Source organism: Trachypithecus francoisi, unplaced genomic scaffold (genome assembly GCF_009764315.1).
Source record: "Trachypithecus francoisi isolate TF-2019V2 unplaced genomic scaffold, Tfra_2.0 Lachesis_group12, whole genome shotgun sequence".
NCBI lineage: Eukaryota > Metazoa > Chordata > Mammalia > Primates > Cercopithecidae > Trachypithecus > Trachypithecus francoisi.
In genome coordinates, this window is record NW_022681457.1 from 92,858,604 (window position 1) to 92,930,281 (window position 71,678).

Sequence of the window (71,678 nt, forward strand, 5' to 3'; positions counted from 1 at the left end):
TAACATTTACACTGTATTAGGTATAAGTAATCTAGAGACGATTTAAAGTATACGAGAGACAGGATGTGTGTAGGTTATATGCAAAGACTATACCATTTTTTTTTTTTTTTTTGAGACGGAGTCTCGCTCTGTCGCCCAGGCTGGAGTGCAGTGGCCGGATCTCAGCTCACTGCAAGCTCCGCCTCCCAGGTTCATGCCATTCTCCTGCCTCAGCCTCCCGAGTAGCTGGGACTACAGGCGCCCGCCACCTCGCCCGGCTAGTTTTTTGTATTTTTTAGTAGAGACAGGGTTTCACCGTGTTAGCCAGGATGGTCTCGATCTCCTGACCTCGTGATCCACCTGTCTCGGCCTCCCAAAGTGCTGGGATTACAGGCTTGAGCCACCGCGCCCGGCCCATTTTATATTTTTTATTTTATTTTTTAGACTGAGTCTAGCTCTATCATCCAGGCTGCAGTGCAGTGGCACGATCTCAGCTCACTGCAACCTCTGCCTCCCGGGTTCAAGCTAAGATTCCAGTGCCTCAGCCTCCCGATTAGCTCGGATTACAGGTGCCCGCCACCATGCCCGGCTAATTTTTGTATTTTTTTTGTAGACACGTGGGTTTCATCAACTTGGCCAGGCTGGTCTCGAACTCCTGACTTCAAGTGATCCTCCCGCCTCGGCCCCCCAAAGTGCTGGGATTACAGGCATGAACCACAGCGCCCGGCCCATTTTATACTTTATAACAGGGACTTGATTATTCGCAGATTTTGGGATCCGCAGGGGTCCTGGAACCAATCAATCCCCCACAGACAGGGAATGACCTACGGGCCTGCAGTCCCCCTGCTGATGCTCAGCGAGGCCCCGAGGAGCTCCCCGTCCCCGCCAGGCCTCCGCTGCCCCATGTGAAAGATGAACTAAGGAGGCTGAGCCACGTTTCTCAACTTTTCCCTCTCCTTCGTTGCCAGTTCCCGAAGTCGTTTTCTTCTCTGGCCGAAATCCAGTCCCACTTGACGGCGGTGGAGCTGGGGATCGTGACTGTGGATCGGCCCCGGGAAGGATCCCGCGGAGGCCGCCGCCCTCCCGTCCACTCAGGCCCCAGCCGAAGCTTTCCAGCTCCCGCCGGCACCGGGACAGCGAACCCCTCGGCCCGCGGACCCACGCCCCGAGCGAGCCTTGACTTCTCCCGGAATTCACAGCTTCACTCCCTCCCCTCCCCCAAAGGCGGACGCAGGGGAAGCTCTAGTGCCTGAAGAGGCCACAGAGTGCGAACTGGAGCGTCTCAGGGTACGACACCAGGGCTTCCTGCACAAGCGGATAGGCCAGGGGCGGGGGATTCCTGCAAACAGCTGGAACCGGCGCCCTGCCCCCTCCGCCCCGCCCCTGCAAAAGAGGGCTGTAAAATTCCGGAAGAGAGATTAGAGGCAGGGGATGGGTGGGGCGGCGAATAGTACATTCCTTCCTCCCCCTGCCTCCTCCTACCGGGTTATCACTCTGGGAGGGTTGAGTCGTCTCTTGGCCTTCTCTTGGCCGGTGCACTGGCAGCGTCCAGACATGGGGCTTGAAACCTCCCATGCTCATCTGAACTTTGTGGAGCCTGGGTCGCTTATTTCGCAGCTCATGACTCCATCTGGTTTCGGGCTTGGAAATTTTCGTTGTTACTTGCAACTGGGTCTTTTCAACTGGGTCTTTTCCATAAGAGTGCGTCATAGGTCTGTCTGTGCGTTTGTTAGTAGTTCCTATTTATTGAGCGAACTTTGCAATGGAGGCATACTTTATTTAGTGTTAGAGGGAAGGAACCTGAAGGTTCAGACAGGCTGTGAAACCTCAAGGCCACACAGTGGCAGAGCCAGGAATCAACTCAGCGATTGGTTCCACACATTTCCCATCACATCCTGCTGCTTCCTTTGTTTCAGGTCTTTAAAAGGCAAGACTTATTTGTTAGGGGGTAGGGAAGTAACATTTATGGGCCACTTCCCACTGTGCCAGCTACTTTAAATATATTGTCTTTAATCACTTAATTTGTCACAACACTTCAAGACAGATGTGATCACCATGCCCATATTACAGATGAGGAAAACTTTAGAGGTGAGAAGTTTAAGCGCCAGAGCAGGGATTCCTGTACAGTCATATTGCAAGGCCTGTGCTCTTTCTGAAACCATAGTTAATGTCTGCATAGTGCTTGACAGTTTACAAAGCAAAGTATTTTCAAGGTCTTCATTTTAGAGCTATCATCCTATTTCATAGATGAAGAGAAAGGTTCATTTGTGAAGTTACAACATCTGTTCAAGGTCACAAAGCTAATGGTAAATTGCAGAAACTGTAATTTTGAAATCAACTGCAGAACTGGTGGTATCAAGGCTCATTTAATTTATTCATTGCATGGTGCCAAGTACCAACCTAAATAATACTAGCTAACATTTATTGAATACTTAACATGTGTTCAATACATGAGTTATACACATTAAGACCTTTAGTCCTCAAAAAACCTTTTTTTTTTTTGAGACGGAGTCTCGCTCTGTCACCCAGCCTGGAGTGCAGTGGCACGACTTGGCTCACTGCAACCTCTGTCTTCCAGATTCAAGCAATTCTCCTGCCTCAGCCTCCCGAGTAGCTGAGATTACAGGCATGCGCCACCACGCCCAGCTAATTTTGTGTTTTTAGTAAAGACGGGGTTTCACCATATAGGCCAGGCTGGTCTCGAACTCCCGACCTTGTGATCCGCCCGCCTCAGCCTCTCAAAGTGCTGGGATTACAGGAGTGAGCCACCATGCCCAGCTTAAAAAACCTTTTTTTTTTTTTTTTTGAGGTTTACCTTTTCCATTTTACAGATGGGGAATAGAGACTCAGGCAGATGAAATAACCCCCCAAGTCTACATACACAACAACAAAATGCAATGCAAAGATGCCAGATGAATTAGTGTAAAATCCCAGGGTGGGAACCAGTCACCTGTTCCCAACCTCTGTCTAAACCACTTTTCTGAGGGCTTCAGTTTCTTTGCCACATGATCATGACTTTTTTTCTTTTCTTTTCTGAGCCAGAGTCTCGCCTGTCACCCAGGCTGGAGTGCAATGGTGCAATCTCAGCTCACTGCAACCTCTGCCTCCCGGGTTCAAGCGATTCTTCCAACTCAGCCTCTCGAGTAGCTGGGATTACAGGTGTTCACCACCACGCCCAGTGAATTTTGTTTTGTATTTTTAGCAGAGACGGGGTTTCGCCATGTTGGCCAAGCTGGTCTTGAACTCCTGGCCTCAGGTGATCCGCCCGCCTCGGCCTCCCAAAGTGCTGGGATTACAGGCATAAGCCACTGTGCCCGACAGACCATTACTTGTTTTTCTAACCCCTGTATGTGGTGGGCCCACATAGCTCCTGCTCTCAAGGAGCTAACGCTCTGTAAAATCAGCCAAGAGTACTGCCAGCTTGCCCCCACAGGGGCACTGGAAAGATTAATCAGCAAATGGCACTTGGAATGCTTCAGCAAAAGCACTGGATAAACTCAGAGCACTTATGCGTGAAACTCACTGCTAGGGGTGGTTCCTGCTGTAATAAGGTACCTGCAGCCCAGTTCCTGATCTGTTTGAGATGTGGAGGGAGTCAGACCACGTTACAGCCTTCTGTGGGAAGCCATTTGGATGTCAGGGGTGAGAGCATCTCTCTGCTGTCAGGGGGAGAGGGGGTAAGAGAATGTGGCAGTGGTGTCATGGGTTAGGACCTTTTCTGTCTCAGAGGCAGATATTTCACAAGGGGTTCCAGCTTATTCTGAGGACACCAGTTATTGACTGAAGTCAGAAACAAATATCATGATTATTTGGGCTTCAGAGGCAGACAAACCTGGGCTGAATCCTGTTTCTGTCATTTCGTCTCTCTGAGCCTCTGGTTCCTTTTTTCTTTCTTTCTTTTTTTTTTTTGACGGAGTCTCACTCTGTTGCCCAGGCTGGAGTGCAGTGGCATGATCTCAGCTCAGCTCACTGCAATCTCCGCCTCCCAGGTTCAAGTGATTCTCTTGCCTCAGCCTCCTAAGTAGCTGGGTTTACAGGCGCATGCCACCACGCCTGGCTAATTTTTGTATTTTTAGTGGAAACGAGGTTTCACCATGTTGGTCAGGCTGTTCTCGAACTCCTGACCTCGTGATCCACCTGCCTTGGCCTCCCAAAGTGTTGGGATACAGGCGTGAGCCACTGCGGCCGGCCTTTTTTTTCTGAGATAGAGTCTGGCTCTGTTGCCCAGGCTGGAGTGCAGTGTCTCAATCTCGGTTCACTACAACCTCTGCCTCCCAGGTTCAAGTGATTCTCCTGCCTCAACCTCCCACGTAGCTGGGACTACAGGCATGTGCCACCATTTCCGGCTAATTTTTGTATTTTTAGTAGAGATGGGTTTTCACTATGTTGGCCAGGCTGGTCTCAAACTCCTGACCTCATGATCCGCCTGCCTTGGCCTCCCAAAGTGCTGGGATTACAGGTGTGAACCACCGCGCCTGACCGATTCTCTTTTTTAATGGGGGTAATAGTACCTTCCTAATAGGGTCATTTTGAATCATAAACTTGATAATAGATTTTATTTTATTATTTATTTATTTATTTATTTTGAGACGGAGTCTCACTCTGTCCACCAGGCTGGAGTGCAGTGGCGCGATCTCGGCTCACTGCAAGCTCCGCCTCCCGGGTTCACGCCATTCTCCTGCCTCTGCCTCCCTAGTAGCTGGGACTACAGGCGCCTGCCACCGCGCCCGGCTAATTTTTTGTATTTTTTTTAGTAGAGACGGGGTTTCACTGTGGTCTCGATCTCCTGACCTTGTGATCCGCCCGCCTCGGCCTCCCAAAGTGCTGGGATTACAGGCGTGAGCCACCACGCCCGGCCAATATTTATTTATTTTGAGATGGAGTTTTGCTCTTGTTGCCCAGGCTAGAGTGAAGTGGCGCGATCTCAGCTCACTGCAACCTCCGCCTTCTGGTTTCAAGTGATTCTCCTGCCTCAGCCTCCTGAGTACCTGGGATTATAGACGCCTACCACCACCCTTGGCTAATTTTTGTATTTTTAGTAGAGATGGGGTGGCCTCAAACTCCTGACCTCAGGTGATCCACCTGCCTCGGCCTCCCAAAGTGTTGGGATTACAGGCATGAGCCACTGTGCTGGGCCTTGATAACATTTTAAAACATTTCAGTCAGGACTTGGAAAAGAGGAGATGCTTAATAAAAGGTAACAATGGCTGGGTATAGTGGTTCATGCCTATAATCCCAACACTTTGGGAGGCCAAGGTGGGAAGATTGCTTGAACCCAGGAGTTCAAGACCAGCCTAGGCAACATGGCAAGACCTCCATCTCTACAAAAATAAAAAAAAAAATTAGCTGGGCATGGTGGCATGGGCCCATGGTCCCACCTACTTGGGAGGCTGAGGTGGGAGGATTGAGCCTAGGAGGTTGAGGCTGCAGTGAGCCATGTTTGCACTACTGCATTCCCTCCTGGGTGACAAAGTGAGACCCTGTCTTAAAAAAAAAAAGAGGCCGGGCGCGGTGGCTCAAGCCTGTAATCCCAGCACTTTGGGAGGCTGAGACGGGCGGATCACGAGGTCAGGAGATCGAGACCATCCTGGCTAACACGATGAAACCCCGTCTCTACTAAAAAATACAAAAAACTAGCCGGGCGAGGTGGCGGGCGCCTGTAGTCCCAGCTACTCCGGAGGCTGAGGCAGGAGAATGGCGTAAACCCGGGAGGCGGAGCTTGCAGTGAGCTGAGATCCGGCCACTGCACTCCAGCCCGGGCGACAGAGCGAGACTCCGTCTCAAAAAAAAAAAAAGAAAGGCTGGGCGCAGTGGCTCACACCTGTAATCCCAGCACTTTCAGAGGCTGAGTGGGCGGATCACGAGGTCAGGAGATCGAGACCATCCTGGCTAACACGGTGAAACCCTGTCTCTACTAAAAATACAAAAAATTAGCCGGGCGTGGTGGCGGGCGCCTGTAGTCTCAGCCACTCGGGAGGCTGAGGCAGGAGAATGGTGTAAACCCAGGAGGTGCTTGCAGCGAACCGAGATCGCACTACTGCACTCCAGCCTGTGTGACAGAGTGAGACTCTGTCTCAAAAAAAAAAAAAAGGGGGTAAATGTTACGATTATTGGAGCCATTATTCTTATCCTTATGTTGTTAATGTTGTTATTACACTATTTTATTTCAGGGCCAGAAGGAGAGCTAGGTGGAGGGGAGTGTCATTCACTTGGTCAAACAATCTACTAGATGAAAACAAACAAGCAAACAATCTGCTAGACTGCCCCAAATAGATCCATCTAAGCAGGGGAGAGTCTGAAAACAGGCAATTACAGTATTATGTTAAGTGCTATGGTAGAGGATTGCACAAGGTGTTTTGTAACTTTATCGGAAGAATCAATAACTCATAGACGCAGCAAAAGTTTTGCAGAGGAGGTAGCTGTTTGTTTCAAATCAGTCTGTGTTTCCAGGAAGTAGAAAATACTGCTTGCTGGAGGCAGACAATGCAAGTGAGCCCAGTCTGTGCTTCTCACCCAAGGGCCTTACTACTGATCTGCAGCCCCTCTTGCTCCTTAAGGCCTCTCTCAACTCCCACACAGCCCTGCTAACCAGCTTTGCCCTAGAATACCCCCTCCTGGGCCACCTGCTGGTGGTGAACATCCTGGACTCTGCCGTGTGGCTTGATGCGGCTGAGTCATAAGACCTTTCATTTTACTGCTAAGCTCTAATGGAAGCCTTCTGGTCAGTAGCAATGCCCCAAGTCTACCTTGTGGGGAAGGTCTAATGATGACAGATTACTGCTTCTCCCCGCAGGGCTGGATGAGCATGGATGTGGTGGTGAGGTAGGGGAGAAACACCCACGGGGGCATCTTCATTTCTTCCTAGATAGGCACCAGTTCTGGGCAAGCAAGACTTCCCAGGGGTGGACAGAAAGAACAGACCCTCCCCAACCCGCAATTCTCGGGGGGGAGACATCACCCTTCTTCCCAAGCCAGCCTCCAATGCCGCACTTTGCCTGCCATTTGGCCATGGCCCAAACCAGCCTCCCAGCTCGCTAGTGACCACATTTTCCAAATCAAAACTCAGGACGCATGATCTGACAAAGAATTTCTGGCTAGCTTCCAAATGCAAGAGGCAAAAACCTTTCCCCTTGAGAATCTCTATGATAATCTGTGTCGTTAAAGGTGACATTAAGTCGGAAACCTTGAAATTCAGGGTCTCCTCTTTCTCAAGCGTTTTGTTTTCCTTTTTTGAGACAGAGTCCCGCTCTGTCGCCCAGGTTGGAGTGCAGTGGCGTGACCTTTGCTCACTGCTACCTCCACCTCCTGGGTTCAAGCGATTCTCCTGCCTCAACCTCCCGAGTAGCTGGGATTACAGGTGCGCACCACCATGCCCGGCTAATTTTGTATTTTTAGTAGAGACAGGGTTCCACTATGTTGGCCAGGCTGGTCTCGAACTCCTGACCTAGTGATCTGCCCGCCTCGGCCTCCCAGAGTGCTGGGATTAGAGGCATGAGCCACCGCGCCCGGCCTTTCTCAAGCGTTTTCATACGTTATCATCCATCGTGAAAGAGCCCATGAGGTTGTTGATTATTATTTCCACTTTATAGTTGATAATACTTGGAGAGAGGGAATCACTTGCCCAAGATCCTACATCCTGAAAGTCTGAATTTTGGCTTGTCAGGGACAGTTCTTAGGATGTGTGTGTGTCTTGTGGGCAGAGCCGGGGGTGGCGTATTAATATCCTCCACGAAGATGCACACGCCATTTATTTGGGGCCTCAGGAAGAGCAGCCAAGAACTGAGCTGCCCAGGTTCCCACTTCTGAGTTGGAAATCCCCAAGCACAGGACTTGGTGGCTACCCTGTCCCATCAGGATCTGACCCCAGGCCTGACGGCCGAGGAGCGAAAAAGAACTCTTCGACCTTGCGGGTCACACTTCGACTGCAGGCCCTCGACCCAGCCCAGGTGCGGATGGGCGGGGCGCAGCGTGGGCGAACGATTCCCCAGGCCACGTTCTGCCTTTCCCTCCCCGGTCACATGGACTCGCCTTCCGTAGCCCGGAGTGCGGAGCGGAACGAACCACCAGGAGGAGGAGCGGGGGGAGGCGCCCAGGGCAGTGGGTCAGCGCCCCGCGGGGCAGGTGGGCGGGCCCAACCGCCCGCGAGCCGGCCGGCCAGCCAGTCAGCGAACGCGGAGGGCGGGTCAGCTGCCCCTTGAGCCGCGCCCCGCAGCGCCCCCTGAGGGGCGGCGGCGGGAGCTGGTTCCGGCTGCGCGCGCAGCGGTGGTGGCGGCGGCGCGATCGGCCGGGCTGTAACCGTCGTCCGTCCGTGAGCGGCTGGAGCGGCAGCGGCGGCCGGGCACGGCGCGAGGCGACGCCACAGGGCAGCGGCGGCAGCGGGGGCAGCGGCGGCAGCAGGAGACGCAGCGGCGACCGCAGCAGCAGCAGCAAGACGGACTCGTGGAGACGCGCCGCAGCCGCCGCCGCCGGGCCGGGCCGGGTGTCGCGCGCCGAGGCTGGGGGGGAGTCGTCGCCGCCGCCGCCACCGCTACCGCCGCCGCCGCCGCCGCCGAGGTGACTGAGGAGAGAGGCGCCTCCTCGCTCCCGCCGCCGCCGGACTTCAATGCCCAGTCCCCAGCTCGCCAGCGTGAGTGCGCCCCTCCCGGGCGGCCCCCGCGCCGGCGCCGGGGGCCTCGGGGAAGGGGAGGGCGGGAGGCGCCGCAGCCATTAGTACAGGCCGGAGACACGTCCCCGGAAGGAGGGCCGGGCCGGGGCGGGGGAGCGAGGGTGGGTGAGCGAGGCGCGGGCTCGTGTATGTGGAAGGGGGAGAGCTGTGCGAGCGTGGGGGAGAGTGTGAGTTGGTGAGGGAGGGCGTGTGAGTGGGGGACAGGGCTGAGTGTCGGTGCGAGAAGGTGGGGGGAGTGGGAGCGGGTCGGGGGGCAGTGTCGATGTTGGGGGAGTGTGGGTGAAGGCGGGGGAGGGTATGGGTGTGCGGGGAGTGTGTGGGCATGAGGGGTGGGGGTACATGAGTGAGAAGTGGGGGAGGAGAGAGTTGAGAGTGTGATAGAGAGCGGGTGAGTGTAGGGGGAGAACATGGTGTGTGTCGGTGAGAAGGTGCGTGTCAGAGGCGGGAGTGTGGCAGGGTGTGCCGGCGTGTGTCCAGTGTGTGAGCAGGCATCCTGGAGGCCCTTCCCCTTCGTCTTTGTGTGTGGCGATAGTGAACCGTGGTGTGTTGGGTTAGGGAGTTCTTTCCGGGAGCATCTTGTCCCTGGGTCCTCAGGTTCAAGTATGAGGAAAGGGGGTATAAGTTTCTCCTAGTGGGACTATGATCTTCTGGCTCTGGCATTTTAATTTTTTTTCCCCCAGAAAAGATGTGGTGTGTTTTTTTTTTTGTTGTTGTTCTATACGTTTTTTTCTCCCACGTTTCATGACTTCAAAGTAAATTTTCAAATTTGTCAAGGATGCCATCCTATCCTAGTCTGGGGTCCTTGAGAGCTAACGAAAAGAATTTTGTTTGTTGCCCAAGATCCTACACTCTGGCCTGTAGAGTGTTCAGGAGCATAAACTTTTGTAAAGTACTGCTGGTTTTTCAGGTGAAGAGTATCTTATTGTTAGGTAAATTAAACTGTAGGCTAGTTTATTATTTCCTGGAATTTGTCAAGAAATTAGCAGTGACCCACAGTTCTAGTGTCACTGTAGGCATTCAGCAAATGTTTGTCTGGAGTCACCAAACTACAACCACTGCTGAGTTGGAATATGGTACTTGCTGTCATGCTCTGTAACAGAGTAGTTTCAGAGGGAAGTGAGTGAAGTTATGCCTTGCCGAATGTGCAAAAGGAAGTTAAGGATGCAGAATGACACATTATCAGGGCTTCAGAATCACTTGCCAGCACACCATTGTATTGGTGAAGATGGTGAGAAGTTGTTTGCTGGTATTCTGATCTTGGCGTTTTTAAGTTTCATAATGAATGGACAAATTATTGACATAGACTTTTCCCATTCTTGAGTTGTAAAAGTAGGGATTCTTGATGAAGAGTAGTACCTCGATAGGGATTTTACACTTTGATATAATATTAAAAATGATGTTATCTTAAAAATAATTGTCTCTTAGAAGTTGATAGTTTTTCAGTATAAGCAAAAAGTGGTATGGTCCTTTTGTTTTTGGTTTTGTTTTTTGAGATGGAGTCTCACTCTGTTGCCCAGGCTTCCCAGGTTCAAGTAATCTCCCGCCTCAGCCTCCCAAGTGGCTGAGAATACAAGTGTGCGCCACCACACCCAGCTAATTTTCATATTTTTAGTAGAGACGGGGTTTCACCTTGTTGGCCAGGCTGGTCTCGAACTCCTGACCGCCACTGATTCACCTGCCTTGGCCTCCCAAAGTGCTAGGATTAACAGGCGCGAGGTGGTCCTTGATCGTGAACATAATAGAATTACAGGCAAAATCATTGATGTGTAATTAAAGTTAGAAATTACATTTTTTGGCTGAGCGAGGTGGCTCACGCCTGTAATCCTAGCACTTTGGGAGACTGAGGCAGGAGGATCGATTGAGCCCAGGAGTTCAAGACCAGCCTGGGCAACATGGTGACTCCATTTCTACAGAACATACCAAAGTTAGGCATGGTAGTATGTGCCGGTAGTTCCAGCTATCCTGGAGGCTGAGGTGAGAGGAACTTGTGAGTTCAGGAAGTCAAGGCTGCGGTGAGCCAGTGAGACCCTCTCTCAAAAAAATAAGAAAGAAATAGTAAATAGTATTGTGACTATTCAGTGAGGGAAGGAATTAATTAGTGTTAATTGCCTACTGTGCTACAGGTGCTTTTTATATTCATTTAATTCTCACAACTACAAGAACGGTGGTATCTTCATTTGCATCCATTTGGCTTATTTTGAACCACTTCTGTTTGCCCGGCACTAGGGATACAGCGATGAGCTCCCATGGATTTACAGTGGTGAGAAGAAGAGATACAGAAACTCAAAAGGTTAAGTAACTTGTCCCAGGTCACACAGATAATAAGAATTAGTGCTGGATTAAAAATCCAGGTCTTTGACTCCAAAGCCGTTGATTTTTCCAATACATCATACTGCTTTCTCAATAGCTCGTCTTACATTGAGGTTTCTCATCCACATGATGACCTAGCAGCTTGTACTTAGGAGAGCTGTTGAAACTAATGGAGAAGGCTGGAGGCAAGGGGATCATTTAGGAGATGCTGACTGGAGGCTCTTTGGGGCCTAAGCTAGGCTTTTATGTGGGAGGAGATGCTGCCTTGAAACTCTCTTGGGGTGTGTGCTTTGAGACAGTTTTTATGAGGCACCTGGGATATGTCTGCGTGAGAGAAGTCTGGTTAAAGAAATGCAACAGCCTTTTATGTTTTATTTTTTGGAAAAAAGAGAATATATTTATTGGGGCCAAGAGTGAACTAGAACTTAACCACCATATGAAAGTTTCTCTGTTGAGCCATGTGGGACACTTAAATCAGAATAAGTGAGAATACACATGTGAAAGCATTTTGTTAATTATAAATTGAACTACAGATTCAAAGTATTATTGTCACTAAGATCTTTCTACTAAGGCAACAGATTTTGTAGCTGGAAAAGGCTGGCATTTTCAAACACCTTTATAGATGAAAAATAGTTTCGAACTGCTGAACGGGGTATTTTCTGACTCAGAACAGCAAAAGTCAGGCCACTCCCTCTGAGTCAGTCAAGTAATATTTAATTTGAACAAACCAAATTTATAGGCAGAAACCATTTACAACATCATTGAACTTTGTAGCACTGGGAAGAGTAAATGTTTGAATACTTTTGTGTGTAGCTTTGAAAAAACATAGTATCAGAGCCCCATATATAGTTGACTTGAAAAAAATTTCAAACAAGGTAAATTGGATTTATTTTCTTAAGAATTAACTTTTATTCATTTTGTCCGATAAAGGTAGTATTTCCTTATGCAGTAATTAAGGAACACTTTACAATTTTCAGACACAAAGTTGAAATTTAGTACGGATTTATTTTACAGGATTTGCATATACTTTTTCCTTTTTGTTGTAATGTGGGGATTGGTAACCAGTGAAGCCTAGAAAACTAATGTATTTACAAACAAGATGCAGAGGGAGCAGGTGCATACGTTTTTAGCTGTTGCTCTTGGTCTTGGAAGAATGAAGCTTAAGTTTTTGTGAAACTAAGTTTGGTTGATTTATTTGGGTGCTAGTCCATCAGCTATATTTGTTGAATAGAAGATGGGATCTAGTTTTAACATGGTGGACTTAGTTATGTTTATTGAATAGGGTGATGGTAGAGATCTTGGGGTACTGGTAAAGTTCAGTATTATACTTTTAGGGTTTAGGTTTCCATGTTCATTTCTTATGCCAAATCATGTATTGTCTCATTTAAAATTCAATAATCCTGTAAGTAGTATTCTTTTAGCTTTACAGATAAGGACATTTATTTATAGATTGTTGTTGTTGTTGTTGTTTTTCCAGACAGAGTCTTACTCTGTTGCCCAGGCTGGAGTGCAGTAGTGCGACCTCAGCTCACTGCAGCCTTCACCTCCTAGGTTCAAACGATTGTCCTGCTTCAGCTGGGATTATAGGTGTGCGCCACCATGTCCCGCTAATTTTTGTATTTTTAGTAGAGACAGGGTTTTGCTATGTTACCCAGGCTGGTCTTGAACCCCTGAGCTCAGGCGCGAGCTGCTCGCCTTGGCCTCCCAAAGTACCGGGATTTGATTATTAAATCCCAGGTTTTAGAATCTAGGTTAAAGATTATCAATAGATAGCAGCGAATAATTTTTTTTTTTTTCCTTTTAGGGGCTTAAAGTTCTTAAACCTCTGTTGAACAGTGGATGCCACTGGTTTTAATTACTTTGGGAGATGGTGATTTGAGTCTCTTAATCTGTGAATATTAGAAAAGTCTTGGCTAGGCACAGTGGCTCATTTTGGGAGGCAGACACGGGAGGATCACTTGAGGCCAGGAATTCGAGACCAGCCTGGGCAACATAGAGACACCATCTCTACAAAAAATACAAAAACTAGCCAGGCATAGTGGCATGAGCCTGTAGTTCCAGCTACTCGGGAGGCTAAAGTTGAAAGGATCACTGGAGCCTGGGAGGTCAAGGCTGAAGTGAGCCGAGATTGTGCCACTATAGTCTAGCCTGGGAGACAGAGGGAGACCCGGTCTCAAAAAAAAGAAAAAATCTTTTCGCCATTTTCATCTTTTGAACTATTACTACGTATAGAGGTGGCAGTTAGCTTTATCTCATTATCCTTTATTTTATTGGCTGAATTCTATTCTATGGGCTCATTCTATGGGCTCCCTTGACTCCCTGGCCACTGTCTTAGCACTTGAAGCCTTTTAGGTTGTTTAGTGTAGAGCTGAGGTACATATTGTGTGAAAATCTTTTTGCTCTTTGGAGTGGTAGAGGTCTAGGCTCAACCAGAAACTGTCACTACCCTAGCACCTCCATGAAAGAAGCTGCACAGCAATGCTGTCTGTCTGCTTTCCACAGTTCCCCATTGTGGAGTTACCAGGACTCAGGTGAGAGAATGACTCCTTTCCTGCACTGTTTGTTCAGTCAGTGTAGATTTACAGGACTCCGAAATCTTTCCCAGAAAAATGACTGTGAGGAGCTGACAGATTATACGGATTTTATATATATATATATATATATATATAATTTTTTTTTTTTTTTTTTACTGTTTTTGAGACAGAGTCTTGCTCAGTCGCCCAGGCTGGAGTGCAGTGGCGCGATCTCGGCTCACTGCAAGCTCCACCTCCCGGGTTCACGCCATTCTCCTGCCTCAACCTCCTGAGTACCTGGGACTACAGGCGCCCGCCACTACGCCCGGCTAGTTTTTTTGTACTCTTAGTAGAGACGGGGTTTCACCGTGTTATCCAGGAAGGTCTCGATCTCCTGACCTCGTGATCCGCCCGTCTCGGCCTCCCAAAGTGCTGGAATTACAGGCGTGAGCCACTATACGGGTATTTTTATGTGACTTGAATATAGATGGTTTTTGTTTGCCTATACTGATTTTCTTGCCCACAGGTTACATTAACACAGCATCCACTTCATTTTAAGTGGCCTAGACACTAAATTTCATCATTTGAATATAAATTGACATTACACAATGTTGGCTTTTTAAATTGTTGAGAATTTTAAGATTAGGCTTTTTTGTGACCCTTTTTTTGCTAGTTGAGCCTGGTTTGAAAAAATATTTTGAACATTAGAACAGTCTTTGCCTTTAAAGAAGTGGTGTATTTAATTTCTCTCATAGTATTTTTTATTTGAAATTTTATTCTTCTCAAAACTTTAATTCTTTTGGCATAAAATGTACACATGATATATTTGTTTTAGCAGATCAGATAAATTACTTTATATTTTTATTTCTGCAGTGGTCAGATATGTTGGCTGTTAACTAAATGTATTGTTTGACAGGAATTCAAATTCACAATCAGGTCTGTTTTCTTCCATTTGTCCTTTAGTTTTTGTTTAAATTTGACCATCTTTTTATTTTCCCAACTGTTTTACAGGAAACATTCACTAGGTTGTATCACCACAGTATTTGTAAATTGGATTTATGTACACATGTTTGTATTTGTTTTTAGTAGCAGAACAAATAGTTGTGTATTGTATTTTCCATTATTGGTGAAAAGCCTTTCATTAGGGAACGGAGAGACTGGTTAATGCAGAAGGATATGAGTCACCAGCAGGATTTGTCAGCAACTAGAGAAGGATATGATGGAGAAACAATAGATTCTAGTGACATTATTTTCATTCCACATGTGTGGTTACAAACAAGTTTCCTTTTGGTGATTAGTTTAAGTTATGCAAATTTGGCCTTTCTGGTTGAAAAGTACTTTAAATATAAGTCACAGACTGTATTCTCAATTGTTTTTTTAGATGGGGTCTTCATTTGGAGGTCATCAACGGGTAGAATTTAGTTGAATTTAGTTAAACTCATTATCTGTTGACTACGATTTAGTAAGTTGAAAGAATATTTTTGTTAAGCTTTTTGGTGATTATGGAGCTGCTTGCTCAGTAGATCAGAGGAGGCCCATAAATACGACAATATTTGCTCTCTTTCTCAGTGAGCAAAGAGTTGCTTTTTTACCACTGTTCTGCTTTTAAATTCCTAAGAGCTTTTATTGCATTTGAATTGGTCTGAAATTCTCAGCCTGGTCAAGGCTTCTCCAGAGTTATCTAACCAAAGACTAAGCCCTTTGTCATGTCACACTACCATGGTTCTTCACTGTTTCTACCAGTTTTCTATTATAAAAGTTTTACCTTTCTTCAGAAGCCTTAATCCTATTCCATTCTTCTCACGCTTACTTTGTATCTTTAAAATATATGGTGTTAATATGAAAACTTAATACCAATCAAGCATTTTTCACCCACGTTGATTCTTCTAGGAGCTTGATCCTGGATAGTGTTTGTATGATGTGCACATGTCTCTGCAAATGCTTGTTCGAAGATTGGCTGTGCTGCATTTTGGTATAATTCAGAGGTGACATATTGTCCCTCGTCTCAGTAAACATTTGGAGGAAGAGAACGAGAAAGATTGAATTTTACATTCTTTAATTAGAAAGAAAAGGATCCCAGCACTTTGGGAGACCGAGACGGGCGGATCACGAGGTCAGGAGATCGAGACCATCCTGGCTAACACCGTGAAACCCCGACTCTACTAAAAAAATACAAAAAACTAGCCGGGCGAGGTGGCGGGCGCTTGTAGTCCCAGCTACTTGGGAGGCTGAGGCAGGAGAATGGCGTAAACCCAGGAGGCGGAGCTTGCAGTGAGCTGAGATCCGGCCACTGCACTCCAGCCTGGGCGACAGAGCGAGACTCCATCTCAAAAAAAAAAAAAAAAGGAAGGTTAATCCATGTTGAACTAAGCTAGTGAGTAAAGAATAACTCCTTGACATGGCATTATAGAGTTATTTCACCATTTTTATTTCACGTTAATATGTAGTATGAAATATTTCCTTTCACTGTGTGGTTTTTAAAGATCGTAATGTTACTGTGTTTTGTGGAAGTACGCCATTATTGGACAATTAGTGGATAGACAGTACATTTTAAAAGGCCACCAGCAGCTTCAAATAGAATGATTTGGATTCTTGACTGTGTATCTTGTATTATACCCAGTACACAAACATATGTCTGTGAACTATAATGTAATTTATAAAAAGCAAGTTTAGGAGAAGAAGTGAAGTGTAACTTACCCAGTTATAGGGGAAACTTGGACCAGAGTGCCTGAGCAGCAGAAACATTTCTGGGGCTCAAACAAAGTAATTTATGCTGACAAGATGTATTTTGGGATGTTTTTATTCTGTGTCTTGTCCATAGAGAGTTTCCCTCCCTCTCTTTGGGGGTTAATGCTGGAACAGGACCTTTAAATATGCCGAGTACATTTGACAAAATGGGGAAATGAAAAGAGTTAAGTTGACCCATAGACTACTAAGTTCTGAGAGATTTGAAATATATATATATTTCAAATATATATTTGAAATAATGTGAGCAATAGCCTGAAAGTTTTTACTTTGCATGCTACTCCTGTGCTGTAGGTTATTTTGAAAGGTGATTCAAATAACCTTTCCCAAGTATCTATTTTGCAACCTCAGGGAACTTGCAGCTGTTACAGTCATTCTAACTGTCCTGATATAGCTCAGAAAACATTTCAATGTGGTGTTAACAGGCTGAATCCAGGTGTTTTTTTGGATTTTTACTACTGAATTTGCTTTATTACAATTGAAGTTCAGAATCTTAAGTTATTTATTAATGAAATTATTGATTCAGTGGTTCTTGGGTTAATGTATAGTGATGTTGGAAACTAAATTAAAATGATTAAGACTTAAGTTGTTCTCTGGGAAAATTAGCCCTTTGAGATTAAAGCAAGTAGGATGGGAGGAGGAAAGAAAACAAATGTTAGAATTTAACTTTTTGGGGAAGCAACTGAATTGGAGATAGTTCCTATCCTTAAGAAGGTTACCAAAGTTATTTAGGAAAAGAATGTGCCTAAACTTTATAATAAAGGGGCTTGGGAGTCTTAAAATGCACATAAAGTCTTTAAACATAAACCCCATAGAAAAGATAGCCATGATACTTTTATCACAAAATTATTGATGAATAGAATCCATTTAGTAGAACTATTTAATGTAATTTTTAGAAGATTAACTGAAAACAATTAGATTAATACTCAATATTAGGATTGTGCTGTTAGGATTTTTAAATGTTATTACCAGTGCTATTCAAATACTTTTTAAAGAGAAAGTCAGCGTTGGCCATAGTGGTGTTAACCTGCATTTAAATTTTATTTATGAAAGGAAAATACCATTTTGGGACAAGAGATTCGTTTTGAGAATTGCAAATCTTTAGAGGAAAAATGGAGTACAAAATTGTAAAGTAAATATTTATAAGTGTGGCCTGAAAATATTTAGTGCAATTTTTGTCTTTTAGTTATTTGTAGAGGTAAAAATTACTAGAAAAGTACAACTGTTAATCACCAGGGTACATGCACATCTAAAAACCACTCCCTTTTCATTTTGGTGGGAACAGGACCCACAGGACTTCAGTGAATAACTGTCACTGTTCTCAGAAGCAGGTGCGATTGTTGACTAATTGCTTCCCTTATCTTTCTGAGTGGCTGGCCATGTATCTTCTACTGGTTTTGAAATGTTAAGACGTTTTCCCACCATCAAGGTCATGATTTCTTTTTATAGAACTGATTATTGATTTCTGTACTGGAACTTGAGTCTTGAGTTCCCTCCTTAAATGAGGAAGTGGAAAAGTGGGAATAACCAAGGGACTAACTATGAAATTTTTTTTTTCTTTTTGAGACGAAGTTTTGCTCTGTTGCCCAGGTTGGAGTACAGTGGCGTGATCTTGGCTCACTGCAACCTCCGCCTCCCGGATTCAAGCAATTCTTCTTTCTCAGCCTCCTGAGCTGGGACTACAGGCACCCACCACGCCTGGCTAATTTTTTTATTTTTAGTAGAGACAGGGTTTTGCCATGTTGGCCAGGCTGGTCTCGAACTCCTGACCTCAGGTGATCTGCCCGTCTTGGCCTTCCAAAGTGCTGGGATTACCAGCATCAGCCACCGCACCCAGCCAAAAAAATTTTTTTAACATTAAAAAAAATCTTGTTTTTGGCTTATTCACTGACATTTTGGATTCTAATTTGTGTAGAATTGAATTGGTACCTCTTTATCAACTTTAATACTGTAGTTGTTGTGGATAGGGAGGGAAACTAATATTAATTTAAATCTAAGTTTCAAGAGGCTAGATTATTCAGTTTTAGTTTGGTAAATGGAACAGTAGAGGGACAAACAAAGGTAGGTAGCGCAGAGGATAGATAGAACTGTTTTTCTGGCAGGGCGCGGTGGCTCACGCCTGTAATCCCAGCACTTTGGGACGCCCGAGGCCAGCAGATCACAAGGTCAGGAGGTCGAGACCAGCCTGACCAACATGGTGAAACCCTGTCTCTACTAAAAATACAAAAATTAGCCAGGTATGGTGGTGTACACCTGTAATCCCAGCTACTCGGGAGGCCGAGGCAGGAGAATTGCTTGAACTCAGGAGGCAGAGGTTGCAGTAAACCAAGATCACACCACTGCGCTCCAGCCTGGGCGACAGAGCGAGACTCTGTCTCCAAAAAAAAAAAAGAAAGATAGAACTGTTGTTCTATCTACTTGATTTGGCAGTAGGTCATTAGAGATGAATAAATTTTCAGTTTGAGACCAGTTAATCAGAAGATGAGTGTTTAATTAGTAAAGGTGAGATTTTTTTTTAGTTTACAAGTTTTCAGACACTTTTTATCCCCAAGTGGTCAAAATACAATAGGTACAGTAGCATTTTACAGAGTAATTTCCCTACTACTTTGATGGTTGAGAAGATTTTACAATCTATTGTCTGAGTAGTCTCTGAATGTTAAGTTAGACTCCACAAGTTCTGTAGTTACTCAGAGCCTTTACTGTTTTTCATAACTCTATATCCAGTCTGTGGACAAATCCCACATCAAAGTATATCTTGAAACTGACCCCTTCATATCTTCCCTCCTGCTGTTACCCTGGTCTAGGCTACCATTATCTCTACTAGTCTCCTTGCTTCCACCCTTACAATTTTTGTAATGTCTCCACATAGCAGATAGAGTGATCCTTTGTAAAACCTAAGTTGTCACTCTTTTTTTCCCCTCCTTTTTCGGCTTTTATGTTAGGGTCAGCGTGTACATGTGCAGGTTTGTCACATGGGTAAATTGAATGTCGCTCGGGTTGGTGTACAAATGATTTTGTCACCTTGTCACCAGCTAGCGAGCACAGTACCTGATAAGTAGTTTTTCAACCCCCACCCTCCTCTCACCCTCCACCCTCAAGTGGCCCCCAGTGTCTGCTGTTCCCCTCTTTGAGTCTATGTGTACTCAGTGTTTAGCTCCCACTTATAAGTGAGAACATGCGGTATTTGGTTTTCTGTTCCTGCGTTAATTTGCTTATGATAATGGCCTTCAGCTGTATCCATGTTGCTGCAGAGGATATGATTTCATTATTTTTTATGGCTTTGAGTTGTCACTCTTGAGTGAAACCCTTCATTGGCTTCATTTGGAGAGGCATCATTCTCTGAATAAAAGTCAAATGCTTTTAGTGGCCTATAAGGCTTTTATTTCTCTGACTCGATTCATTCCATTGTCCTCTCTGTTCCAGTAGCATTGGTTCCCTTGTTCCTAGCATACTCTAAGCTTGTCCCCACCTCATAACCTTTGCAGCAGTTAATCCTCTGCCTAAAATGCTCCCCAAATACCTGTTTGGCTCACACTCTCAGCTCTTGGATTAAAAAGTCACTTTTTTCAGTGAAGCCTTTCCTGTTAGCCTTATTTAAAATTGGAACCCCCCCTCCGTCTGGCACTGCTAATTCCCCTACTTCAAATTTTTCTCCAGAGCAGTGACATTTTAATTTCTTTTTTTCTGCCCAGTGTAAGATCCATCCCGACAGAAATTTTTGTTTTGCTTACAGCTCTTGCACCTGTAAGAGTATGTGACCCATAGTACATGTTCTGTAAATATTTGAATTAATGAAAGAATTTGAGGAAAATGCCTAGCTCTTCAGGAGGATAAATTATTTACTGTTGACAGATTAGATTTTTTATACTTATTTTAAGGGGAAATAAAAGTGGCTATTGACATGAAGGGAATTTGCTTTAGGAAAAAATTGTTGCAAGGTTCTAGTTGTATATTACATTATTAGGCTTTCATGTTGACTGATTGTAGAAACCATGCTGACTCAAATTTGCATTACTTCCTGTAAAATTTCTGGTAAGAAAAGTAACATAGTAAATATATGCATACTCGTTTTTTTTTTAGACCTTTGCTTGTAGACTGTATTCCCTTAAATCTAGAATTATTTTGTTGTACCTTTATATTTTAATGTGCTGTTTTAATTTGGTGAATACTGGCATAGCCCACCAAATTAGAGGGTTTATTGTATCATTTAATTTGGAAATGTAAAGAGATGATTTCTTAGTAGAAATCTTGATGTGAGTGGATTGATAGGATATATATATATATTTAAAAAAATTTTTTGAAACGGAGTCTAGCTTGTTGCCAGGCTGAAAGTACAGTGGCGCAATCTCAGCTCACTGCAACCTCTGCCTCCCAGGTTCAAGCGATTCTCCTGCCTCAGCCTCCTGAGTAGCTGGGATTACAGGCATGTGCCGCCACGCCCAGCTAATTTTTGTATTTTTAGTAGGGGTGGGCCAGGATGGCCTCGATCTCCTGACTTCGTGATCCGCCCACCTCGGCCTGCCTGAAGTGCTGGGATTATAGGCCTGAGGCACTGTGCCCGGCTAATTGATAGGAATTTTAAAAGGATGCCCAGTAAGATTGGATTAAACTAAATGAGACTGCTTTTATAAAATTCCCTTATACCTCTAAATTCACCTTTTTTTTTTTTTTTTTGAAACGGAGTCTCACTCTGTCGCCCAGGCTAGAGTGCAGTGGCGTGATCTCAGCTGACTGCAAGCTCCGCCTACCGGGTTCCCGCCATTCTCCTGCCGCAGCCTCTCAAGTAGTTGGGACCACAGGCACCTGCCACCACACCTGGCTAATTTTTTATTTTTAGTAGAGACAGGGTTTCACCGTTTTAGCCAGGATGGTCTCAATCTGACCGTGTTCGTGATCCGCCCGCCTTGGCCTCCTAAAGTGCTGAGATTATAGGCGTGAGCCACTGCGCCTGGCCTCTAAATTCACTTTGTTTGTAGTTAGAATTACAGTTGGCCGAGGCAGGACATGAATTTTATTCATTTAGCCTCTTTAACAGGGAAGAAAACACTTTATGGAATTGTGTAGGTACAGACCTGCCTGGGACAGAGGACTAGCCCTCTGGAACCTCTTTCTAATCCTATGATTATAGAATTTTTTTTTTTTTTTTTTTTTTGAGACAGAGTCTCACTCTGTCGCCCAGGCTGGAGTTCAGTGGCGCCATCTCGGCTAACTGCAAGCTCCGCCTCCCGGGTTTACGCCATTCTCCTGCCTCAGCCTCCCGAGTAGCTGGACTACAGGCGCCCGCCACCACGCACGGCTAATTTTTTGTATTTTTAGTAGAGACACGGTTTCACTGTGTTAGCCAGGATGGTCTCGATCTCCTGACCTCGTGATCCGCCCGCTTCGGCCTCCCAAAGTGCTGGGATTACAGGCGTGAGCCACCGCGCCCGGCCTTTTTTTAAAATTTAAGTTCTAGGGTATATATGCACAACGTGCAGATTTGTTACATATGTGTACATGTGCCATGTTGGTGTGCTGCACCCATTAACATTACATTAGGTATAACTCCTAATGTTATCCTTCCCCTCTCCCCCCACCCCACAACAGGCCCCAGTGTGTGATGTTCCCCTTCCTGTGTCCAAGTGTTCTCATTGTTCAATTCCCACCTATGAATGAGAACATGTGGTGTTTGGTTTTTTGTCCTTGTGATATGTTTGCTGAGAATGATGGTTTCCAGCTTCATCCATGTCCCTACAAAGGACATGAACTCATCCTTTTTTATGGCTGCATAGTGTTCCATGGTGTACATGTGCCACATTTTCTTAATCCCGTCTATCATTGATGGACATTTGGTTTGGTTACAAGTCTTTGCTATTGTGAATAGTGCCGCAGTAAACATCTGTGTGCATGTGTCTTTATAGCAGCATGATTATAATCCTTTGGGATGGCTGGGTCAAATGGTATTTCTAGTTCTAGATCCTTGATATAGAACTGTTTAAGAATGTAGTTTGATTGTAAATCATTATAGGGTTCTTACACCCTAGAATTTTTTTTTAAAGGTAATAATACCATATGTATATGGGAAAAGTTAAAAAAAATTCAAAAAGTATATGTTAGGATGTAGTAAATCATGCTCTTGACTTCCAGCCTCCAGTCCTGTGTTCCTGGCCCTGCCCCAACCCCAGGAAACCACTGTTACCTCTTGTCTTTGTAATCTTCCAGATATCCCATGGGTATGAATTCATACAGTACTCACAAATATACGGAGTCTCGCTCTGTCGCCCAGGCTGGAGTGCAGTGGCCGGATCTCAGCTCACTGCAAGCTCCGCCTCCCGGGTTCCCGCCATTCTCCTGCCTCAGCCTCCCTAGTAGCTGGGACTACAGGCGCCCGCCACTGCGCCCGGCTAGTTTTTTGTATTTTTTTAGTAGAGACGGGGGTTTCACCGTATTAGCCAGGATGGTCTCGATCTCCTGACCTCGTGATCCGCCCGTCTCGGCCTCCCAGAGTGCTGAGATTACAGGCTTGAGCCACCGCGCCCGGCCAGTACTCACAAATATTTCTAAACACACTGTTCATACTGTCATGCACCATGCTCTTTTTACTTACTAGTGTCTTTTAGCTGTCATTTCATATCAGTTCATACAGATGTTTTATTCTTTTTAACCTCTGGATGGTTTTTTCTTTCTTTTTTATCCCTTACCTCCCTCCTTTCTTAATTTAAAAGGACTTCGCTATCACAGACTATCCTTTCTCATCCTTTATTGAAGTTATATTCTTTTGTTAAAAGTGGAAATGTTGCCTAGGAAATGGAAATGTCCTAAATTCAACATTTTAAAAGTTAGGTTTTATGATAAAATTAAATGGCAGAGAGAATATTTGGGTGTATATTTGAATTTACCACTGCTATATGTCAAGTAAACTAGCCTCTTTCATCACTTGGTAAGTTTAAACAGTAACTTATTTAAGTAGATAGAGCAGAATTAATGCCAGAGAGACAACTTTAGGAGAATTTTCCTGTATGGTGTACATGCACAGAATTTATGTTAAAATATAGGGTTCTGCAACTTTTGAGTACTTTCTAGCTGTGATAGGTTATGATTTTTTACACACTGCTTTGCATTCTTAAGTGTGTCACAGGAATTAACATTAGTTTATCTGAATTGACAGGTGCAAAAATGTAACTGTTGATGTGTAGTTGAACTCTTGATGGAGGGGGAGGGAACAGAAGCTTGTTTTTATCATGTGTCTGTTAACAGTGCTAGAACATACTGTTTCTTTTGGCAGAAATTCCTTTGCTGGGTTCTCAGTATTAAGAATTGAAAATCTAATAATGAATTATCTTTATTCCTGGAAATGGTCTTTCCAAAATGAAGTTGGGGGAGTAAGATGGGATAAAGCTTGTTCTATTTACTGAGCAGGCGCACACTGGAGACTAGGTGGAAAACTTAACGCTGGCGCTGTAGCCTTTATTAAGCCTGGCTATCACTACAATGCAGGTCTTTCAGTGCCTTTACTCAGCTGACACACATTTGCAGTGATAACATCATTGAACCAAAGGGAATGGAATAGGTTAGAATTTCCTTGTGTTTTGCTCTGCATTGCATGCAAACTATTCTTTGAGTAGTTACTTTAATAAACTCCACCCACTCTCCCACCTTATTTTAAGGTCACAGAGTTGGAGATGAACATCCAAGCAGGTATTTGGAAAAAAAATTATATTTGTATGGAAGATTGCAACTTGAAAAATATGTGGGGCTAGACTCAGCAGCTCAGGAGGCCTGTAATCCCAGTGCTTTAGGAGGCCAAAGCTGGAGGATCGCTTGAGCCCAGGAGTTTGAGACCAGCCTGGGCAACATAGCAAGGCCCCCATCTCAACTACAACCTCAACCTCCCAGGTTCAAGCAATTCTCCTGCCTCAGCCTCCCAAGTAGCTGGGATTACAGTCACACGCCACCACGCCTGGTTGATTTTGTATTTTTAGTAGAGACGAGGTTTCTCCATGTTGGCCAGGCTGGTCTTGAACTCCCGACCTCAGGTGATCTGCCCTCCTCGGGCTCCCAAAGTGCTGGGATTAAAGGACCGTGCCTGGCTCCAGTCTCTGATTTTTTTTTTTTTTTTTTTTGGAGACAGAGCTTTGCTCTTGTTGCCTAGGCTGGAGTGCAACGGTGCTATCTTGGCTCACTGCAACTTCCACCTCTCGGGTTCAAGCGATTCTACTGCCTCAGCCTGCCAAGTAGCTGGGATTACAGGCATGCACCACGACGCCCGGCTAATTTTGTATTTTTAGTAAAGACGGAGTTTCTCCATGTTGGTCAGGCTGGTGTTGAACTTCCGACCTCAGGTGATCTGCCCGCCTCAGCCTCCCAAAGTGCTGGGATTACAGGCATGAGCCACCACACCCGGCATGAGTCTCTGACTTTTAAAACACTTGATAATACCCCTTTATCCAATTCTTCATAGATGATAATAACTTATAATTGGTGACATTTCACATTGCTTTGGTCTTATAAAGAATGTATTTTGACTTCAGGCATTTGTGTTTACTGTGCCATCAGCCTCTAGTTCATTTTACTTATTCTTTTCTTCTCCAGGTTTTTCGTTGGAATATACGTTGCACATTTATGGCGATTCTGAGTGTGAGGGCAGACTTCTGCCAGGCTCAGCACAGCGTTTTCGCTGACAAGTGAGCTTGGAGGTTCTATGTGCCATAATTAACATTGCCTTGAAGACTCCTGGACACCGAGACTGGCCTCAGAAATAGTTGGCTTTCTTTTTTTTAATTGCAAACATATTTCTTTTAATGACTCCAGTAAAATTAAGCATCAAGTAAACAAGTGGAAAGTGACCTACACTTTTAACTTGTCTCACTAGTGCCTAAATGTAGTAAAGGCTGCTTAAGTTTTGTATGTAGTTGGATTTTTTGGAGTCCGAAGGTATCCATCTGCAGAAATTGAGGCCCAAATTGAATTTGGATTCAAGTGGATTCTAAATACTTTGCTTATCTTGAAGAGAGAAGCTTCATAAGGAATAAACAAGTTGAATAGAGAAAACACTGATTGATAATAGGCATTTTAGTGGTCTTTTTAATGTTTTCTGCTGTGAAACATTTCAAGATTTATTGATTTTTTTTTTTTCACTTTCCCCATCACACTCACACGCACGCTCACACTTTTTATTTGCCATAATGAACCGTCCAGCCCCTGTGGAGATCTCCTATGAGAACATGCGTTTTTTGATAACTCACAACCCTACCAATGCTACTCTCAACAAGTTCACAGAGGTAAGATTGTAGTGTGGTCTACTTTTTGGATTGATTTCTAGGTAAAATCCCATTAAAAAATTCTCTTAGCACAAAGCCATTTATTTCTGTATTCGGAGTGTGGATGGTCATCCTGCCAATCCTGGTTTGAATTGGGTTGGGTTAGTTACAGCAGATTTTTTCAAGAACATTTATGGAATTTGGGGACTATAGAGGTATCTAGTAGTGTTTTTTTTTTCTGTGTCCTTTCTACATTTATTGACAGGTTTTTTTTTGGTCAAACATTCAGTCATAAAAATAACATTTATTGAACACAGTATGCACCCAGCATTATAATAAACAGTGTTAAACATTATGCAACAAGCAATGTTTGTGCTTAAGGTCACAAATACAAAAACCCTATCAGGTGTAGATACCATTATTATTTCCCTCTTACTAATGAGGAAGCAGGTTCAGAGCCATTTAGTAATTTGCATAGTGGCACATAGTATGTGGTGGAACTGCTGTACTTGCCTAGGTGTCTGAAACTAAAAACCATTCTGTACGTACTTCAGATATTCTAACCACCTTTGATGAAAAGACACCACCAGACTACTTAGTTGTAATAATTGTATACAAGGGTCCAGAAACTTGGGGGAAGGAAAAGGTGGTAGAGGTAGTTTTATGTCGGATCCTTAATATTTTTTCTATTGGTAGGAGAAAAAACTCTTTGTACTTCTTTGAGCAAACATTTGAACATAAACCTTTTTTTTTTTTTTTGAGGCAGAGTCTCGCTCTGTCGCCAGGGAGTACAGTGGTGCAATCTCAGCTCACTGCAAGTTCCGCCTCCTGGGTTCATGCCATTCGCCTGCCTCAGCCTCCCTAGTAGCTGAGACTACAGGCGCCCACCACCACGCCCAGCTAATTTTTTGTATTTCTAGTAGAGACAGGGTTTCACCATGTTAGCCAGGATGGTCTCGATCTCCTGACCTTGTGATCTGCCGCCTCAGCCTCCCAAAGTACTGGGATTACAGGCGTGAACCACTGTGCCCGGCCTTTTTTTTTTTTTTTTTTTTGAGACGGAGTGCAGTGGCATGATCTTGGCTCACTGCAACCTGCACCTCCCAGGTTTTAGCTGTTCTCCTGCCTCAGCCTCCCAAGTAGCTGGGACTACAGGCATGCGCCACCACACCCAGCTAATTTTTGTATTTTTAATAGAAACGGAGTTTCACCATGTTGGCCAGGATGGTCTTCATTGTTGACGTCGTGATCCGCACGCCTCGGCCTTCCAAAATGCTGGGATTACACCGCGTCTGGCCAGAACATAAGCTTTTTCATCATTCTTGGGTTGTTGAGTTTAAATGATTTCTCTTGCTGTATTTATGGAGTAGACTTAGAAAGGTGGGTGAACTCCTAGTGATTCTCATTTTATAGATGGCAAAACTGAGACCGCAAGAGGTTTTGACTTGTTTAAGGTGACAAATACCATAAAAAATTCTATCACAGCTTTTCAATGAATGACTATTACAGAGTTTATTTTAATGGGATTTTATTTGTATTTTGAAACATTTTTAAAATTCCTGACTTAATACTTCTACCTTTCCTGAGTCTGTATTGTAAGAAGGCCTTTTTGTGAAAAATGAAGTCCTTTAGCGATTAAAATAATTTTACACTTTAAATAACTAAATAATGGACCCTTCTTAAAGAATATCACTGTGCTTGCTTATTTATACTTATAATTTCCTGAACTTCTTAACTTTGTATACACAGTGTACAAGTTGATTCTAGGCCTGGTATGCCTTCACATTGTTCAGTTAGCTTTAAGCCTGGCTGAATTATGTGGTACTATTTTCAACTTGTGGATTATTTGGCCATAGACTTCACAAGTGGCACAGGCCACTGTCCTCCTGCAACTATAAAAAAGATGTTGGTAGCCCCTTGAAGATAGGTAGTCACTGGGTTAGGCATTCACCATAGGGAGAGTTTTAAAGGAGCAAGACTTCTGGCTATAATTGCATTAGCTGTCTTTTTAATATACCACTTTTTCTCCTAATTTCAGAATTTTATTTCTTTAAAAAAAGCAGTGTTTATTTCATAAAAATAAGATACAGATAAGCAAAAAATTTAACAACATTTAATTGTTAATAATTGGCTTCTAGATGTTTTTCTCTGCATATATCTGTATATTCATAAATACACATACAGATAGGATCACACTATATATTTTTAAAAATCTTTCTCCATCCTCCTTGGTATTGTTTTTATAGCTGTCATAGTGTTCACTATATGGATGTGCCATACTTCTTTAATCATTCCCTTATTTTTGGACAATGTGGTTTCTAATTTTTCACCATTCCAGTTTGTGGTGAACATGCTGTTACCTAAATCTTTGTATATGTCTTTATTTCTTTTGTATAAACTCCCAGAAGTAGAATTTTTAGGTCACAGTGTATGTGAACTTTTGTGTAAGTTTTTGTGTTATGCTACCAAATTGCCCTTTAGAAAGGCGAGTCTTACTCACACTCCCACTGAGATTTCGTGAGTGTCCATTAAGTATGTAACCACAGTGAGAACAATTCTGATCTTTGTCTAAAAATGATATCTCATTGTTTCAGTTTATAATGGTACATTTCTTTTGTTGTTGTTGTTGTTGTTGTTTGAGACGGAGTCTTCCTCTGTCACCCAGGCTGGAGTGCAGTGGCACGATCTCGGCTTACTGCAATGTCTGCCTCCTGGGTTGAAGCGATTGTCCTGCCTCAGCCTCCTGAGTAGCTGGGATTACAGGCCCGTGCCACCACGCCCAGCTGATTTTTGTATTTTTAATAGAGGCGGGGTTTCACTATGTTGGTGAGGCTTGTCTCGAATTCCTTACCTTGTGATCTGCCTGCCTCAGGCCTCCCAAAGTGCTGAGATTACAGGTGTGAACCACCGCGCCCAGCCTATAATAGTACATTTCTACGTTTTTGGCTGTAGGTTTCAAAAACAAGTTCCCTTATAATTTTTTTTTTTTTTTTTTTAAAGGAACTTAAGAAGTATGGAGTGACGACTTTGGTTCGAGTTTGTGATGCTACATATGATAAAGCTCCAGTTGAAAAAGAAGGAATCCACGTTCTAGTGAGTGTGTAGTCTTTAACTTTTTCACGACAAACAAGTTGTATCTTTCAAACATGAATATTTATAAAACTAGGCCAGGTGCACTGGCTAACACCTATAATCCCAATATTGTGGGAAGATCACTTGAACCTAGGAGTTCAAGACCAGCCTGGGCAATGTGGTGAGGTCTCATCTGTACAGATAATTAAAAAACTGGTGGCGCATGTTGGTGCACACCTGTGGTCCCAGCTGGGTTTTTGAGGTGTGGGAATCACTTGAGCCCAGGTGGTTGAGACTGCAGTGAGCTGTGGCCACGCCACCACACTTCAGCCTGGGTGACAGAAGGAAACCTCATCTCAAAAAAAAAAAAAAAAAATTTAAAACTTGGTATTAGATGGACATGGTGGCACACATCTGTAGTCCCAGCTACTTGGGAGACTGAGGTGAGAGGATCGCCTGAGCCCAGGAGGTCAAGGTTGCAGTGAGCCTTGATTATGCCACTGCACTCCAGCCTGTATGACAGAGTAAGACCTTGTCTCAAAAACAAAAAAAAAAACAAAAAAACCCTGGCAGTAGTACTTTTGGATTTTTTAAGGTTGTAGTGGAAAATACATTATTGATAGCAATCTTGCAAATTCCTTTGGATTAACAAATAGGGAGTTTTGTTCATTTGCGCTCTTAAAGCCTAAAATCATAGTATTTTCAACTAATAAAAAACAAAATTTAGTGCTCCTATTTTAACAAAATGTAAATTTGCAATTTTTATTTTTTAGGAAATTAATGCAATATTTAGCTTTGTTTCTTGGCTACTAATTGAATATAACGAAAGTAATTTCCATCAGACATTCTTAAGTCCATATGGAACTCTGCCACTTTGCAAGTACAAGATTAGTTACTTAATATTTTGTGGATAACTTGTAGGGGGCAAAAAGGTGGGATAAGAGGATGAGGAGAGGTAGAAGGCATCTTGCTCCAGAGTAATCAGCATAGTTTCTGATACTTTTTGTTAGGTTTCTGAGGAGCTTTAGGTGATTAGGTTTCTTACCTAGCTCAATTTGAGTACAAAGTGATTGGAATTATTTTAAATTAAGTTCCTTTTTAGCACCAAAATAGGCTGTTTCCTTATAGCAAATGGGAGCGTCAGATTAGTTAACATTTTATTCTTTCTTCCCTAAGTTGTAGGAGCAGCTTTTAGGAGCATGTAATGAAATGTTCTTGTAGTTTTAGGTGTCTTTGAGCTGTTGGTGTGATTGTGGGAAGGTTATGTAGTAGGAAGAGAACTGGAGATTTTATGTAGGGAGTTAGGTAGGAAGAAGGTAATAAGGAAGATACTGGTTTAAGGTTATGTTCCTGCTTATTGAGAGGTAGTTCTGTAGTCTTTATTATATTGGTCAGTGGTTGGGAAGGCAGTTGATACAAAAAGAATAATGACCTATTGGTAAGGCAGTTCTCTCATATCTGATCCATAAAGTTTCCTTATATCCATTTTGGTGAAAACAAAAACTAAATAGCCAAACGTGTTTAAAAAAAAAAGTTTTAGGGCCCCGTGTGGTGGCTCATGCCTGTTCCCAGCACTCTGGGATTCCAAGGTGGGTGGATCACTTGAGCCCAGGCGTTCCAAGACTAGTGGGGCAACATGGTGAAACCTTCCTCTCCGAAAAATACAAAAATTAGCTGGACGTGGGGGCATGCGCCTATAGTCCCAGCACTTGGGAGGCTGAGGTGGGAGGATCACCTGAACCCGGGAGGTCAAGGCTGCAGTGAGCCGTGATTGTGCTGCTGTGCTCCAGCTTGGGTGACAGAGACCTTGTCAATCAGTCAGTCAATCAATAATGTGTTTTAATAGTTTGGCATGGTAATAATTTGCTTGCAGTCAGATTTCTAAATGACTTTACTGTCCACTGCTGGAAATCACTGGGAATGAGTATAAACGTGTCAAATGCAGTCCTGTGTTTAAAAAATAGTAATAAAATTTAAACTTCTGAAAATCAGCTGCATACAAGTTTATTTTGCTGCATTATGAATATGTTCTCCAGTGAGCAAAAATCAACTTGTTTTGACAGATGGCATAGTGAGAAAATGACTGGATTGACCATAGTCTGTTTGAGTCAGTAATGTTGGTAAACATCTTTGTGAAATAGAAATGAATTAAAGAACTTGAACTAGTTTGTAGAAGATAATGGTAGGCCTAAGATTTATTCCAGGCCTTTAAATTTAGGTTTTTGTTTTGTTTTAAATAGCTGTGATCTGGGAAATGCAAATCAAAAGCACAATATGATACCACCTTACTCCTGTAAGAATGGCCATAATAAAAAAAAAAAAAAAAAAAATTAGATGTTGGCAGGGATGCGATGAGAAGGGAACACTTTTACACTGCTGGTGGGAATGTAAACTAGTACAACCACTGTAGAAAACAACGTGGAGATTCCTTAAAGAACTAAAAGTAGAACTATCATTTGATCCAGCAATCCCACTACTGGGTATCTACCCAGAGGAAAAGAAGTCATTAAAAAAAAATAAATAAAAACAAATAAACAAACAAATAGCTATGATCAGATGAAATGAAAGGTTTAACTTACACTTGAAAAAACAAGGGCATTTAGCCTTAAGCTTGGAATTTCCTTTTCCCAGACAGAGATTTTAAGAGTTAATCTACTTTTGCTAGGTGAAGAGGGTTTTGGAACATTTCATAGTAAGAGGATATCCCCAAATAAGGCTTGTCAATCCTTTGAATGCTCTTGCAAACCAGACACACGTTGGAATAGACTAATGGTGGTTTTAGCTGTATCAGTTTGAGGGTCAAATGTTTCTAATGATTAATGATTTTTTAAAAATAGACACTACTTACATGAGTAAGTGAAGCATGTTTTATGTTGTTTCTTAACTAGGTGCATTTTAGGGAGTATTAGAGGAAGTAAGCTCTTGACTAAGGTACTGGTTTTATTGCTATTTACAGTTAAACTCTCTAGTGCCATTTATAATAACACTGACAGTCTAATTACGGGGCGTAGTTGTCAACTCAAACATGTACTGTTATGGCTAATGGGCTACATGAAGTGTTCTAGTGGTGCCAATAATGAATGCAGAATCAATTTAATGCTCTGTCACTTTTTTCTTTTTCCCCCTCTAGTATCTTAAAGTGTCCTTATGCAATCTCATTAGAATAGCCTTATGTTTTAAAAAAAATTCCTAACTGTTTTTGCGTTTCTGTCCTTGAAGCTTAGAAGGGAGGAGGGAAGGCTTATAAAATGTCAGTCCCCAGTCCCCCTCCTCCACTCCCCTTTTGTGTTGGTTTCTTAGGACCTCTTGCTAAGTAGTGAGGAAGATAAACCCCTGCCTATACTGTGAATGCTTGTGGGATTAGTCTTTTTTTTTTTTTTTTTTTTTTTTTTTGAGACGGAGTCTGGCTCTGTCGCCCAGGCTGGAGTGCGGTGGCCGGATCTCAGCTCACTGCAAGCTCCGCCTCCCGGGTTCACGCCATTCTCCTGCCTCAGCCTCCCGAGTAGCTGGGACTACAGGCGCCCGCCTCGTCGCCCGGCTAGTTTTTTGTATTCTTTAGTAGAGACGGGGTTTCACCGTATTAGCCAGGGTGGTCTCGATCTCCTGACCTTGTGATCCGCCCGTCTCGGCCTCCCAAAGTGCTGGGATTACAGGCTTGAGCCACCGCGCCCGGCGGGGATTAGTCTTAATTGAAAGATAGCCCAAATAGGTGAATACAGAAAGAGAAAGGGATACTTGACAAAATGGTCTCCATTTGCCTGGGACCCTGTCATGCAGCACTGTCCTTGTTAAATGGGGACATATATAATTTAGTAAGCACTTTAAAAATATTTGCTGCTTGCCTTTTAATAAGCACAAAGATGGTAGTATGTTTCTATTATGATTTGCTATTGGAGATTTCTTATCAGATAACCTTTCTCTAAAGATATCATAACTTAGTTATCTTCAGTTACAATCTTCAGTTATCTGTAGAGACCAATGAAACACCAGTTGGTATGCTTTGCCAGAGTGGACTTTTGTTTTTTGAGACGGAGTCTGGCTCTGTGGCCCAGGCTGGAGTGCAGTGGCCGGATCTCAGCTCACTGCAAGCTCCACCTCCCGGGTTTACGCCATTTTCCTGCCTCAGCCTCCCGAGTAGCTGGGACTACAGGCGCCCGCCACCTCGCCCAGCTAGTTTTTTGTATTTTTAGTAGAGACAGGGTTTCACCGTGTTAGCCGGGATGGTCTCGATCTCCTGACCTCGTGATCCGCCCGTCTCGGCCTCCCAAAGTGCTGGGATTACAGGCTTCAGCCACCGCGCCCGGCCCAGAGTGGACTTTTAAATCATGTTGACAAATGTGCTGTGTCCTCTCTTACTTTGTCTTGGCTTTAATTACAGTTTTGTCTATTATGTCTAATTACTATATTCAGATATCATATTTGGGAGAACACTAGCTCTTATGACTCTGATAGAGATTTCTGTAAGTTTTTGTAAATTTAGATGTGTGTGACATTGCATTGAGAAGGCTAATTTATTTGGCAGACTTTAATTTCAATCCTGGATCATTTTACAGCAATGATCAGAATTGTGTTAACAATAGGTATATATAGTGCGGTTAGTTCAGTTAGGCCTGCCGTGTGTACTCTGCACAGCTATTCTGTATTAGAATGTTAATCTTGGAGAAGATATCAATTTAATGTAAAAAGTGATTTCTTTTCAGGATTGGCCATTTGATGATGGAGCTCCACCCCCTAATCAGATAGTAGATGATTGGTTAAACCTGTTAAAAACCAAATTTCGTGAAGAGCCAGGTTGCTGTGTTGCAGTGCATTGTGTTGCGGGATTGGGAAGGTAAACTCTTACCCTTATTACCCTTTTTGTCTGAATTCATTACCATGCCTGAGTTAGTTGAAAGTTTCACTTTGGTAGGTATTTGCATATATTTTACTAAGTAACATTAAATTACCTGAAAGGAAAGGAAATGAGAAGAAAAACTAGTGTAATGATTTCTCAGAATAGTCTGTTCATTTCATCTGGTTGTCTGATTCTGATGCCAGCCTGGATTTAGTGGATGTTTTATTTTTCTCCCTATTTCAAGTAATCAAAAGTTCAGGTCACTGAAATAGGCAACAAAATTAAAATAATTTTAGAGTTTGATGAATCTATACATGGGTAATTTTGGACTGAGATGAATGGGAAGTTAATAGGTAGAGAACAGATATCTGAACTTTAAACTCTTGAAAGGAGATGTATGGGCAAGAATTGACTTTGATCTTAAAACCTTTTCCCCTGAGCATTGCTTGGAATGGTGTTGCAACGCTGTCATCAACGGCAGATGAAATGCCAATTTAGGATGCACACTTTGACTCAGAACATTAGTGTAGGCTGCCATTGCCTCAAGGTGGTGGTGACTCAGGCTGTTAGTTCTGCTCTGCCCTTTTGTTTGCTATTTTCCTTTTTTGTAGTGTAGTACTGTTCGTTCGTAAGGTTAGAAGTTTTAGTCCTTATACTGACGATTGAAGATAATGTTGTAACTTGACAGTTTCATAACTAGTAGCTATCTTAGTTTTAGGTATTCCAAAATTGATGCCCTGTATTGGGCTTTATAAAAACATCATTTCCTTTGTTAAATTTTTTTAAAAAGATAGAACTTTTCCTAGTCATCAATTCTTGGGCATTTTCCTAGCTCATCAAAAGGATTTACTTGAAAAAGTCTAGCACTTTTTTAGCATTTGATAAGGAAATACTAAAATCAATTGGTGGCCGGGCGTGGTGGCTCAAGCCTGTAATCCCAGCACTTTGGGAGGCCGAGACAGGTGGATCACGAGATCAGGAGATCGAGACCATCCTGGCTAACACGGTGAAACCCTGTCTCTACTAAAAAATACAAAAAACTAGCCGGGCGAGGTGGCGGGCGCCTCTAGTCCCAGCTACTTGGGAGGCTGAGGCAGGAGAATGGCGTAAACCCAGGAGGCGGAGCTTGCAGTGAGCTGAGATCCGGCCACTGCACTCCAGTCTGGGTGACAGAGCGAGACTCCGTCTCAAAAAAAAAAAAAAAAAAAAATTTGGTAATGAAAATTCTGACACACTGGAGATACGTAATGTGTTTGGCCATTTATTTTACTGTGATAATGGCTAAAGACCAATGAAGGATTTTTGATAATATCTAGTGATGAGAAAATTTGATATATAATGTGATGTTTTAAAGAGTGAAGATCTCTTAAGGTTTAGAATTTTGTGCTTTACTAAAAGTAGATAATCAAGCTGGGCACTGTGGAACACACCTGTAATCCCAGCACTTTGGGAGGTGGAGGCAGGCAGATTGCTTGAGCCTGGGAGTTCAAGAGCAGACTGGGTAACATGGAGAAACCCCATCTCTACTAACTACTAAAAATACAAAAATTAGCTGGGCATGGTGGTGGGCACCTATAGTCCCAGCTACTTGAGGGACTGAGGCAGGAGGATCCACCTGAGTCTTGGGAGGTTGAGGTTGCAGTGAGCCATGATTGTGCCACTGCACTCTGGCCTGGGTGATAGAGCGAGACCCTGTCTGTCTGTCCCCCCCTCCTCCCCCGCCAAAAAAAAATCATAGAATTTATGATGATGAGATATATTTACTATATTAGGCAGATACCAGCTACTTTAGTATATAGGATAAAGAAGCTCATGTATTGCATTGGTAATAAGCAGTTACAGGTTTTTAAAAATCCTTCATTCCAAGACTTACGGATACTTACATATGGGTTTTTTTCTGCAGGGCACCTGTGCTGGTTGCACTTGCTTTGATTGAATGTGGAATGAAGTATGAAGATGCAGTTCAGTTTATAAGACAGTGAGTATGAAGTTTTGTGTTCAGAAACACAGAAGGCAAGATCATGCATGAGGAAGGAATTATGGAAGGGATATTCATTTATAGTATGGGGTAATTTGCTTTTTTTGGCTTAAAGTATTTGAAGAAGTAAAAAATTTAGAGCAGGTGATAGAGACTCAGTACAGCTGGTTTCCAGATTTAAAAAGTTTTCTAATTTGGACATTATAGACTGTGTCCAGTATATTGTTTAAGTATCTAGGAATCTCGAAAATGCCCTTTTTAATAGATTCCAAATATCTTCCAAATACAATTCTCTATTAGGAGGAGGCAAGAAGAATGTGTAGAGGAACAGTTAATCACCTGGGGCTCTTTTTTGTTTTTGAGATGGAGTCTCACTCTGTTGCTCAGGCCGGAGTGCCGTGGCTCGATCTCAGCTCACTGTAGCCTCTGCCTCCTGGGTTCAAGCGATTCTCCTGCCTCAGCCTCCCAGGTAGCTGGGACTACAGGTGCGCACCACCATGTCCAGCTAATTTTTGTATTTTTAGTAGAGACGGGTTTCACCATGTTGGCCAGGATGGTCTCAATCTCCTGACTTCATGATCTGCCCACCTCGGCCTGCCAAAGCGCTGGGATTATAGGCATGAGCCATCACGCCTGGCCTTATGTGGGACCTCTTAAGTGATCTATTCAGGGACAAAATCAGGATGCAGGATCTTGACATTGATCTGGAATAACGAGTCATGCTATTTTGTTATGCAGAATTCTTTGACAATTTTTGTCTTGCCCTTTCCCTTTCAACCCTTCCTTTTAAAAAAGAAAACAAAAGAAAAGACTATTTGCGACAGAGAACATGAAATATATGGTAGCGGCTAGGAAGGTAACACATTTCAAGGAATGCTATCTGTGTATGTCTTGAACCTGTTTCTTCATCTGAATATAATTTTTTAGCATCCTAAATTAAAAACTTGCTACCAACTCTAATCTGAAGAATATATCAGTCTAATTGGAAGAATGTAGTCAGATGTTTCTGGATAAACTATTCTGATCTTTATTAAATGGTTGATAGACTATAATGACAGTCAGCAAGAAAAATTTTTCTGTTCCTTCTAGGAGGACTTAGAAAGCTCACGTTGCAACTTACCTCTTTAAGAAGTGTTGTAGTATGGGAAATAACGCTGGTTTTCAGCTGTGTGGAATTAGAAAGGCCTTCGGATGTAAATAATGCATTTCAGTGAATCAGACAGCTCTTTTTTTACGTGATACAGTTTGCCATTCTTGTGTTTTCAGAAAAAGAAGGGGAGCGTTCAATTCCAAACAGCTGCTTTACTTGGAGAAATACCGACCTAAGATGCGATTACGCTTCAGAGATACCAATGGGCATTGCTGTGTTCAGTAGAAAGACATGTAAACGAAGGCTTACTTGATTGTGGCATTTAGAGGGAACTCTTGGTACCTGGAAATGTGAATCTGGAATCTTACCTGTGTCATCAAAGTAGTGATGGATTCAGTACTCCTCAACCACTCTCCTAATGATTGGAACAAAAGCAAACAAAAAAGAAATCTCTCTATAAAATGAATAAAATGTTTAAGAAAAGAGAAAGAGAAAAGGAATTAATTCAGTGAAGGATGATTTTGCTCCTAGCTTTGGAGTTTGAATTTCTGCCAGGATTGAATTATTTTGAAATCTCCTGTCTTTTTAAACTTTTTCAAAATAGGTCTCTAAGGAAAACCAGCAGAACATTAGCCTGTGCAGAACCATCTTTTTGGGGAGCACACTCTTCCATTATGCTTGGCACTAGATCTCCCTGTGGTGGGATTTTTTTTCCCTTTTTTTGTGGGGAAGGGGTGGTGGTATATTTTTCCCTCCTTTTTTCCTTTCTCTCCTACACCTCCCTTTTCCCCCTGATCCAAGTTGTAGATGGAATAGAAGCCCTTGTTGCTGTAGATGTGCGTGCAGTCTGGCAGCCTTAAGCCCACCTGGGCACTTTTAGATAAATAAAAAAAAAACACCAAAAAAAAAAAAAACAGTGACACATACATATATTATATGATCCAGGTGGTTTTTAGTCTTTACTGATGAAAGGGTGTTCATGTTAGTTTCTTTTCCTCAAAACCCTATCTAATACTAGGCAAAGTAGCCAAGAGCCTTTTGTTTTGTTTTTATTTTGGTAAATTAGTGGGGAAACGGCATTTTAAGAGGAGTCTCTTCTCAACTTAGCTGAGTCAAATTCTTCTCTTCCCTAACCAGTGAAACTAAGTGGATATCCCAGAAACTTGTCTTCTAAAAGGGAGGACTCCGGGCCATCAATAAAGATGTCCAGGGAGTGAGCGTACTTTCTACACCCTGTAGAATTGTGGGCTGTAGCGTTACTCTGATTTTCTGTCTAGTATCAGAGAATGCTGGTAGCTTAAAATTTTTATTTTAGGACTTATACTCTGAATTTTCAGGAACCATCAAAGGAGTAGCAGCAAATTCACATTTTTCGACTTGAGAAATGCTTGTGTGTGTTTTCCAAACTGCCCTCTGTGTAAAGTTCAGTTTAACCACTGATTGCCTTGTTATTACTAGGTTCTTTGGAGATTAAAAAAAAAAAAAAAAAAAAAAATCCCTGGTTTAAAACCAACAATGATGCCTAGTGAGCATGTGTCCACAGGCCATAACAGGGTAGAAGAGAGACATCGCACAACCCAACGAGTAGCGAAGGGACTGTGTTGCTTGTGAAGTGGTGTAGTACCATTTTTGCAGATTGTTTGCTGGGTTTAGCGTACTGATCTAGAAAAGCTGTTTTTCTGCTCCTTTGTGGAAGGCAGTTACGATCAAGCTGCATGGACAAAGCAGGTAGAGGGGCACCGTCAGGGGCTCTTGCACTATTTTCTCCTCTAAATATTACATACTCAGTAGTGCCCTGCTTCTGAGGCTCTGAATACAGGCTTAAAGTCATCTTGTCCTGCTGGAATTTGCTGTGCAGAGCCATAAGCCTCCCATTTTGTTAGTGTCAGCTAGGCCAGTAGGAACAGACCGGGACCTTGTCTCACACTGATGATACCTCAAATGTTGGCCGGCTATGTGAACTGCCTATTTCCTATTGCTGGAGTTTTGATTTTTAACTAAATGCAAATCTGTAGATTCTCTCCTCTCCCATCCCAGAAAACAAAACAAAATAATGCTTTTTGAAATTGTTTATAGGACTTTAAAACATAATAGTATATCCAAAATTCTTTATTTCAGAACACAACAATAGATTCCATTAATATAGACTCAAGATCAAAACAGCATACCTGCTAAGATAGATGGTATTGACTCCACTGGGTTTTGATCAATACAATAACAAACCTTTTCCCTTGGACATACTCTGAATTTTGTTGTTTGGGGGGAGGGTGTGCGTGTGTGCGTGTGCGTGTGTGTGTGTGCTTGTGTGCGTGCGTGCGCAGTGTCCATCAGTATCAGTGCCTGCCTGAGTTAGGAAAATTACATTCCTGGTTCTGTATTGAGGAGAAGGATGTGTAAAGCAACATGAAACATTAGCCCTCATTTTGTTTTAAAGACTAATGTTAATTGTTCTTAAAACTGGATTTTTTTTTTCATTAAAATTAAAGCAATTTTTTTCTTTTGGATTTAATGAAGTATTGCTAGCTGAAGCCAGTTTGACATAGAGATGTCAGATTGATTTGAAAGGTGTGCAGCCTGATTTAAAACCAAACCCTGAACCCTTTTAAAGAACAATAAAACGTATTTTACACGCTCTTTGTGCATTTTTTTCCTCCATCCTCATGAGTTTATGTCTGTGCTTATAAAGCACAGTTTAGGCTGGGTGCAGTGGCTCATGCCTGTAATCCCAGTACTTGGGGCGGCCAAGGCAGGCTGATCACTTGAGCCCAGGGGTTCAAGACCAGCCTGGGTAACGTGGTGAGTCCATCTCTACAAAACATTTTTAATAATTAGCTGGGCATGGTGGTGTGTACCTGCAGTCTCAGCTACTTGGGAGGCTGAGGTGGGAAGAACACTTGACCCCAGGAGGTTGAGGCTGTGATCATGCCACTCTACTCCAGCCTTGGTGACAGAGACCCTGTCTCAAACAAAAACAAAATGTCACTTCTATGTGTTCCCCTTTCTTTGCCTGCTATTCTCAAGGACTGTTTTGGGTCCTGCTAGTTTACTGCAAGGAGGTAAAATAGAGGCTTGAAAATTCAAAGATTTTATGTCACTGAGGTGTTAGTAAGAGCCAACTTAACCATAGCTGGGATACATCTGGTACATTTTCTGGTTCAATTCTTGTATGCAACCCTGTAGGAATTCAGCGTCTTGTCAAAGGCTTGGTTTATGCCATAGATTATTATTTTTTAGAGACAGTCATGTAGTGCTTCCCAGACTGGAGTGCAGTGACTATTCACAGACTTAGTCATTGCATACTGTGGTCATCCTGAGTAGCCTGTCACTGCACCCAGCTTATTTATACCATAGGTTTTGGTGGAGCATTGCAACTTTGTACTTGAATTCGTATTAAAGAACAGTGAGGAAGTAACAACTATATGAATATATCAGAACTTGGGAGTGTGGAATTTCCCTTTCACTATGGGTAAGCATCCATCCACCCAACTAACAACATGCTTAGATACTAGGAAAAGATGTGACACTCATTTCACTTTGGAGGACCTCAGTCTGGAGGGGGCGTCAGATATGTAGACATAAAACAGTTACAGTGGGTGGTTATAGTAATGATATTTATAGTTCATTGATCCACAGCCTGGGCAACATGGCCAAACCCCGACTTGACAAAAAATACAGAAACTAACCGGGTGTGGTGGCGCACTACCATCTGGACCACAGTCCCAGCTACTCGGGAGGCTGAAGTGAGAGGATTGCTTGAACATGGGAGGTTGCAGTGACCCGATACTGTGCCACTGCACTTCATCCTGGGTGACAGTGAGACCAGTCTCAGAATTCATTGATCCTGTCACTTGTCGTCTTCACCTTTTCATGTCCCTCATTACCTAGCTTAGACTCTGTGATTCATTGTGGCAATCACTCAGCTTTTCAGCCTTGCCCCATCTCTTGTTTCATTGTACTTCCCTGGCTAAACTCCATTTTTGGTTAAGTTCGGTACTCCACTTTCTGTTCACTTAAGTACTTATGCAACTGAATATGCTGATTCAGTCTCTAAGGTCATGACCTCCCGGGGCCAGGTGGTGTGCACCTATTAAGTCTCAAGTTACTCAAGAGGCTGAGGCAGGAGAATCACTTGGGCCCATGAGTTTGAGGTTACCTTGTGAAATGATTGTGCCTGTGAACAGCCACTGCATGGCATCCTGGGCAACAGTGAAACCCTGCCTTGAAGAATAAAGCTATGACCTCACATGGGCCTCAAAACCTTTCAATCCTAGTACATTTCTCTATCCCATTTACACTTCCTCTTAAATTTTTAACAGCTTTGCCATTCTCTCAGCTTATGAGTGTTTTTTAAACTTAGAAATAAAATTTTCACAGGCTCCTACCATCACATCTACTCACCCACCTGCATCTGTGCTACTGTCTTTCTTGTAGTTACTATAGGCAGACTGTCCTTGCCCTATTTTTTTTTTTTTTTGTTTTTGAGACGGAGTCTTGCTCTGTCACCCAGGCTGGAGTGCAGTGGCGCAATCTCAGCTTGCTGCACAATCTCAGCTTACTGCAACTTCCTCCTCCTGGGAGCAAGCGATTCTCTTGCCTCAGCCTCCTGAGTAGCAGGGATTATAGGCGCGTGCCACCAAGCCCAGCTAATTTTTGTATTTTTAGTAGAGACGGGGTTTCACCATGTTGGTCAGGCTGGTCTCAAACTCCTGACCTCGTGATCCGCCCACTTCGGCCTCCCAAAGTGCTGGGATTACAGGAATGAGCCACTGCCCGGCCTGTCCTTGCCCTATTTAAGGCAAGCTCTTTCACTTGTGTGCTAAATTCCATCCCTTACCTGTTCAAAGGGCCCTGATGTGTAGCCATTTTGCTCTGTCCTGTTCATTAACTTTTCCCCCTACTAGATCATTCCCATGAGCCTACGAACATGCTAGTATTTCTTCCATATTAAAAGAAATCCTTGTTTGAGCCCACATCTGCCGCTTCAGCTACCATCCCCTTTCTTTGCTCTTCTCTAGTACAACTTGAGAGCTATCTACCTATACTCTGTACTTCTTTTGAGCTCACACCAATGAGCATTTTGACTCCACAGGAACAGCCCATGTAAAGATCACTGGAGGCTGGGTGCAGTGGCTCATGCCTGCACTTTGGGAAGCCAAGGCAGGCGGATCACATGAGGCCAGGAGTTCAAGACCAGCCTGCCCAACATGGTGAAACCCTGTCTCTACTAAAAATACAAAATTAGCTGGATGTGGTGGCACATGCCTGTAATCCCAGCTACTCTGGGTGGCTGAGGCACGAGAATCGCTTGAACCTGGGAGGCAGAGGTTGCAGTGAGCCAAAATTATGCCTCTGTGCTCCAACGTAGGCAACAGAGTGAGACTGTCTCAAAAAAAAAAAAAAAAGGATCACCCCAATGGTAAGTTCTCATAACTTTTTTGAGGGTCTCGTTTTGTCACTCAGGCTGAAGTGTAGTGGCACGATCATAGCTCACTGTAACCTTGAACTCTTGGGCTCAAGCGATCCTACCTCAGCCTCCTGAGTAGCTAGGACTACAGGTGCATGTCACTGTGCCCAGCTACTTAAAATTTTTTGGTTGGGCATGGTGGCTGACGCCTGTAATCCCAGCACTTTGGGAGGCCGAGGCAGGCAGATCACCTGAGGCCAGGAGTTCGAGATCAGCCTGGCCAACATGGTGAAACCCTGTCTCTTCTAAAAATACAAAATTAGCTGGGCATGGTGATGCATGCCTGTAGTCCCAGCAGCTCCAGAGGCTGAGGCAGGAGAATCATGCCATTGCACTCCAGCCTGGGCGGCAAGAGCAAAACTCTGTCTCCAAAAATAAAATAATTTTTTTTTGTTTTGGAGAGACATAGTCTTTACGGCCTTTTTTTTTTTTTTTTTTTTGAGATGGAGTCTTGCTCTGTGGCCCAGGCTGGAGTGCAGTGGTGTGATCTCGGCTCACTGCAATCTCTACCTCCCGGGTTTAAGTTATTCTCCTGCCTCAGCCTCTTGAGTAGCTGGGACTACAGGCACATGCCACCATGCCCAGCTAATTTTTATATTTTTAGTAGAGATGGGGTTTCACCATGTTGGCCAGGCTGGTCTTGAACTCCTGACCTCAAGTGATCCCTCCGCCTCGGCCTCCCAAAGTGCTGGGATTACAGGCGTGAGCTGCCGTGCCTGGCCAAAACATAGTCTTTTTATGTTGCCCAGGCTGGTCTTGAACTCCTGGTCTCAAATGATCCCCCTGCCTCAGCCTCCCAGAGCGCTGAGATTATGAGCATGAGCCACTGTGCCCACCTTCATAACTTCTTTGACATGTCAGCATATGGTACAGTTGACCACTTCCTCTTTGAAATGCTTCATTTGCATGTAGGAAAATAATGCCTTTCTCCCTTAACCCCCCCAAAATGTCCAGGTTCTAAATCCCTGGAACCTGTGAATGTTATCCTACATGTCAAAGGGACTTTGTGGGTGTGATTAAGTTCACAATTTTGAGATGGGAAGAATATCCTGGATTATCTTGGTAGGCCTGATCTAATAGCATGGGTCCGCAAAAACAGAGAACCTTTCCTAGCTGAGGTCAGAGGGAGATGTGTCTAGGATAGAAGGAACAGAGATTATTTGAAGGTGGAGGGAAGGGGCCGGGAGCCAAGGAGTGATGGCATCCTTGAACCTGGAGAAGGCAAGACAACAGATTCTCCCTACAGCCTCCAAGAAGGAACTTAGTCTGCTAACACCTTGATTTTGGTTGCATGTAGGATTTCTACAGAACTGTAGAATAAATCTATTGTTTTAAGCCACAATGTTTGTGATAGTTTATTATAGCACCAATAGAAAACGAATGCAGGTTTTTGCCTCTAGAACACCACACTCCTGAGTTTTCACCTAGTTGAGTGACCACACCTCAGTTTGGGTTTCTGGTTCCTCATTAGCTTCTACACTTCTGTTCTGTCTCCCTGGACTCTATTCTCTGGACTCTAGACCCATATCCAGTACCTCCCTGTCATCTCTCACTGATATGTATAGTTGAAACTTAACTTCAGTCCCTGCTCAAACGTTAGCTTGAGTGAAGCTGTCTGTGACCACCCTATTTGTCCTGCTATGCTTTACTGTCCTCTATAAATACCACCATCTCATAACCTTTTTTTTTTTTTTTTTTAATTTCACTCTTGCTGCCAGGCTGGAGTGCAAATGCAATCTCGGCTCACTGCAACCTCCACCTCCTGGGTTCAAGCAATTCTCCTGAGTAGCTGGAATTACAGGCATGTGCCATCACGTCCGGCTAATTTTGTATTTTTAGTAGAGACAGGGTTTCTCCATGTTGATCAGGCTGGTCTCAAACTCCTGACCTCATGTGATCTGCCTGCCTCAGTCTCCCAAAGTGCTGGGATTACAGGTGTGAGCCACCGCGCCTGGCCTCAACTTTTTGATTATGTGTTTCCCCCACCAAAATATAAGCTTAACAAAGGCATAGCTGTTTTTTGTTTTGTGTTTCATTCACTGTATCTTCAGCACCTCAGATAGTACTTGGCATGCAGCAGGTACTCAGTGGATACTGAATGAATGGGTACAGATAGAGACAGACCAATGATGGTACGATGACACTAGGGAGTAACTAAAACTGCCCGGGAGCACATCAGGAGATGCTGCAGTGGGCATGTTTGAGCTGGATTTTAAGGATGAGATAGAAAAGGTTGATACACAATGAGATAGCATGTTCCATCCATCAGAATGGCTATTGTAAAAAAGATGGACAATAACAAGTCTTGGGAAGGGTACGAAGAAATTGGACCCTTCATACATTGCGGGTAATAATATAAAACAATGGTGCAGTCACTTTTGAAAAACAGTTGGGCAGTTTCTCAAAAAGTTAAACACTTGCTGTATGACCCAGCAATTCCAATATGTCCAATATTCCATTCTAGGTATATACAAGGGAAATGAAGACATTATGGTTGCATGGGTTAGGGCGGGGACAGGGTTTCTTTCTGTGGTGATCAAAGTGTTCTGGAATTAGACAGTGGTGATGGTTGCATAACAGTGTGACGGTATTAAATGCTGCTAAGTTGTACACTTACAAAGAAAGGTTGATGTGGGGACAGTACATTTCAGGTCGAGGAAATAACACAAGGCAGTGGAAGTATGAAAGAGCGTGGTATGTTGGGGAGAAGGGGCAAGAATTGGTCTCTCTGGAGGGTTTGGATTTGTGCTAGGCAGGTTTGGTTGTCATGAGACTAGAAGAGATGCTAGACACTCCTTCGTTGTGCCTCCCCGTCTACCCGCAAGGCCACAGATGATTGGATCAGGGATAGACAGTTGACCCAACTGCTGACATTGGCCAGCAGATTCTCAATTTCTTTTTTTCTTTTTCTTTCTTTTTTTTTTTTCTTTTTTGAGATGGAGTCTTGCTCTGTTGGCCAGGCGGGAGTGCAGTCGCGTGATCTCTGCTCACTGCAACCTCTGCCTCCCGGGTTCAAGCGATTCTCCTGCCTCAGCCTCCCAAGTAGCTGGGACTACAGGCGTATGCCACCACACCTGGCTATTTTTTTTTTTTTTTTTTTTTTGTATTTTTAGTAGAGATGAGGTTTCACCATGTTGGCCAGGCTGGTCTCGAACTCCTGACCTCAAGTGATCCACCTGCCTCAGCCTCCTAGAGTGCTGAGATTACAGGTGTGAGCCACTGCACCCGGCCCAGATTCTCAATTTCAACTGAGGTAGACTCTTGGATGTGAGGGGCCAGTAGGGCTATTGTGTATATTGGGTCATATGTGAGATGAGTAGACAAAGGACAGAAGAAGGAGGATGGAGAAGCAGCCCAGGGGAGAAGAGAGAAGAGACTGTGTGTGGCCTGGGATTAGGGGAGCAATGCCCCTGAATTCAGAGTTCTTTTTCATAAAGCCCAGCTGCATGTCCTCCCCTGAAGTCCTTTCGATGGTTACTGTCCCTTCCCTTGCCCCTTGTTTAAAATAGCTTGAGTCCTTTTTTTTTTTTTTTTTTTTTTTTTTTTTTTTTTTTTTTGAGACGGAGTTTCACTCTCGTTGCCCAGGCTGGAGTGCAATGGCACAATCTCGGCTCACCACAACCTCCGCCTCCCAGGTTCAAGCAATTCTCCTGCTTCAGTCTCCCTAGTAGCTGGGATTACAGGCATACACCACCACGCCCGGCTAATTTTGTATTTTTAGTAGAGACGGGGCTTCTCCGTGTTGAGGCTGGTCTCGAACTCCTGACCTCGGGTGATCTGCCCGCCTCTGCCTTCCAAAGTGCTGGGATTACAGGCATGAGCCACAGCACCCGGTTGAGTCAGTTTCTTAATAACCAAGAGAGCCTTGACTAGAAGGGATTATACAAATAGCATGTTAAATGCTGTGACCGAAGCATAGCATACATACACTCTATAGGTAGAGTGGTGATTTATGCTACATCCTATACACTATTCTAGGCACTGAGGATATGGTGGGAAGCAAGAAACACGCTCTGCCCTAGTAGGGCTTACATTCTACTGGAGAAGATAGAGAATAAACAGGTACATTAATTAGTAATCTATTTTCAGATAGTGATCAGTGTGACAAAGATAGGAAGAAAATAAAACAGGTAAAGGGATAGTGACTGGGGTTATATGTGACAGGAGTGGTTGGGGAAAGTCTGTGGAAGGTAAAAGGAGCCTGCTGTGTGCAAATGCTATGAGAAGATACTGGAAGCACTTCCCATACAGTATGTGTAGCAGTATGTGCAAAGTTGAGAGAATAGGCTTGGTGCGTTCAAGGAACATCAGTGTGGGTTTTATGGTTGGAACATAGCAAGGAGTGAAGAATAAACTTAGATAGAGACCAAACTGTGTTGATTTGATGAGGCTGGGAAGGTCGTTGGGGTCATATTGCAGAGAGTTATGTAGCATATTAAGAAGGTTGAGGCCAGACGTGGTGGCTCACACCTGTAATCACAGCACTTTGGGAGGCTGAGGCAGGCGAGTCACTTGAGCTCAGGAGTTTGAGACCAACCTGGCCGACATGGTGAAACCCCATCTCTACAGAAAATACAAAAATTAGCGAGGCATGGTGGTGCATACCTGTAGTCCCAACTACTCGGGAGGCTGAGGTGGGAGGATTGCTTGAGCCCGGGAGGCAAATGTTGCAGAAAGAAAGAAATTTGAAACTTTATTGATCATTTCTCAATCTGGAGAAGACATGAGACTCAATTATGTGGTTTATTTAAAATGTCCATGTCCAGGTACCACCCAGATCATTCTGAATCAGTCTCTAGTTGTGAATCTGCTTTGGGGGGTGGGGAGCCATGAAGGTTGGTAAGCACAGCAGTTACATGCTCAGATCTATGCTCAGAAAGTATTCAAGGAGTTCCTTAAATTAGAGACCATACCTGTTATAGTACAAACCAGTTCCTGATTTGTACTATGCATGCAACAATAATCAGCTGAATGAAAGAGAATGAATTGGAGAGACTAGAAGCTGAGAGACCATTTATGGATGGTGGGTGGATGGTAGTTGCAGCAGTTCAGGACAGAAGTGTTGGGGCCTTAACTAAGGGAGCAGCAGATGGGGTAGGAGACTTTCCTTTTAGCCACCAGCTCCCAGATCTACATGAAAAGGTAGCCAGCATATCTACATGCTAATTTCTTCCCTTCCCTTCTCCTTCCCTTTCCCCTTCCCCTTCCCTTTCCCCTTCCCCTTCCCTTTCCCCTTCCCCTTCCCTTTCCCCTTCCCCTTCCCCTTCCCCTTCCCCTTCCCCTTCCCCTTCCCTTCCCTTCCCTTCCCTTCCTCTCTCTCTCTGTCTCTCCTCTTTCTCTCTCTTTCTTTCTTTTTTGAGATGGACTCTCATTCTGTCGCCCAGGTTGGAGTGCAGAGGCACAATCTCGGCTCACTGAAAGCTCTGCCTCCCGGGTTCACGCCATTCTCCTGCCTCAGCCTCCTGAGTAGCTGGGACTACAGGCACCCGCCACCACACCTGGCTAATTTTTTGTATTTTTAGTAGAGACGGGGTTTCACCGTGTTAACCAAGGTGGTCTTGATCTCCTGACCCCCATGATCCGCCCACCTTGACCTCCCAAAGTGCTGGAATTATGGGCATGAGCCACCATGCCCGGCCTACATGCTAATTTCAAAGGATTAACTTACAGGGAAATCTGGCCATGGGAAATATTTGTAAAACCACCCTTAGCTCTTATTTTCTTCACAGATCACACTTGCAAATGAAAGTAAATAGAATCTTCTTCACTACTTGCAACCCTGCCAACCACCCCAAACAGGTTAACAGAAGTGTGATATTAGCCATGTTACTTCTTTTTCCTTTGCTGTTTTGGGGTCTGGCAGTCAAGAAGATAGAGAAACAAAATGATAATACTGACCATCATCTGTTGAGTACTACTGTTCTTAGAATTTCATAAGAATGACCTAATTTAGTCTTTATAGGCTACTACATAGACTTCATTGCTAATCCCATTTTATAAATGAGAAAATCAGGAGGTGAAATAATAGCAAGTGGGTGGCAGGGGCAGTATTAGAATCTGGGCCTGGGCTGGGTGCGGTGGCTCACGCCTGTAATCTCAGCACTTTGGGAGGCCAAGACAGGTGGATCACCTGAGGTCAGGAGTTCGAGACCAGCCTGGCCAAAATGATGAAACTCTGTCTCTACTAAAAATACAAAAAATTATTATCTGGGCATGGTGGCAGGCACTTGTAATCCCAGCTACTCTGGAGGCTGAGGCGGGAGAATCACTCGAACCCGGGAGGTGGAGGTTGCAGTGAGCTGAGATTGTGCCACTGCACTCCAGCCTGGACCACAGAGCAAAACTCTAAAAAAGGAAAGAAAAGAAAAAATAATCTGGGGCTGATTTTAAAACCAGTGCTTCACTGCTCAGTTGCACTGCTGTGGAGGAACGGGAAGATGTTTCTTGGGGATCTCATGTTCAGGATGTTGCTGTGAATTTTTGCACTCGATAAGCGTTCCTGTTAATTGAGTTGCATCTTTATGTTAGGTGCAGCCAGGACACGCACACATGCATGTGTGCATATAGCAGTTCTATCTCATCAGTGGATTTAACTTACGCAAACTGTGTGTAATGGGCCCTGTCAGTAACAAACCAGGACATTCGAGCAGAGTGGTTTATAGTCTGTAATTGGCTTCCTATTACTGTTGGCTGGTTCTCCTGCACATCGAGTATTATACCAGGATTGGCATTTGATTTGAGAAATTTTCAAATTGATTTTATCTTCAGTGCATTAATGTGTGGCCTAAATTCCTGCAGAGGCATTAGATAACCAGCCTGGACATGCTTTAGCAATCACAGCTGGATCTGAGCTGCCAGTGCTACAGCTTTTATTCAGCACAGATAAATCATTTCTCTGAAAACACTTTTCAACCTAAGCCTTGTGACTGAGTTTTAAGGACACCTCAAGTTTAGGCTCCTTGAAACTGGAATATACATATTCTCCAAATCATGCAACACACAAAAATGGGATTTGTTAACACGAGTACATTTAATCACTATCATCCTTTTGGAGCTGAACACATAAATATTCAAGGAATGGTGTGGAAACCAACCTAATTTTCAAGGGTGTAGAATTGTGATGCCTTTTAAAGTCAGGAAATATGAAATATGACCCCAGTTATGAAAATGCTGTAAATGTGGCTGAGTACACAGAAAACTAGAGAATGTTCTGCAATTTCCTGTAGATTAGCATAGGTAAATGTTTTTGGTAAAAAATTTTCAGCTCTAAAAGCACAGAATGGATCACAGCTGCATGAAAATACTAATTAATCATCTTTAATGCTTTTATGCAAATGATTATATTTGACTTTCATTTAGAATTGCCATTAACACCTGGAACCCTAAGATTGATAACAGGTAAAATTTTCATGAATACATAAATTAAAGAGTTGAATCATGTTTAGATTAATTTATAGCACCTATATTCATTACTACCAGTCCTCTTGAAATTTAAAAATCATGGGATGAGACAGAAAATAGGGAAGAGGAGATGGCCTTTGAACTTATCAATTTTTTTTATCGGTGATGAAGGATGAGCTAAACTTGTATTTTTTCTACTTTTTGCAATAATTTGCCCAGGTGTTATGTGTATTTGTACTACAGAAGACTTTTTAATTATTTCATGTTCTGAGATAGCACTTTTTTTTTTTTTTGAGGCAGAGTCTCACTCTGTCGCCCAGGCTGGAGTGCAGTGGCGAGATCTCGGCTCACTGCTACCTTCGCCTCCTGGGTTAAGTGATTCTCATGCCTCAGCCTCCCAAGTAGCTGGGATTACAGGCGCCCACCACTAATTTTTGTATTTTTAGTAGAGATGGGGTTTCACCATGTTGGCCAGGCGGGTCTCAAACTCCTGACCTTGTGATCTGCTTGCCTAGGCCTCCCAAAGTGCTGGAATTACAAGTGTCAGTCACTGCACCCGCCCTATTGTTCTCATCTTTACTATTACTAAAAAAACATTTTTTTTTTAGACGGAATCTCACTTTGTCACCCAGGCTGGAGTGTGGTGGCACAATCTCGGCTCACTGCAACCTCCGCCCTCCTGGGTTCAAGTGATTCTCATGTCTCAGTCTCCCAAGTAGCTGGGACTATAGGTGTGCACCATCATGCCCAGCTAATTTTTAGTATTTTGAGTAGAGACGGGTTTTCACCATGTTGGCCAGGCTGGTCTCGAACTCCTGACCTTAGGTGATCCGCCCGCCTCAGTCTCCCAAAGTGGTGGGATTACAGGCGTGAAACACGGCGCCTAGCCTGTTTTCATCTTTATGTTCATAAGTACCCAGTATTTAGCTCCCACTTATAAGCGAGAACACGTGGTATTTGGTTTCCTTTTCCTGCATTCATTTGCTTAGGATATTGGCCTCTGGCTGTATCTATGTTGTTGCAAAGGACATGATTTTCTTCTTTTTTTATGGCTGCATAGTATTCCATGGTGTATATGTACTACTTTTCTTTATCCAATCCACTGTTGATGGGCACCTAGGTTGATTCCATGTCTTTGCTATTGTGAACAGTGCTGTGATGAACATATGAATGCATGTGTCTTTTTGGTAGAATAATTTATTTTCTTTTGGGTATATACCCAGAAATGGAATTGCTGGGTTGAATGATAGCTCTGTTTTAAGTTATTTGAGAAATCTCCAAACTGCTTTTCACAGTGGCTGAACTAATTTAGATTCTCACCAATAGTGTACAAGCATTCCCTTTTCTCTGCAGCCTCATCAGCATCTGTTATTTTTGACTTTTTGATAATAGCCATTCTGACTGGTGTGAGATGGCATCTCATTGTGATTTTGGTTTGCATTTCTCTGATGATTAGTGGTGATGAGCAATTTTTCATGTTTGTTGGCCACTTGTATGTCTTCTTTTGAGAAGTATCTATTCATGTCCTTTGCCCTCTTCTTCTTCTTCTTTTTTTGGGACAGGGTCTCACTCTTTCAGCCAGGCTTGAGTGTGGTAGCACGAACATGGCTCATTGCAGCCTCGACCTCCTGGGCTCAAGTGATCCTCCTGCCTCAGCCTCTCAGGTAGAGTTGAGACCACAGGTGCACACTACCACGCCCTGCTAATTTTTAAATGTTTTGTAGAGACAGAGCCTTGCCCTGTTGCCCAGGCTAGTCTTGAACTCCTGGTCTCAAGCAATCCTCCCACTTTGGCCTCCCAAAGTAATGAAATTACAGGTGTGAGCCATTGTGCCTGGCCCCTTTGCCTATTTTTTAGTGGGGTTATTTGGTTTTTGCTTGTTAAGTTCCTTATGGATTCTGGATATTAGATTTTTGTTGGATGCATAGTTTGCGAATATTTTCTCCCATTTTGTAGGTTGCCTGTTTGCTCTGTTGAGAGTTTCTTTTGCTCTGCAGAAGCTCCTTAGTTTAATTAGGTCCCACTTGTCCATTTTTGTTTTTGTTGCAATTGCTCTTGAGTACTTAGCCAAAAATTCTTTGCCAAGGCTGATGTTGAGAAGGATATTTCCTGGGTTTTCTTCCAGGATTTTATAGTTTGAGGTCTTACATTTAAATCTTTAATCCATCTTGAGTTGATTTTTGTATATGGTGAAAGATGGGGTTCTAGTTTCATTCTTCTGTATATGGCTAGCCAGTGATCCAAGCACCATTTATTGAATAGGGAGCCCGTTCTCCATTGCTTGTTTTTGTCCACTCTGTCAAAGATCAGATGGTTGTAGTGTATGGCTTTATTTCTGGGTTCTCTATTCTGTTCCATTGGTCTATGCATCTGTTTTTGTACCACTGCCATGCTGTTTTATTTACTCTAGCCTTATAGTATAGTTTGAAGTCAGATAGTGTGATGTCTCTGGCTTTTTTTTTTTTGCTTGGGATTGTTTTGGCTATTTGGACTCTTTTTTGGTTCGATGTGAATTTTAGAATAGTTTTTTCTAATTCTGTGAAAAATTACATTGGTAGTTTGATAGGAATAGTGTTAAATCTATAAATTGCTTTGGGTAGTATGGCCATTTTAAAGATATTGATTCTTCCAATACATGAGCATGTAATATTTTTCCATTTATTTGTGTTGTCCTTGAGTTCTTTCAGCAATGTTTTGTAGTTCTTTTTCTAGAGATCTTTCACCTTTTTGGTTAGCTGTTTTCCTAGGCATTTCAACTTTTTCGTGGCTGTTGTAAATGGGATTGGATTCTTGATTTGACTCTCAGCTTGAACATTATTGGTATATAGAAATGCTACTGATTTTTGTACATTGATTTTGTATCCTGAAACTTTACTAAAGTTATAAGTTCCAGGAGCCTTTTGGTAGAGTCTTTAGGGTTTCCTAGGTATGGAATCATATTGTCAGCAAAGAAACAAAATTTCCTGTTTGGAATTAGAAATTTTCCTATTTGGATGCCTTTTGTTTTATCTTGTATGCTTACTTTTTAAGTGTACTATCTTTTGCATGATACATGATGTTTTCTCCACTTTACACACTAGGACATGAAAGCTCAGAGAAGGTAAGTAGCCTGCTCAGTCTCACATGTATAGTAAGTGGCCGAGCTTGAATTCTAACCTGAAATGTCTAACTCAGAAGCTCTGATCACACTGCTGTACCACGGTCCCCTTGCATTCAATAAATGGAAGCTATTATTATGAACTGAGACCAGGTTGTCTCCTGAGGACACTTCTTTCTCTGTGGCCTAACAAATGGGGACTACTCATTTTCCATATACTACGGGCCAGTGAGAACCAAGGAGTCAGCCCCCTGCAGTCACATCCAGACCATTGTTCTTGGGTAGTACCAGCTTGAGATAGTTATCATCAGGCTGTTACAACTACTCATCCTCATTGCTACCTTTCTCTGAATGCATGGAGTCCTCTCATCACGCAATGCATGGAGTTTCTTGGGCCTTACAGACCCACATCCCTTAGTAATTATTTTATCCTGCATGAATTCTGTGCCTCTTCCAGCCCTCTCAGTGCTGAAGGCCTTTACTACTTTAACTCTAATGACCTATTTCCATGGCAGTGGGACTGCTCTGCCTCTTATGTTGTCAGGAGGTTGAATAATGTCTGGGGGGAAAAGCAATTGTGTGTGTGTATATATGTATATACATATATATGTATATGTATACATATATACATATATACACATTAGTTTACTATACATTTTATTGACATAATGGGTATGTAACACATAATTAAATTGTATTATAAATTCAATATAGACAATTGATTGTCACATAATGCTTTTGTTGATTTTTGCCAAATTTTTATGTCCTAGGCAACCTGTGGTTGCAATTAACAAACCCAACAAAAATGTTATATTTGCCTTTATGTTAAGGACTTGGAAGTTAAACAATGAAGACATATGTCAGAACTTCACTCATTCATTAGTGATATGAGTGACTTCTTTGAGGAACTGGATAATAGTTTTATTTTATTAATTCATTCATTCATCTACAGACAGGGTCTTGTTCTGTTGCACAGGCTGGAGCACAGTGGCACCATTATAGCTCAATGTACCCTCAAACTCCTGAGCTTAAGGGATCCTCCTATCTCAGCCTTCCAAGTAGCTAGGACTACAGTCGTGTGTCAAATGCCTGGCCAATTTATTTGTAGAGACAGAGCCTCTCTCTGTTGCCTAAGCTGATCTTGAACTCCCAGTCTCAAATGACCCTTCATCCTTGGTCTCCCAAAGTGCTGGGATTATAGGAATGAGTCACCACGCCTGGCCAGGTAACTGTTTTTGAATACTGGAAGACTATTTCTTCAGTTTTTAAAAATTCTGTTCACAAGGTGATGGCTACAGACATGATACACTTTTAAGTGAAATCCGCATTACTAACATTTTCTCCTTTACTTTCATAAGTCTAAACAATCAATAAAACAATAAATAAATCAAGTTCTGACTCGTAGCATTTGGTAATTTCCATGGTTAGTTTCAAGCTACCAGTTGACATCACTGAACACAGAGCTGGGAAACGACGTGCAGTGGCATGTCATTATGGTATATCCACCATACAGATACACTAAGTATAAGAGCATAGACAATAAAGCCTAGTAAGATAATTAGGAAGTGAAGAGTTTTAAGAAATTATGACCTTTGGTATTAATTTAATTTATATTTGATTGTAAGTCTCTTCAACTAAATTTTTAATAATGACTGTATTGACTGGGCACAGTGGCTCACACCTATAACCTCAACACTTTGGGAGGCCAAGGCAGGCCGATCACCTGAGTTTGAGACCAGCCTGACCTGAGAAACCCATCACTACTAAAAATACAAAATTAGCTGGGCTTGGTGGCACCTGCCTGTAATCCCAGCTACTCAGGAGGCTGAGGCAGGAGAATCGCTTGAACCCAGGAGACTGCGGTGAGCAGAGATCGCGCCATTGCACTCCAGCCTGGGCAACAAGAGAGAAACTCCGTCTCAAAAAAAAAAAAAGGCTACATCTAACAACCAGCTTGCAACATTTCTGAAATTTAATAATCAGCTCTCATTTGATGCAAGCTGGCTCCAACCAACAAACCACCATGTCTAGTCAGTCATTTCCACACTGATTCTCTACCACAGCCCATCAATCCATCTCTGTCACTTTCTCACCTGTAACACATACATTTACCCTGTGATTTATTTTCTATTCATTCCTCAAGCCACCACAACCTGACTTGTCGTTTCCACGACAGACCCTCTGCTAGGAAGCAAAGGATCCTTTTCTTTCACTTGCCTCGTGAATTCCAGTGTCCTCAGGGCTCTGTCTTGGGTGGTCTGCTTTCTCTTTCTATACACTGTGCTTTGGTGATCTCATTCAAACCCTGATATTAAGTATACCGATGGCTCCCGAGTCTAACCCATGCATCTCTCTGGAGTTCCAGACCCACATGTCCAGCAGTCTATTGGACATCACTTGTTTGTCTTCTTGGCAATTCAAACTCAGCATTTCAAGAACATATTTGTTTTTTCCCCAGACTCCAACCTCCACCTCGCAAATCTGATATCACCTCTCTTTTTCCTGTCTCAGTAAATGGAGATACCTTGCCTACTAAGTCATCTGAGCCAGATACCTGGGAGTCATCCTCACTTTTTTTTTTTTTTTTTTTGAGGCGGGGTCTCACTCTGTTGCCCAGGCTGGAGTGCAGTGGCACAAGTCTCGGCTTACTGCAGCCTCTGCCTCCGGGCTCAAGTGATCCTCCCACCTCAGCCCCCTGAGTAGCTGGGACTACAGGCACACATCACCGGCACCCGGCTAATTTTTGCATTTTTGTAGAGATGGGATTTCTCCATGTTGCCCAGTCTGGTCTTGAACTCCTGGACTCAAGCAATCCACCCATCTTGGCCTCCCAAAGTGCTGGGATTATAGGCATGAGCCATCGAACCCGTGCAGGGTCCTAATCCTGGTTCACTGCAGCCTCGATCTCCCCAGGCTCAAGTGATCCTCCCACCTCAGCCTCCCGAGTAGCTGGGACTACAGGTGCAGGGCATCACGCCCAGCTAATTGTTTTATTTTTTTATAGCGATGAGGCCTTGTCATGTTGCCCAGGCTGGTCTTGAACTCCTGGCCTCAAGCAATCCTACCACCTTAGCCTCCCAAAGTGCTGGAATTGCAGGCATGAGCCACCACACCTCACCCATCTTCACTTTTTACTCTCGTACCAAATCCAGATTGATCCATTCATTCATTTATCCATCCATTGAACTTTCCAGCAAATATTTATTAGAACAGCTGCTTAGTATATTGGGTAAGAGCACTGCAGCCTGAAGTCAGCCTGCCAGGCATCAGATCCTGGCTCTGCCATCTAACTAGCTTTGTACCCTTGGGAAATTTGCTTGCCCTCTCTGTGTTTCAGGTTTTTTCTTTTCTTTTCTTTTCTTTTTTTTTAACAGAGTTTCACGCTGTCGCCCAGGCTGGAGTGCAGTGGTACAATCTTGGCCTACTGCAACCTCTGTCTCCCGGGTTCAAGCGATTCTCCTGCCTCAGCCTCCAACATAGCTGGGATTACAGGCGTGTGCCACCACGCCCGTGTGATTTTTGTATTTTTAGTTGAGACGGGATTTCGCCACGTTGGCCAGGCTGGTCTCGAACTCTTGACGACTGTCTTCTTACAAGGAAAACAGTAATAGTAGATTAAGTGTCCACCCTACTCTAGTATGATCTCTTAACTAATTACATCTACAATGACTCTATTTCCAAATAAGGTCACATTCTGAAGTACTGGGGGTTAGGACTTCAACATATCTGTTTTGGAGGGACATACTCTGCTATAGTCGGAATGTTTGTGTTCCCCTCAAATTCAAATGTTGAAATCCTAACTCCCAAGGTGATGGCATTAGGAGACGGGGTCTTTGGGAAGGCAGAACACTTATGATTGGGATTAGTGCCCAGACCCCAGAGAGCTAGCCTGGTCCTTCTACTATGTGAGGACATGGTAAGAAGGCACTATCTGTGAACCAGGAAGTGGGCCCTCGCCAGACACCGAGGCTGTCAGGGCCTTGATCTTGGACGTCCCAGCCTCCAAAACTGTGAGTAACAAATTCTGTTGTTGATAAGCCACCCTGTTATAGCAGCCCAAATGGACTAAGACAGCATTCAACCCATAACAGAGAGGAACTCTGATACAGGAATCATGTCTGCTCTCTGACCTTGTGTGGCTCACAGTCTAATGGTGCTGCAGTTCTTAATGTCTTACTTCCTGTCCCCCTGACAGCGACTGTCTTAGTTCCTTTTGTCTCACAACAGCCTCCTGAGTAGACCCTAGTCTGGCCCCACCATAGTGCATCCTCCATGGGATGTCAGAGTGATCCTTTCAACACATAGGTTGATCACGTGACCTCCTTCTGAAGCTCCCTGGGCTTTCGGGTAAAGGTTTAGCATAAAAAATCCTTCTAGTTCCAGTTCCTTCCTGCTTCTCTGCACTGAACCTTATACCACAGCCCATAAAACTGTTTGCAGTTCCCTGGTCATATTCTTCTTCTTCTCCTTTTTTTTTTTTTGAGATGGGAGTTTTGCTCTGTTGCCTAGGCTGGAGTGTAATGGCGCAATCTCAGCTCATTGCAACCTCTGCCTCCCAGTTTCAAGCGATTCTCCAGCCTCCTCCTCCTCTGTAGCTGGGATTATAGGAGCCCGCCACCACACCTGGTAAATTTTTGTATTTTTAGTAGAGACGGGATTCCACCATGTCGGCCAGGCTGGTCTCAAACTCCTAACCTCAGGTAATCCACCCACCTTGGCCTCCCAAAGTGCTAGGAATACAGGCGTGAGCCACTGTGCCTGGCCATACTATTCTTTGTCACAACTCTTGATGAATGCCATTCTTTCTGCCTCGCATACACTTACCCTCACATTTCTTCACCTGTCTGGAGAAGTCTCCCCTGACACTCTCCCCGTTGATCTTCTGAACTGCTCTGGCACTCCCTGTGTACCCAGAATTTGGGACTTACTAAATTTTGGGGTTTTTTTCTGGTGCCTTTCCAACAAGACAAAGTGCCCCTTAAGGGCTGGAACTGTTGTTGTGTGCCCTATTGTTAGACATTAGTGTGATTTCTAGTCTTTTTTTTTTTTTTTTTTTTTTTTTTGAGACGGAGTCTTGCTCTGTCGCCCGGACTGGAGTGCAGTGGCCGGATCTCAGCTCACTGCAAGCTCTGCCTTCCAGGTTCATGCCATTCTCCTGCCTCAGCCTCCCGAGTAGCTGGGACTACAGGCGCCCGCCACCTCGCCCAGCTAGTTTTTTGTATTTTTTTAGTAGAGACGGGGTTTCACCGTGTTAGCCAGGATGGTCTCGATCTCCTGACCTCGTGATCCGCCCGTCTCGGCCTCCCAAAGTGCTGGGATTACAGGCTTGAGCCACACTATTGTTAATGATACTGTGATAAATGTCTTTATGTTTAAATATTTTTTCAAAAAAATTTTTTTTTTTTTGAAATGGAGTTTCACTCTTGTTGCCCAGGCTGGAGTGCAATGGCACAATCTCGGCTCACCGCAACCTCTGCCTCCCAGGTTCAAGTGATTCTTCTGCCTCAGCCTCCCAAGTAGCTGGGATTAGAGGCATGCACCACCATGCCCGGCTACTTTTATATTTTTTAGTAGAGACGGGGTTTCTCCATGTTGGTCAGACTGGTCTCGAACTCCTGACCTCAAGTGATCTGCCCGCCTCTGCCTCCCAAAGTGCTGGGATTACAGGCATGAGCCACCGCACCCGGCTATATTTTTTAAAATTTAAAATTACTTCCTTAGGCATAACTCAACAACAAAAAGACAACTCAATTTAAAAATAGGCAAAGACTTGAGTAGACATTTCTCCAAATAATATATACAAATGGCCAAAAGCACATGAAAAGATGCTCAATGTCATTAGTCATTAGATTAATGCAAATAAAACTACAATGAGATACCACTTCATACCCACTAGGATGGTTATAATAAGAAAAGTAACAAGTGTTGGCGAGGATGTGGAGAAGGAGAAATTGGAACATTGCTGGTGGGAATGTAAAATGGTGCAGCTGCCGTGAAAACAATTTGGCAGGACCTCAATAAGCTAAACATAGAATTCATAGAATACTGTCTGACCCAGCAATTCCACTTCTAGGTATATACGCAAAAGAATTGAAAACCAGTGTTGAGGCTGGGCATGGTGGCTCACGCCTGTGATCCCAGCACTTTGGGAGGCCGATGCCAGCGGATCACCTGAGGTCAGGAGTTCGAGACCGGCCTGACCAACGTTGAGAAACTCCATCTCTACTAATAATACAAATTTAGCCCAGTGTGGTGGCGCATGCCTGTAATCCCAGCTACTTAGGAGGCTGAGGCAGGAGAATCGCTTGAACCTGGGAGGCGGAGGTTGCGGTGAGCCAAGATCGCGCTATTGCACTCCAGCCTGGGCAACAAGAGTGAAACTCTGTCTCAAAAAAAAAAAAAAAGAAAGAAAAAGAAAACAAGTGTTCAAATAAAAACTGTACACAAATGTTCATAGCAGCATTATTCACAATAATCCAAAAGTGGAAATGACCACCCATGGATGGACAAAGAAAATGTGGTATCTCTATACAATGAAATATTACTCAGCTAGACTGGGCGCGGTGGCTCACGCCTGCAATCCCAACACTTTGGGAGGCCGAGGTGGGTGGATCACTTGAGGTCAGGAGTTTGAGACCAGCCTGGCTAACATGGTGAAACCCCGTCTGTACTAAAAATACAAAAATTAGCCAGGCATGGTGGCAGGTGCCTGTAATCCCAGCTACTCGGGAGGCGGAGGCAGGAGAATTAATCGCTTGAACCTGGGAGACAGAGGTTGCAGTGAGCCAAGATCATGCCACCGCACTCCGACCTGGGTGACAGAGCAAGGCTCCTTTAAAAAAAAAGAAAAGAAATATTACTCAGCCATAAAAAGATGTGCAGTCTTGAAGTCCTGATATATGCCAGAATGTGGATGAGCCTCAAAAACCTAATGTTAAATGAAAGAAGCCAGACAGAAAGAGTCACATAACGTGTGATTCTGTTTATATGAGTAATATCCAGAATAGTTAACTTTATAGGGGAACGAAAGCACATTGGTGGTTGCTAGGGGATAAGGGGAGGGGGGAAAAATGTATATGGGGTTTTATTTTGGGCTGATGAAAATGTTTTGGAAATAGGGTGGTAGTTCAGGGCACTGTGAATGTACTAAATGTCATGGAATTGTACACTTTAAAATATTTAATTTTATGTTATGTGAATTTTATGTCAATAAAAGAAATAAAAACAAAAGAATGAAGTACTGATGCATGCTACCATGTGGGTGAACCTTGAAAATATTTTGCTGAAGTGAAAGAAGCAGACAGAGAAAGTCACATATTGTGTGATTCCATTTATATGAAATATCTAGAATAGTCAAATTTATAGAGACAGAAAGCAGATGAGTGGTTGCCAGAGTCCGAGGGAGGCGGGATGGGGAGTGGCTGTGTAATGGACACGGGGTTTCCTTTTTGGATGGTGAAATGTTTTGGAACTAGATAGTGGTAATGGTTGTACACTATTGTGAATGTACTAAATGGCACCGAATCACAGGCTTTAAAATGGTTAAAATGGTAAATTTTATGTTATGTCTATTCTACCACAATAAAAAATATTTACTTAAGAAAGATTTTCTGAAGTGAAGCCAGAGTCAAAGAATGTGAGCATTTTTTAAATTCTTGGGGCATGTTACTGAATTTATGTTGAGAAGGGATCATTCATTGCCTTCCCTCCAGGAATGCTTAAGAACCTGTATTGCATCTTTGCTAGACTTGAGTACTGTGGTTAAAAAACAAAGTAGCCAGGCAAGGTGGCTCACGCCTGTAATCCCAGCACTTTGGGAGGCTGAGGCAGGCAGATCACCCGAGGTCAGGAGTTCGAGACTAGCCTGACCAACATGGAAAAACCCCGTCTCTACTAAAAATACAAAATTAGCTGGGCGTGGTGGTGCATACCTGTAATCCCAGCTACTCGGGAGGCTGAGGCAGAGAATCGCTTGAACCTGGGAGGCGGAGGTTGTAGTGAGCTGAGATCGCACATGTGTACTCTAGCCTGGGTGACAGAGTGAGACTCTGTCTCAAAATAAATAAATAAACAAACAAAGCAAAATGGCCTTGCTAATTTGATATAACACGGTGCCTCTTCAGGAAAGTTCTCTTGCTTCCAAGTGAACTTGAATGAGAAGAGTGTTTAGGAACATAGCTAGAAGAAAAGGATTTTAGAGCTAGGAGAGACCTAGAGAGATTTGAGACCATTGCATCTCTTTTTTTTTTTTTTGAGAGGGAGTCTCGCTCTGTCGCCCGGGCTGGAGTGCAGTGGCCGGATCTCAGCTCACTGCAAGCTCCGCCTCCCGGATTTACGCCATTCTCCTGCCTCAGCCTCCCGAGTAGCTGGGACTACAGGCGCCCGCTACCACGCCAGGCTAGTTTTTTGTATTTTTTTTAGTAGAGACGGGGTTTCACCGTGTTAGCCAGGATGGTCTCGATCTCCTAACCTCGTGATCCGCCCGTCTTGGCTTCCCAAAGTGCTGGGATTACAGGCTTGAGCCACCACACCCGGCCTGCATCTCATTTTTATCGGACCAGTATTTAGTAAGTACCTTACTATTCTGAAATAAAATTCATAGATAAAATAATCTACCTGAAGTCTATATGATATGGTGCTTTAGACATTATGAGTTTTGGAGTAAACTTCCTGGGTTCAAATGCCTGTTCGGCTGCTCCCCAGCCTTGTGGGCTCTGGCACCACTCTGCGCCTCAGTTTCTTCATCTATAAAATGGAACTAATGGTAGTGTTTCCTCATAGAATTGTTTGAGGATTAAATGTATGTGTATGTATATAAATATAAAATATGCTTAGGCTTACAATTGAACTGTACAAAAGAGGAGAAATGGATGCATATAGTATTATAAATGCACTTTAAATTTGTAAATATCGAGGCACGATTACCCTAGGAAGAGACTGAAATAGATGTTTGCACCTATGCATAGAATCACTCCAGATGTCACAGCTATAAATTCAGATTGATTTGAGTGTATTGCACCTCAAAAGCCATGAGTGTTGTTATTGGTGACATGCTCTGTTGCCTAGGCTGGAGTGCAGTGTTGTGATCTTGGCCCACTGCAGCCTCTGCCTCCCAGGTTCAAGCAATTCTCCTGCCTCAGTCACCCGAGTAGCTGGGATTACAGGTGGGCACCACCACACCTGGCTAATTTTTGTATTTTTAGTAGAGACGAGGTTTCACCATGTTGGCCAGGCTGGTCTTCAACTCCTGACTTCAGGTGATCCACCCACCTAGGCCTCCCAAAGTGCTGGGATTACAGGCGTGAGCCACCGCGCCCAGCCGTGGGAAGTATTTTTAAACAACTATACTCGCATATACAGGCTTTTCATCTTCATAAATGCTTAGTGGGATATTTGGAAGTGGGACATGGGGCCATTCTTTACTGGGTGGGATTTCCCATGTGTTTCCAGATGTCTAGCATCCTTGGTCCCCTCCTCTAAATGTCCGTATGCTGTAGCGAGTGATTCCACCCTCACTGAGAACCACTGAGACTATTCCAACCCTCTTCTCTTCCTGACCAGGTTCCTGAGAGATTCAGAGAGGATTTGTGTGTGTGTGTGTGTGTGTGTATGTGTTCAGAGCTAGGTTCTGGAGAATATGTACTCTTTCCACCTCTGCTTACTCTGTCACCCAGGCTGGAGTGCAGTGGCGTGACGAGAGCTCACTGCAACCTTGAATTCCTGGGCTTAAGCGATTCTCCTGTCACAGCCTCCAGAGCAGCTGGGACTACAGGTGTGCACCAACATGCCCGGCTAATTTTAAACATTTTTGTAGAGACTGGTGGTGGGGGGATCTTGTTATGTTGCCCAGAATGGTCTTGAACTCCTGACCTCAAGCTATCCTCCTGTCTCAGCCTCCCAAAGCTCTGGAATTACAGGCCTGAGCCACCATGCCTGGCCTAGAGAGGGAATTTAAAATCGGCAGCTATGACAGTGACTGCTTGTTCACCCCGGGCCCACCTTCAGCCTCGTGATCAGCTGTAAGATGCCTTGTTAGTAACCCAGACTCTGCCTGCCCTGGTGCATTTACCCAATTTATTTCTCTTTTGGGGGCCTTCCTCTTCCCTGTCTCTCGCCTCCTTCCTCCCAACACCTGATCCATTAGCAAGTCCTGTTGGCTGTCCCTCCAAATATGTGACTGACCACAGTAGGCTTCTGCTGGTTCTCTGCTCCACTCTTGTCCCACTACAGTCTATTCTCGTGGCAGCCAGAGGAGCTTTAAAAAAAAATTTATGGTCGGGAATGGGGGCTCATGCCTGCAATCCCAGCACTTTGGGAGGCCGAGGCGGGCAGAGGTTGGGAGCTTGAGACCAGCCTGATCAACACGGAGAAACCCGTCTCTACTAAAAATACAAAATTAGCTGGGCGTGGTGGCAGGTGCCTATAATCCCAGCTACTCGGGAGGCTGAGGCAGGAGAATTGCTTGAACCTGGGAGGTGGAGGCTGTGGTGAGCCAAGATCACACCATTGCACTCCAGCCTGGACAACAAGAGCTAAACTCTGTCTTAAAAAAAAAAAAAAAATTACATCAAGCCATTCTTCTGCCTCAGCTCTCCAGAGTTTTCCCAAAAGACTGGGAATAAAATGCAAATTTCTCTCTCTGCCCTGCAAAACCCTGTAGGATCCAGCCTCATCTCCTCCCAATCTCCTTCCCGCTGAGCTCAGCCACCCCGGCCTCTCACGCCACCGTTCCTGCCTCAGGGGCTTTACACCTGATTATACGGATATATATATATATATGTTTTTTTTTTTTTTTTTTTTTTACTTTTTTTTGAGACAGAGTCTTGCTCAGTCGCCCAGGCTGGAGTGCGGTGGTTTGATCTCGGCTCACTGCAATCCCTGCCTCCCGGGTTCATGCCATTCTCCTGCCTCAGCCTCCTGAGTAGCTGGGACTACAGGTGCCCGCCACTATGCCCGGCTAGTTTTTTTGTATTTTTAGTAGAGATGGGGTTTCACCGTGTTCGCCAGGATGGTCTCGATCTCCTGACCTTGTGATCTGCCCACCTCGGCCTCCCAAAATGTTGGGATTACAGGCGTGAGCCACCACGCCCGGCCATACATTTTCTTTTTTTTTTGAGACGGAGTCTCGCTCTGTCGCCCAGGCTGGAGTGCAGTGGCCGGATCTCAGCTCACTGCAAGCTCCGCCTCGCGGTTTCACGCCATTCTCCTGCCTCAGCCTCCCGAGTGGCTGGGACTACAGGCGCCCGCCACCTCGCCCGGCTAGTTTTTTGTATTTTTAGTAGAGACGGGGTTTCACCGTGTTCGCCAGGATGGTCTCGATCTCCTGACCTTGTGATCCGCCCGTCTCGGCCTCCCAAAGTGCTGGGATTACAGGCTTGAGCCACCGCGCCCGGCCATACATTTTCTAGTGTTTTCTATAAACAGAGTCTTACAGTATGCACTCTTCTTTGTCTGGCTTTTTTCACTCAGCATCATTATTTTTAGATCATCCATGTTGTTACATGTAACAATAGTTCATTCGTTTTTATTGTTGAGGATTCTTCCATTGTATGGTATGCCATAATGTTTATCCACTTATCTGTTGGTGGGCATTTGGGCTGTTCCCAGATTGGGTATTTTACAAATAAAGCTGCTATGAACACGTGTGTGCAAGTCTTTGTATGGACATAGGTATTTCTTTTTCTCTTGGGTCAGAAATCTAGGAGTGGAATGACTGGACCATATGTTACCCTTAGGTTATTCTTTTTTGTTTTGTTTTTGAGACAGAGTCTTGCTCTGTTGCCCAGGCTGGAGTGCAGTGGTGCGATCTTGGCTCACTGCAACCTCTGCCTCCCGGGTTCAAGGGATTCTCCTGCCTCAGCCTTCTGAGTAGCTGGGATTACAGGCATGTACCACCATGCTCGACTAATTTTTGTATTTTTAGTAGAGACGGGGTTTCACCGTGTTGGTCAGGCTGGTCTCGAACTCCCGATTTCGTGATCCGCCTGCCTTGGCCTCCGAAAGTGCTGGGATTACAGGTGTGAGCCACCGCACCCGGGCTATCCTTATGCTACTCTTAATCACAGATTTCTTTTTTACTTAAGCCAATCAGTTTGGGACTGGTCGAGGTCCCTCAGCAGAATGGGGACTCAGCTCTCTCCCTCTTGACTCCCTCCAAGCTGCCTCTCGTCCTGTGCAAGTCTTGCTGTTGCTGCTGTGGACTGAGCTAGGCTGAGAATGAACGTTACCTTCCTGAGCACGTCGCCTTTGAGAAGCAATGTTGACTTATATAAGCACACTGACCTCTTGCTTCTTGCCAAAGTCTAAAATCATGGAATCTTTTGCAAGTGTGCTCTCGCTGCCTCTGGACTGGAATGTTAAGTGCAAGAAGAGTTGTCTGGCTTAATAGTCCGATCAAAATATGTCTGTGGATGGACAAGGTCAGTGATTGACTTGTAGAAGGGGAGCCTTAGATGAAAAGACAGTCTGAGTATCAGAGAGCCACAGGGATGAGCTAAGAAGGAGGCTCCTGCATTCAGAGCAGCTCAAAGATAGCACACCCAGGCAGCATATTTTTACATTTGAGTTTAATTTATTTTTGAAAAAGGAATGCATTCAGATGGTTCAAAATTCAAAAGCAAGGGTGGGTGCACAGTACTGTGAAAAATCTTCCTCATGTCCTCAGCCACCCCTTGTCCTCAGAGGTAACCACAACTCCTCCCCACCCCCAGTTCTTTAAATAGTCTTCTAGATATTTGCATATACAAAGATTTGCATATACAAATATATATGTGTATATCTTATATGTGTGTGGGGGGGGGCGTTCTTTTTACACAAGTGCTTGCAGACCAAACATGTTGAACACTGATTTTTTTTCACTTTACACAGCTCAGAGCTTAGTCCACAGTACAATGGAAAAAGCCTCCTCATTCTTGTTCTATATTTACACAGTATTGCATTCTAATTTCTTAACCAGTTGAGGCAGCATTTGACCAGTGATATTAGTAGGACCATGAGATTACAGGGTGAATCATTTTAGTTTGCACAGTAAATAATGACAAAATCACAGGTGTATTCACTTGACTTACTGAACTGTGATAAAATCTCATGGACTGCAGGGAAGGTAGCATTTCTAAGTGCTTGATATGCCCATGGATTCATAAAGTCGTAGTTCTTAAACTTTGATGTCCTTAAGAATTACCTGGGGAGCTAATTAAAGTGAGGCTAAGCAGGCTCCCCCTCTCTTCTGCTGCCCCAGAAAGTCTAATTCATTGGAGCAGGCGGTGGCGGAGTGGGGCCCAGGATCCTAATATAGATGGTCCTCAGACTAAACTTTGTGAAATAACCTTGCTCTGCAGAAGGAAAAGAGCTTCCTGCTGAAGGAGTAACTCAGTAGTTTGTTAATTCAAATTGTTAAAAAGAATTTTATTCCCACATCTTTAAACCTGAAAAGAAATTCATGAACAAGTCTTTTTTTTTTTTTTTTCCAAATAGTTCAGAAGAATATGGACTCTCTCCGCCTCTGCCTAACAGCTCTCTCTCCCTCTTTCTTCTCTCTCCCCGCCACTGTCTCTCTCTTTCTCCCCTCTCTCTCGGCAACAGTCTTGACAGTCATTATCTTTGAAGAGACATAAGCTCCCCACCACATGGCAGGGAGCACCGTGACTGAGGAAACAGACCTTGTGCCTAGCTGGAGGCAGTTCCATGGGCTGAGAATAGTAATGAACTTGGACTTGGGAGTCCTGGGTTAAATGCCTTGTTGAAGATCAGTGGCTCACTGTGTGCTGGGCACCAAGCTGAGGATTTGATGTGCATTATCTCAGTTAATCTACAATAACCCAATTTACAGAGAGGAAAACTGAGGCTGAGAGGTTTTTAGTAATTTGTATGGGGTTATGGGTGTGCCACACAGCTGGTGTGTTGGGCAGATCTCATCTGGAGCTCTTTCTTGCTCTTGACCACACATTTTCTTTTCTTTTCTTTTCTTTTCTTTTTTTTTTTTGAGATGGAGTCTCACTCTGTTGCCCAGCCTGGAGTATGGTGATGCCATCTCAGCTCACTGCAACCTCTGCCTCCTGGGTTCAAGCGATTCTTCTGCCTCAGCCTCTTGAGTAGCTGAGATTACAGGTGCCCAGCTAATTTTTGTATTTTTAGTAGAGACAGGATTTCACCATGTTGGTCAGGCTGGTCTCAAACTCCTGACCTCATGATCCGTCTGCCTTGGTCTCCCAAAGTGCTGGGACTACAGGAGTGAGCCACTGCACTCAGTGCATGTTTTATTATTATTTTTTATTACACATGTCACACATGGTCATTATTTTAAAAAGTTAAAATACAGATAAGCAGAAATAAAAAAATCTACCCATGTACCACCCTGCAGTGATAAGCACTATTAATGGTTTGGTATATCTTATTCCAAATATTTTTCTATGCATTTATACCTATAATTATACATACATCAATATACACATATACAAACTTGCATTTATTATTGTTGCTTTTTTTGAGAGGGAGTCTCGCTCTGTTGCCCAGGCTGGGCTGCAGTGGCGAGATCTCGGTTCACTGCAACTTCCACCTCCCAGATTCAAGCGATCCTCCCACCTCAGCCTCATGAGTAGCTGGGACTACAGGTGTGTGCCACCACACCTGACTAATTTTTGTATTTTTAGTGGAGACAGGGTTTTGCCATGTTGTCCAGGCTGGTCTCGAATGCCTGACCTCAGGTAGTCCACCCGCCTTGGCCACCCAAAGTGCTGGGATTACAGACATGAGCCACCATGCCTGGCCCAGACTTGCGTTTAAACATAAAATCAGTTCACACTGTATATACTGATATGTAACCTAAACCTGCATTATAATTTTTAATGGGTACACAGCATCCTACTGCATATAGGGATGTAACTTTTTTTTTTTTTGAGACAGAGTCTGGCTCTGTCGTCCACGCTGGAGTGAAGAGGTGTAATCATTGCTCACTACAACCTCTGCCTCCCTGACTTAAGTGATTCCCCTGCCTCAGCCTCCTGAAGCTGGGACTACGGTACGTGGCACTGTGCCTGGTTCATTTTTGTATTTTTAGTAGAGAAATACGGGGCTTCACCACGTTGGCCAGGCTGGTCTACAACTCCTGACCTCAAATGATCCACCTGCCTTGGCCTCTCAAAGTGCTGAGATATAGGTGTGAGCCACAATGCCTGGCCAACACTTTTGTTTAACCAATTGCCCATTGATAGAATTTAGGTTGTTTGAATTTTTTGTTATTATAATCAAGCTGTGGCAAACATGGTAACAATGTTACCATTTTTGGTAATAAAAAATGTACCATTTATTATTTCCTATGTACCAGATACTGTACTAAGTTTTTTACAAGCATTATTTAATTTAATCCCCACAGTGATGCTATAAGGTAATACATTTATTATACCTGGTTTACAGGTGAGGAAAGTGCAATTTGGAGAGGCTGAGTCACTTGTCAACATTATCCAGCTAGCGAGTGGCAACGCTAGAATTTGAGTGGAGCTCTTCCTGATTCTAAAACCTATCCTCTTTCCTCCAAATTGTGCTGGGTTCCAACTATTGAAATAAGGTTTGCTAAATTCCCCTTGTGCTGCTACAGCCACAGAATGGGAAGGATTGGTGGCCAAGGGGCCTGGAAGGTCCCCTATCTAGCTCTTTTGAAACCTGGATGGAGCCAAAAAGTCCTGGACTCATTTCCCCTTAAGAAAGTTTGTGTACTTGGCAACAAAGATACAAAGTCTTCCCTCGGGACTGATCAGAAGAGCTTTGATCTGGGTTACCAAGGCCTGAGGCCACATGGTCTTGAGCTGCTCATTTGCCTGCTGTCTTCTCAGCCCCAAGAGACACACACCAGGTCCTGCAGACTTTCTTGCCAGCTGAGGCCTAGATGCTGGCCAGCCCAACGCTGAGTCTTGTGCTTCTCTGCCAAACTGAGAAGATTCTCCCATGGCCCAGATCTGTGGCCTTCATGAGCACACAGCCCTTGGAGCAGCAGCCACTCAGGGGTGGCTCTTGTGTCTAATAGACACTTGGGGAACTGCCTTTCTTTAACACGGATCCTGGGAAGTGGCACAGGAGACATGTCAACAAAAGTCTGCTTCCCCCAGAAGCAGACCCTGAGACATAGACTTTAGTGCACAGTAATTCAGGAAGTACAGGAAACACCAGTAGAGGACTGAGAAGTGTACAAGAAAGGGAAGGCTCCCAGTAAAGGGTGTATTATCACACCAGAGATCACTTTGGGCAACTAGAGCTAAAGTCCATGGGGAAGCAGAAGAGAGCCTCAGGGTCCTCTTCCCAGATGGGCGAGGGAGCTGGGGTATTTATACACCTATCCTGCCAGTCACTTTCCAGGTAGAGAGGTCTTTTGTAGCTCTGAGAAAAGCCTGCTGGGAGTGGTGGCTCATACCTGTAATCTCAACACTTTGGGAGGCCGAATTGGATAGATTGCTTGAGTCCAAGAGTTCAAGGCTAGCCTGGGCAACATGGCAAAAGTGCATCTCTACTAAACACACACACACACACACACACACACACACACACATACATACACACACAAATTAGCTGGGCTGGTGGCTCATTATACCTATAGTCCCAGCTATGTGGGGGGCTGAGGTGGGAGGATCACTGGGGCCCAAGAGGTCAAGGCTGTAGTGAGCAGAGATCATGCCACTGCACTTCAACCTGTGCAACAGAGTGAACAGTCTCTGTCTCAAAAAATATATAAAAATAAAATATAGGCCGGGTGCGGTGGCTCAAGCCTGTAATCCCAGCACTTTGGGAGGCCGAGGCGGGTGGATCACGAGGTCAGGAGATCGAGACCATCCTGGCTAACACGGTGAAACCCCGTCTCTACTAAAAAAATACAAAAAACTAGCCGGGTGAGGTGGCGGGCGCCTGTAGTCCCAGCTACTCAGGAGGCTGAGGCAGGAGAATGGCGTAAACCCAGGAGGCGGAGCTTGCAGTGAGCTGAGATCTGGCCACTGCACTCCAGCCTGGGTGACAGAGCGAGACTCCGTCTCAAAAAAAAAAAAAAAAAAAAAAAATAATAATAATAATAAAATATAAAGTAAAATGAAAAAAGCTTTGGCCAGGTGCAGTGGCTTATGCCTGTACTCCTAGCACTTTGGGAGGCTGAGGTAGGCAGATTGCTTGAGCTCAGGAGTTTGAGACCAGCCTGGGCAACATGGTGAAAGCCCACCTCTGCTAAAAATACAAAAAATTAGCTAGGCATGGTGGCAGGCACCTGTAATCCCAGCTACTGGGAAGGTTGAGGCACCAGAATCGCTTGAACCCGGGAGGCAGAGATTGCAGTAAGCTGAGATCGTGCCATTGCACTCCAGCCTGGGCAACAGAATGAGACTCTGTCTCAAAAAAAAAAAAAAAAAAAAAAAGCCAAAAAAAATTGCCTACAGGTAATGAGATGCAGAAACTGGAAGATGAAAGTTGAGTGAAACAGACTGAAGTGATGAGGTCTGAGGGATATGGTGGGGGCTCCATCCTGGGACCAATGCTCCCAGGGCCCAGATTCCACTAGTGAACTAAACCTTAACACACTAAACCAGTCTCAGCCAGTCCCAGCTATAGCTGGAAGTGGCCTTTTTAACATCTATGTGGAAGTTCACATATATTCAAATCTTATAAATCCCTGCTTAGATTTTTGTCTGCTGCTTCCATCAATTATGAGAGAGGTCTGTTATTTTGTCTTGTTCTCTTTTTCCTCTAGTTTGAAAGATCTCTTTTCTGTTTCTATTCTTGTAGTAGTTACCCTAGTAATTTCAGCTTGCTTCCTGACTTATCAAAGTCTAAAATTAATCAATGCCTTTTTTTCCCCTGAACTATGAAACAACCTCAAAGCACTTTAACTTCTTTAACCAGCCTCTAGCTTATATGCTATTGTTGCTGTATTTTTTAATTTATTTATTTATTTATTTATTATTATTATTTTTTTTTATTATACTTTAAGTTCTAGGGTACATGTGCCTGACTTTTATATCATGTATAACTCCCCAATGCAATCCCTCCCTCCTCCCCCCTCCCCATGATAGGCCCCAGTGTGTGATGTTCCCCTTCCCGAGTCCAAGTGATCTCATTGTTCAGTTCCCACCTATGAGTGAGAACATGCGGTGTTTGGTTTTCTCTTCTTGTGATAGTTTGCTAAGAATGATGGTTTCCAGCTGCATCCATGTCCCTACAAAGGATGCAAACTCATCCTTTTTTATGGCTGCATAGTATTCCATGGTGTATATGTGCCACATTTTCTTAATCCAGTCTGTCACAGATGGACATTTGGGTTGATTCCAAGTCTTTGCTATTGTGAATAGTGCCGCAATAAACATACGTGTGCATGTGTCTTTGTAGTAGAGTAATTTATAATCCTTTGGGTATATACCCAGTAGTGGGATGGCTGGGTCATATGGTACATCTAGTTCTAGATCCTTGAGGAATCGCCATACTGTTTTCCATAATGGTTGAACTAGTTTACAATCCCACCAACAGTGTAAAAGTGTTCCTATTTCTCCACATCCTCTCCAACACCTGTTGTTTCCTGACTTCTTAATGATTGCCATTCTAACTGGTGTGAGATGGTATCTCATTGTAGTTTTGATTTGCATTTCTCTGATGGCGAGTGATGATGAGCATTTTTTCATGTGTCTGTTGGCTGTATGGATGTCTTCTTTTGAGAAATGTCTGTTCATATCCTTTCCCCACTTTTTGATGGGGTTGTTTGTTTTTTTCTTGTATATTTGTTTGAGTTCTTTGTAGATTCTGGATATTAGCCCTTTGTCAGATGAGTAGGTTGCAAAAATTTTTTCCCATTCTGTAGGTTGCCTGTTCACTCTGATGGTAGTTTCTTTAGCTGTGCAAAAGCTCTTTAGTTTAATTAGATCCCATGTGTCAATTTTTGCTTTTGCTGCCGTTGCTTTTGGTGTTTTAGACATGAAGTCCTTGCCCATGCCTATGTCCTGAATGGTACTACCTAGATTTTCTTCTAGGGTTTTTATGGTATTAGGTCTAACATTTAAGTCTCTAATCCATCTGGAATTAATTTTCGTATAAGGGGTAAGGAAAGGATCCAGTTTCAGCTTTCTACTTATGGCTAGCCAATTTTCCCAGCACCATTTATTAAATAGGGAATCCTTTCCCCATTTCTTGTTTCTCTCAGGTTTGTCAAAGATCAGATGGCTGTAGATGTGTGGTATTATTTCTGAGGACTCTGTTCTGTTCCATTGGTCTATATCTCTGTTGTGGTACCAGTACCATGCTGTTTTGGTTACTGTAGCCTTGTAGTATAGTT

General features: G+C 43.7%; 1 protein-coding gene across 4 annotated transcripts; it reads left to right on the forward strand.

The window, feature by feature from the left end:
* The first annotated feature begins 8,237 nt into the window (after positions 1-8,237).
* PTP4A2 (protein tyrosine phosphatase 4A2) lies at positions 8,238-39,057 on the forward strand. 4 transcript variants are annotated; one of them, XM_033227342.1, is made up of 6 exons: positions 8,238-8,605; positions 24,784-25,472; positions 28,452-28,544; positions 33,224-33,354; positions 35,261-35,335; positions 36,602-39,053. In XM_033227342.1, exons 2-6 carry the CDS (start codon positions 25,377-25,379, stop codon positions 36,708-36,710), a joined length of 504 nt encoding a protein of 167 aa, XP_033083233.1. In that variant the 5' UTR covers positions 8,238-8,605; positions 24,784-25,376; the 3' UTR covers positions 36,711-39,053. The 4 variants fall into 4 exon arrangements, with proteins under 4 accessions (XP_033083233.1, XP_033083235.1, XP_033083236.1 ...); XM_033227343.1 differs by lacking the exon at positions 8,238-8,605 and adding an exon at positions 13,387-13,485 and having other exon boundaries at positions 36,602-39,057; XM_033227344.1 differs by lacking the exon at positions 35,261-35,335 and having other exon boundaries at positions 8,461-8,605; positions 36,602-39,054.
* Positions 39,058-71,678: the final 32,621 nt, after the last annotated feature.

What these genes read in the sequence shown, in the direction of transcription:
- PTP4A2 (XM_033227342.1), top strand. Translation starts at nt 25,377, where the DNA reads ATGAACCGTCCAGCCCCTGTGGAGATCTCCTATGAGAACATGCGTTTT. An exon ending in AAGAAGGAATCCACGTTCTA is followed by an intron (nt 28,545 to 33,223) that starts GTGAGTGTGTAG and finishes ATTTCTTTTCAG; the next exon opens with GATTGGCCATTTGATGATGG. An exon ending in GCAGTTCAGTTTATAAGACA is followed by an intron (nt 35,336 to 36,601) that starts GTGAGTATGAAG and finishes TTGTGTTTTCAG; the next exon opens with AAAAAGAAGGGGAGCGTTCA.